General features: G+C 34.2%; 1 protein-coding gene and 1 long non-coding RNA gene across 2 annotated transcripts; one reads left to right on the top strand and one right to left on the bottom strand.

The window, feature by feature from the left end:
• Window positions 1-2,141: 2,141 nt before the first annotated feature.
• Window positions 2,142-51,471, bottom strand: LOC308653014. The gene is made up of 3 exons (XR_014022967.1): window positions 51,347-51,471; window positions 3,117-3,190; window positions 2,142-2,385 (listed from the first exon to the last, which is right to left on the bottom strand). It is a non-coding gene; the product is annotated as an uncharacterized lncRNA (long non-coding RNA).
• Window positions 51,472-51,544: 73 nt separating this feature from the next.
• On the top strand, window positions 51,545-60,364 carry HSPA13 (heat shock protein family A (Hsp70) member 13). Its single transcript, XM_081301296.1, has 5 exons — window positions 51,545-51,696; window positions 53,237-53,577; window positions 56,535-56,748; window positions 58,553-58,720; window positions 59,495-60,364. Exons 1-5 carry the CDS (start codon window positions 51,672-51,674, stop codon window positions 60,157-60,159), a joined length of 1,413 nt encoding a protein of 470 aa, XP_081157422.1. The 5' UTR covers window positions 51,545-51,671; the 3' UTR covers window positions 60,160-60,364.
• The last annotated feature ends 421 nt before the right edge of the window (window positions 60,365-60,785 follow it).

Raw genomic sequence — 60,785 nt, 5'->3', positions numbered from 1 at the left:
TCTTTTCCTTATAAAGTACTTAGTCTTAGATATATAGATGTGTGTGTATGTATAAAATATATATATATATATATATGTATATATAATACGATATATGTATATTATATATATATATATATATATATATATATATATATAAACAGCAACACAAAACAAAGCAAGATAGTAAATATCTATATACTGGCTTGGAATTAAAGAAATTGAGGAGTATAATTGGCTAAATTTGAACCCTCAAAAATATTCCCTTAGATGTATACATGTCTTTGAAGATATTCTGACTTCTCATTTACTTGGAATGACTGTCTCATAACAATATCACATCAACCTCAAAGTGGATGTGAAATGCTCAGAGTTCTTGAGATCCAAAGAAATAATAGTAAACAGGGATGAAAACTTTCATTAAAGACTCACGTTCATTAAACTAATTCAAAGCATCCAGGAAGTGGATGCATTCCTTAGAGTTCAAACAAATTAACTCCATTGAAGAATTTTAGTAATCAAACTCCTTGCTTTAAAACATTATGTAAATCTGAGAAAAGAATTGTAGTTTTTTGGATAACAAATACATGACCTTTTGTTCAGATGTCATTCTCACAATATGACTACAGGAATAACAGGAGAGGTAGAAAGTAAGAGAAACCAATGAGCTCTATTTCATCTTGAAGAAAGGAAAAGGCAAATTGCAAGAGTGCTATGCAGGAGACAGAAATTCAGATCTCTCCTGGACATTCATCCAAATCTTCACCTTATCACCAGCAACTTCTGACTGTTTCCTCAAGCAAAATACACATTGAAGGATAATTTTTTCCCCCTTAGGTTTCTGGAAGAGTCTTTCATCTCATGCCAGCCTTATTGTTTTTAAGGTTTTGGTCACTAGCCAAGAAGGAAGTGCCAGTACTTCAGATGAATCCAGACTCAAGCCACAGTAATAAGACAGAATTTCTCAAAGGTGGTGGCAGGTAGGTCTACAAATAACACTATTAGCCCTAAGTACAGAAGACTTGTAGAATTTTCTAAAACATAAACTCACTGCATTACCCCACCTGTGTGCCTGATTTTCATTTATTCATTTTAATTATGCAACAAATAATTGGTTATTGTTTATAATATCCTTCTGGGGTGTATCAATGCTATTTTCCCTAGTGTAATTCAATATCATGAAATTATCTCAATAACTTTTCTCTCTACTTACTTTGGTTCCTAGTTTTCAAGGATGTCTTACTGTATGACAGCTATTAATGCATAATTGCTATTAATATTTTTTAAAAGAAGAAAAGTCTGGATTCTAGTGAGTTTTTCCGCTTACTAGTAAAATGGGCCCCTAACAATCCATAGCATAAGAAGCCTTAAACTCCTTTACTGCCATTGGTTATCAGCCATTCTGAGGATGCAAGAATGCTAGACAGTCTATACTAGCCACATATTGTCCTAGTGCTCCCTAGGAAGGTGTGCAGGGGATACATAAGCTCTTCTGACACCTTCTAAAGTAGAAAAGCGAATAAAGATCCAATGGGGGATGGATGGTCTTCCCTTGGGATGATAATGGCCTTCCCAGGAAGGATGCTTATTTGTAAATACAATTGAATGTCCCTCTGTCACAATACACCGTGGGCACCTCCCATCTCTGAAGCAAACCCCTATTTATTTCTACATACTTTGTGCCTGTCCCAGAGAATGCTCTCAAAAACACAGTTTAGATTAAACTGAATCAGTTTGAAAGGGGAATACTATGCACATTTGACTTTCTATTTTCCCCCAGTTTGATAAATTGGCAGCTCATGTGCTGGTTATTTTTAGGTGTTCTCAGCTTAGAGTGGCAAAAGGAATGTATTTGATAGGGTACTTCTGTTTCCAGATTGTTGGATCTTGGTTACAGGAGAGACTGGCAACGAGCAAAAACAGTAGTAAGGATGGTATGGGGAAGAGGAATCCCTGCTTTACAGTAATGAGTCCCTGAATTATAATTTACTTAAAACTAGAAATGATAGAAATGAAGTCATGGAGTAGAAACATGTATTCACAATCCTGTAATATTCTGAGAGAATCATCATAGGTTCAGAAATCAAGCAACTCAAGTTTCTGTTATTGCATTTTAAAACTTTCTTGCATGAAATCTCTGCATTTTACTTTCTTGATTCAGACGTATATACACGTTTAAAATGAAGAATTGTATTTAATATGAGTCAGGACTTTTGATCCCAAGTCTGTAATTCTTGGATTGACAAAAGTAAATTCAAAGCTGGCAGTGGAAATGGCCTACCATAGTAAAAGCCACAGGGCAAGAACCCACTTGCAGAAGAACAGCATGAATGACAGTCTTAGGGCTGGAAGGAGCTGGTGACAGGAAAGTGGCAGCAGGGTAGATATGTGAGAGGCCATGTGCTTCTTCCTGAAAAAAGAATTGTTGTGGGTTTTGAGATCCAGGGCTTACAGTGAATGCTTTGTTGTTGCAATGGTTAATTTTGTCATTAACATGAATACAAATCACATTCCCAAACTAAGAATATTGGTTATACAAGTAACAGAGGCCTTCCTATAGAACCCCACTGATGTCTTTTGCATGATAAATATTAAACAGCTCAAATAGATTTAAACTATTAAATTTGGATTAGTGACTTCTGACAACAGTAACATCAATGTCCACTAGTAATTTGGATGACATTCTGTCTCACCATCTCCTCCCCTGACTTAATTTCTTTATCCCTTCCTTCTTTATTTATTAATCTTGTATTCTGTCTACTCTGAGTATTTCCATCAATACACTGTACCATAATCAAAGCCCAATGTTGAACAGCAAAGGAAGAGTTGTCAAAGGACCTATGTACTAGGCCCAAGTTCTGCCATTGGGTACTGATATGGTTAGCTATATTTGTTAGTCCTTAAACAACTTCTGAAGTCATTTGAGCCTCCACTTTTCATCTGTGAAATGGAGGTAAGAAATTATTTTCTGCCCACAGCATAAGACTATAGGATCAAATGAAATATGTATATGAAATTGTTTTATAAACTGTAAAGTGCTATAAAATATTCTTGATTTTATACTTGTGGTCAAGAAGTATGGATTTTTATCTAGAATAAATATGGGGGCTGGGGATGTGGCCCAAGCGGTAGCGCACTCGCCTGGCATGTGTGCGGCCCGGGTTCGATCCTCAGCACCACGTACAAACAAAGATGTTATGTCCGCCGAAAACTAAAAAATAAATATTAAAAATTCTCTCTCTCTCTCTATCTCTCTCTCTTTAAAAAAAATAGAATAAATATGGAATGAAAATATGAAGTGATTAGTTTGAAGTATAAAGATAAAAGCTAAAAAATTGTGGGAACTAAATCAAAATTATGATAACATCAGCAATGTTTAATGTGATCCTATTTACGCTACTGCTGAAGTATAGAGATAGGATGGAATTTGAATTTTGAATAATTGTAAATATATTGTTGATTTAATACCCAAAGTTTGTTTGCCTAACAAATACCACAGATGCTAAGCTAATTTTGAGAAACTATAATACCACCTTCCTGTGACCCCCAATCTCTTCCCCCATGCTTTAGATTTAATTTTCTATTCATTATGCATTGCTTTCAAGGTTATAAGGAAAGGAATAGAAAATATGAGTCAATAATGAATGTTCTTGCTAGAAAAATAAACACTGAATTGAATGATTTTGAATAAGAGCATCACATGTTAAATCAAGTGTGGTAATATTTTTTTGCCCTACATGGCATTTTAAAAGCCCTCAGCATTCAGGTTGGACTTTTCTTACAGTATGCTAAGGAGCTAGAAGACATCAAAGAACAGCAACCAAGTTGAAAAGTTAATAAAGTTGTACAAATGGGGCAATTTCAGTTATGAGAAAAACAAAACAACTAGTAAGATAAAAGGTCAAGGGAAGATGGATAGAAAATTTAAATTTAGAATCATTGTACATAGCAAGCAGAGGATAAAATTTCAAGCATTAACGATCTTATTAGTAGGACCTATTGTTACAAAGGTAGATATGCAGAGATGTGTCAATTATCCAGTTTCATCTGAGCGTAAAAAGGCCCCACTTTTTAAGAACTAACTTGAGGATCATAACTGTAATCATCTACAATGCCAACTTTCTTGATATTCCCATGTTACCTCCATTCTTTCTTTTTAAAACAAGAATGGCAGAAATAAAGATGCAAATATCCTGAATGCCATCCCTCAACACTCATGAAATACTGAGGTATAAATAGTGTAAAATAAAGTTAGCCATTACAGAATAAACAATTTTTATTTTATTGTTAGATTATTCTAAATCTCATAGAAATGTAACCCCTATGGTATTGTAAACAGTAACGCCCCAAATTATGACTGCTGGGAGATTACTTAATGATGTTTCATCTGGAATATCATGACTTCCATGTTTCTACACAGTGGGGAATTTATTTTCACGTTGGACTCCACGCAGGAAGTGTTTATTCCTTCCAAAGAAGATGTAAAGTTCTCCCTCCCTACCCAATGCTGCTGAGGTTGCTGCTACCACAGAGAACAGTTGCCAAATAGAACATAGATCCAGATGGAAGACTGGCACAGGAGAGAAGTGTCACAGCATCACATGGCCACAGAAAGCATTTGGTGAGGTTCTGAACAAAATCAAGTGTTCCAAAGAAAATCAGATGAGGAAAATTCAGTACTTTATGCACTCAGGTTAAAGATATAAACATAAAATAAAAGGTAATGATTAAAAAAAGTAGGTAACAGGAATTTTATGAAGACCACTTGGGATAAGAGAAATACAGGGCACACATTAAAAAGAATCTAGTGCAGACCAAATGTATTTTCTCAGCTGACATAAAATTATTGCTAATTCCTCAGAAATAAAAAATTTGGAAGTATGTGATAGATAATTTTAAATGCCTCTAATTTAGGAATAGAAAAATATAATTTTATAAACATCATATGTATGTATTTAGTTATCAGAAATAGGAAATATTAAAAGGTAACATACTAAAAGAATCCTCAGTAAAGCTGGGAACAAGACAGGTATGACAGACACCAATAGTTTGGAAAGTTTAACATGCAATAATTTTGGAAGAGTTCACTAAATGATTAAATTTTAGAAGAGACAAAACTATTATCATGGTTTAATTTAACATAGTATAGTTTTGTGACTGTAATCAAAATAAAACTATAGTAAATTTTGAACTGTTAAGTAAGTTCTATAAAGTGACTCTGCATAAGCAAATGTACAGAAGTCAATGTTTTATTTATGAATCAAAAAAATGTAAGATGAAAAACAAAATGGAAAAAAATCCAATTTACTAGCATAAAAATTTGGTAATACCTATGTATGCTTTTAACAGGAAAACAATAAGAACTATATGAAGAAATCTAAATGCTTTGCAAAAGGACATTTAGGGAAAAGCGAAACATTTCCCAAGATGGGAACTTCATTTTGATATAAATTCTTTCCCAATTATTAGATAAACTAAATGGTATCTCAAACAATAGCTTGACATGTTTTTTTCTTTTTGAAATCTGACAAGTATACACAAAAACTAAGAAATTTTTGAAAAAGAATAATGAGAAGCTATGTGGCCTGCCAAATATTTAAATGTATTTCCTTGTTATTGTGAATAGAAATACATAAATAGACAAATAGGTCAGTGGACTAGAATAGAGTTCAGAAAATAAAGCAAGTAAATATTGGAATATATAAATGATAAGTATGACAATTCATATCCATGGGGAAAGGATGTTTTATTCAGTAAGTAGTATTAAGACAATTAATTGTCATATGAAAAAGAATAGTTGGATCCTTGTATCACACTTATACCACAATAAATGACAGAACACTTAAATGTAAATGTGAAAACGACAAAATTATAATCACACTAGAAAGAAATATTAGAGAAAAACTTTATAATGAAATCAATAGAAGCAGAAATAACAATAAATAGCACTCTTCATATATCAGATTGGTAAATTAAAATATTCTCTTAAATTTTTGATGGGAGTACAAATTGTCAAAATATGTGCACACTTTAAAACCAGTAATTCTAAGAATCAATGTTAGAAATATTTAGTCAAAATTTTGGAAACAAGAATCTACCAAAGAGTAATTAAGCAAAATATAATATAGTTATAGAATGAAATATAGTGCAGTGATTATAAAGAATGAGGTAAATAATCTGACCGTATGTCCTGGGTATACTGTAAATGACAAAAGCACTCTCTACTATTCTGTACACTGGTTCTATTAACAGGATTTGTGGGTCACTACAAGGAGAGCATCCAGATTGACTGACTCTGTGACCTTTAACCCCAAAGTATCATGTACCTAGCGTTTTAGTAAGGTTTGTCCCCTGGAATGAATCATGTTTGGGACAAAGAGGAACAGGCAAAGTACTTAAGATGCATGATGATCTAGATGCACGGCTGGAATACCAGTTGATGAGACAATCCTTCTATCCCTTCACCCTAACTGAAAGCAATGTTAAGTGTAAGTCCTTGACAAATGATTCCACCTTTCCGCTGAAGCAGGCTACTGACAGTTTAGCAAGACTCCCTCAATTTCATAGACAAGTTTTGATGAAAGCCAACATCATGAGAATGAAAACACAAAAGGAACTGATTCTAGAGTAAAAGTAACTACATAAGCAATTAGAAAAGATATTTAAAATAAAATGCAATTATCCCCAAGGTGATGCAGGTAGGTATTTCATCTAAGAAAAATGGATAGAAGATTGTGAAACATAGTAACGTCTATTTGTTAAAATTAAACAAAACAGAAATAAACCTTAATATATGGCCTGAATAGTCATGGCTGAAGAGAAAAACAATTAGAAGAAGATGATAGAAAAATTGTCCCAGAACTGATCACAAATTGATAAAATTTAAAAATAGAAAAAGAATCAGAGAGAGGGGAAAATAATGTTGAGAGGACAACATCATCCTAATATGATTTCCAGAAGAAAACACTGCAAGGAATAAGAAGGAAGCCACTGAATTAAAAAAAAAAAATCTCAAAGGTATAATCACAAAATAATTGAGAGTGATTACAATGAAGTGGAGTTGAAAGGGGATGGGAGGAGGGAAAGAGTATTTTTTAGTAATTAAATATGCTGAGATTTTAAGTGTTTAAAATGTTTTATGTAACAAAAACTCTCTCTATAGATAGATATAATCAAATAATCATTCCTGTAAATATATGTGTGTGTATGTATACACACACACACACACACACACACACACACACGAAGATACAAGAGTTATTCACAGAAAAAAATGTATTTATTAGCTTGTAAAATCTTTAAAAATCCCTACAATTATCTTTTAAATTATATCCAGATCTGGGAGACCTGGATGTCTATCAGAATCACTAGTCTATCGGACAAAGGAAACAAAACAAGTAATGAGAACCCCTTAGAAAATCCTATCTTAATGACATTACTCTATCCTGTATTATCAATTAAATAAACACATCACCATAATTCTTTCTCTGTCTCTCTGGATTTTCAGCAAAACAGGTGACTTTAACACAAAGAATTTGCTTCAACCAGCTTTAGGCCTTTTGTTTAGTTTAGTGATGGTCTCAAAAATAGATGTGATATGAAGGCCCAAGTCATCATATCAAGAAGTTGAACCATGAAGAGATTATCTGGATGACTCATAGAGAACTTGTGCTTATCATCTGGACATTGAGTTCAAAAGATTAATTTGTAAATATACCACAACCATTTCCTGGTTCTTTTTAAAAGTTAGAGCTGTAGTATTATCTTAAATGAAGGATGAGAATCTCATCTTCTTTTCAGTTAGCCACAAGTCCCCTTCAGACAAAGATTAGTAGGGAGGGCTTGCCCTTTGCTCTGAAGAATAAGACTTGCATGGTACATTGTTGAAGGGGAATCTGGGAGGGTCCATGTAATTTCACCTGTCACTTTCACCACTTTCAATCTGATTTGGAATTGTATTTTGGGGTTCACAAATTAGATATAAGCATTCTTAACTCATGTGAAAATATAGGAATACCACCGTTTCCCATATCTATTTTCTGAGAGACAGAGAAAAACCAAACAAGTTGCTTGAAAATATCACCTATGAAGGATATGGTGCCATGATGCAGGGGACAGAGTAGACTGAAGCAGCAGAATTAACACAAGCAGTGCTGACAAGTGAGGCAGATGAGCACTGAGGACAGACAACATCCTCTTAAATTTTGCATAGAATGGGGAAGTTTGACTTTTCAATAGTAAATAGAAAAAAGCTTAAACAGGAAAAAATAAAAATCCAGAAGCTTAAGTGTGTTATAACATGTGCAATTTTTAAAATTATTTCATGAAATAATACACACACAAACAATTGGAGCCAATAATCACAAAAAGTCTGCAGACAGAAGAATCCCAGGTAAGAATGAATTATTTCCCAAGTTATTTCAAAAACAGTTTCTTAGCACTGGCAATTCCTTGATCTCACAGCTTGTTGAAAGAAATGTCCGAATTAATGCATGCATGAGCAGCAAATCTCCCTGATTTTCCACAGAGTTGCCTCACATCTCTGATTTTCTTCTGTTATAAAGATATTATAAAGAAGTGATATTCACTCTACCAACATCGCCAAAATGAAATAAAAACAAACAAAAGCAAATAATAGCAATCTTGAAGTGATGCCAACTCTGAAAGTGTTTTGTTTCCTCTATTTCCCTTAAAGAGCTCCAAAGCCACAGTTCTGCTATTGTTAGGTTTTAGGGGTGAGGTATTAGAGGATTGGCCCTTTCAGAGGGAAAACCAATGGTCTATGCTGCTGATCCTCTGCAGGCAATGGAGCACTGTGAAGCTCTACTCTCTAGAAAGCACTTCTTTGGTAATTTTCAAGACCTCATTTCTTGATCTGGCCATGGAGTTAAGCAAATGTGTGCGTTCTTCAGAGTTAGAATTACTATCCACAGGGAATCTGGCTCTCCCTGCTCCTTTCAAGTCTTATATTTTTTGAGGTAGAACATTTGGGATATTTCCCATATAAAATTTTATGTATCTCAGAAAGATCTCTAACTTATTTAAAGGCAGCTGTGACAAGAAAAAAGAAGGAGGAGGAGGAAGAGGAAGAGGAGGAGGAGGAGGAAGAAAAAGAAGAAACAGTCTTAGTCTCCTTTGTGATATTTGTAATATTTGCCCATCTGAATGTTGGGTATTGTACCCTATCACTCATCAGGAATTCAGCAGTTTTTCCCTCATTTTGTCATCATTTCAAAGACTGATTTTATATTTATCATTAACACTTAAGTATAAATTACTGAATCATTGTAACTGTTTCTGAAGAATTTTCATTTGAGCATTGCTTCTAATTGGGTAAAAAAATACTTTGTCCTTCATAAATTAATTTCAAGCTTCATATAAAACATGGAGATGATTATGAATTCTCATTATATTTCATGATTTTTCTCTTGCCTGAAAGGGAAAACAAATCAAGCCTAATTTGCCTATGGCAGTAACCAAGAGAGTTTGGAATTGATTGAGAGCAAAATATTGTGGATCTAGGAACTGTGCATCCTTCTAGAGATTTAGCACCCTGAATCCACCAGTTCAAGTTCCATTCTTCCTGCTCATTGCTTCTTTTCCCCTATTCTCAGCCATTTGTTTTATTGATTCTTATCATTCTCTTTTTTAAGAATTTAATGTCTCAAAAATCACAACTTGTTTATCCTGTCTGTGATTTCTTCCGTTCTCAGTTTACCTACCTCCCCTAGAGAAAATACCATATTTTCATGACCTAGAAGTTGTTTTCTGAAACCTATCAATGTACAAACATCTGTACTGAAACCTGAGTATATAAAATGTTCAGGAAGATTTGAGAATGAAAACTGTCACAGGAAGATGAGAACACTAATGGTCTCAAACCTGAAAAGTAAAATATTCAAAAATATTTCTCCTCCCTTTCTTACATCCCAGTACACTGAAGAGCTACGGGATAATCTAGTACAGAGGGAGCAACTTTCAGAGCAGGGAACAAGAGGCTAGAACTGAGAGAAATTATTTAGCTAAGTAGATGCATCCATACTAAAACTCTGATTGAATCTATTGCTAAAATGAGACTGTTTTGAGTATGAAAGTGATTGGAGTTCTATTTTAATCAAGAAAGAATAGGAAGTTCTAAATTCAAGATGTCATATATCATAAAAAATAGAATCAGTGGGAGAAAAGATATCCATGGTATATTCAGCAAGCATGTTATGAACATCAGCACACCACAGTCTGGAATAAGTTGTATTTAGTTTTTTATTGTTGTTGTTGTTGTTTAAGTGAAACAATATTAGAAGTAGAATTGTGCATATTAAGTAAGATAGAAATGGCACTGATATTTCTGTCCTTCAGTTTGTTATTGGTTTGGGACAATGTAAATGAAATCCTGAGACTAATGCATTAGTATGGTGAATGATAAGTCAAAAAATCCTCAGTACAAAAATTAGTGAAATACTAATTTAAATTAAAGCTCTATGAAAGAGAAAAATACAAAACCAATGTCAGCCCCCTTTACTGACTAATGTCCAGTCCAGGGTGGAGCTAGCATTGTGCCAAAGGGGGAAAGTCCCTACAGAGCTGCTCTAGACTTAGATGAGGACAGGGAAAGTTTTCAGGCATCAGAGAATGACCATCACTCATTTTTAATGAATCACAGAACAGCATTAATAAAAAGCCTGGGTGCTGTTTGATTTCTTTCTCTAAAACCAGTGGATTCTTAGGTAATGACTTTTACCTCATAAAATAAAATTACCAGAGTTCACACTTGGTTTTTGATGATTTTAAAACATGTCAGCAAGTTCTTTAATGTTATTTCCATTAAAAGGTAGAGTGTTAACTCTCCCCACATCTTGTGTTTGTACTAACCTCAGTGACTTTTAAATAACAGAATCAAAAATAACTTCATGAATTTTAAGGCTAGGTGAGAAAAAGATAAAAGCAACTCATAATTGGCTTTTTCTGTCATGGAACATATATGCTGTGGAGACATATATGCTGTCTGAGCCACCATGTAAGAATTCCAGTGACCCTAAAGCCACTGTGCTGGAGGAAAACAGATCTCAAGGTGACAGAGAGGAGGCTGAAAAGTCCCTCAGATCTTCTGTTGTTTGAATTTCCCCATCCCAGGAGCAATAGGTAAGTGAGTAAGACATCAGATGATTCTGGACCTGCTCACCATCTGACTGCAACCACCTGAGGGCCTCAAGCGACAACCCAGGCAACCATAGATCCACGAGAGATAACAATAATGATTCTAATAATAATAGTAATAATAATACATGTGTTCTTTTTAAAGTCAAAACATGTTTTATTGAGATGGTTTTTTACATATGAATAAATAATTGGACATTGCTATTTAGCAGTGGTTTACAAAGAGCTATAAAAATAATCATCTGGTATATAGAAAAAAAACACATAGAAATGCATTATATTTGTTACTGAATCATCTTAATACTTACTGCAAAGTATGCTCCATAAACTACCCCAAATTAATTTAGAAATGAAAAACTATAATTTGTAAATATACAAATAAACATGTAGTGAGGGTGCTTCTCACAATATATTACCAATCATTATATACAATAAAAATATTTGGACACCACTGGTGTGATTGAAACAAACTTCAACCTGGAGTCTTAATTTAAGACTATTCAAATCTTGATCCTGTCCTACTGGCTTTCTGATATTGAGCACATTTTTGTAATTATTAGTTTTCCCATCTATAAAGTGAGAATTAATAGTCATCACCTTTATAATGGCAGACTTCTAAGTAGAAAAGTAAAATAAATAAAATACCCTACCAAATTACATTTTCCTAAAACTTACCATTTTTGGAAAAAGCTTTGTGATATATTGGGAAACAGGGAAGGCTGCATTATAGCTTTTTAATTTTTTAAAGCCAAAATTCAAATTAATTTTATTTTGAAAAGCTAAGTAGTATTCATTACTATAATGAATATTATACTAATGAATATTATATTATCCCTAACTACATCTTAGATACACTTTAACCCTTGTCTCATATTACTATTAGTAGTCAGCTCAAGATGTTGTCATAGTCCTTCTGTTTTAAGTTTGATTTCATATTTTTAAAAATACACTTAAAAAATAAGCTTAATATTTACAGAAAAGCTGAGAAGATAATACATAGAGTTTCTATGTACCTCATGCCCAGTTTCTCCTGTTTTTAACATGGTTCATGTTATAATTAATGAACTAATACGGACATGTTTATAACTAAAGTCCATAATTTGCCCAGATTTCCTTGATTTGAACTTCCTCCTTTTTCTGATATAGTGTCTCATCCAGGGTTATTAGTTGCTATGTCTGTCACCTTTGTTTCCTATGTCCTATGACAGTTTCTTAGATCTCGTTTTACTTGATGACCTTGATAGCTTTGAGGAGTGCTGGTCAGGTATTTTATAGCTTGCACCTCGAATAACAGTTGGTATATATCTTTTTCATGATCATAATGGGGTTATTGGACTTAGGGGTTTGGAATATTACAGAAGTACCACTTTATCACAGCAATATCAGGGATACATACAATCAACATGGTTGATGACTGTTATTGTTGACCTTGATAACCATGCTGAGTTAACTTTCATGAGGATTCTTCACTTTGAAGTTACTCCTTTTTTCCCCTTTCCATATTGCACTTTTTAAAAGGAAGTCACTATGTTCTGCCCATACCTAAGTGAGTATTTATGCTTCACTCCTCAAGAGGAGAACAACTACATAAACTATTTGGAATTTCTATATATGGAACATTTGTCCCATCTCCCCCAATTTTTACTTTTTAATAGTTTATTATATTGACATGGTTTCATGGATATTTATTTCCTACTCTGGGTTACTATATAGGACAATTTTATTTTCTTGATCAGAATACTCTAGCTTTGACTATTACAAGCTTTTTTTTAGTTTGCTTTTGTATCTCCTTTTACACTCTCATCAATATGGATTTTATTTGTGAGCTTTTCCTTAATTTCTGGCACTACAAGATAGTCCAGGCTCATCCTATTTCCTGCTCAGTTCTAGAATTAATCATTTCTCTAAGGAACCATGATTGTAATAAGTTTTTGATGCCTTTGTGAAAATATGCATGTATAGCTAACCTACAATAAAACAAACACATTGAGTTTTTTATAATTTATCATCATTACATGAAGATGGTTAAATGGTTAGGATCTCATGGGACATGTACTTAGAAACATAATGAGATCAATATTTGGAAACTAAATGGTGATATTTGAAGAGATTAATTGTAAAGACTATCAATACCAGTAATAATCAGAGAAAAGGAAAAGGTCAGAAAAATCTATACTTTAATCCTTAAGCAATGGTTCTGCAGTAAAACACCAAATATATTAACAAAGAAGTCTACACAAAAGCTGAGTGAGAAAAGTTTTGTAATGCATAGTTCCAGGATCCTGTACTGTCATCTGGTGGGATTCCAACAATTTGTAGGAAATATCTAAAAGCAGATAAATATAAATAAATAGGACATAAAATGTTCCTTCAGACCACTCCAGAATTCTCAGCATTATCTGCATCTACTTTTGACTCTAGAAAGAGGAAAGTCATATTTAAAAACCAACAGAATTTACAGATTCAAAAGGACATTAGCAGTGATCTAGCATATATTAGCTTTCTAGGACTTCTACAATGTTACAGATTGTGTGGTTTAAAAGTATATATTTATTTTCTCACAGTATTGGGGGATAAATATCCAAGATTTAGTTTTAGCAAATTTGGTTTCTTCTAAGGCTTCTCTTTGTGGCTTGAGGCAGCCACCTTCTCAGGGTCTTCACATGGTCTTTCTTCTATATGTGTATCTCCCTGGTGGTGGTCTATGTACAAATTTTCTCTTATTATCTTGACATCAATCAGATTGATCACAACTGATTGGAACACACTGAGCAGCCTCATTTTGAACTTAACTGCCTTTTTAAATGCCCTATCACTAAATATAGTCAGATTTTGAAGGACTGAAGACTAGAGATTCAACATACTGATTTAGGGGGAACACAATTTATCATGTAGTCCCACTCTTCATTTTAAGGAGAGAGAACCAAAACTCAGTGAAGTAAACTTATTCATCTATCATTAGATACATTTGAGATTGAAAGTTTCCCAGGATAAGTTTTCTCTTCATTGCATTTTATCAAGAAGAAATTATTCTAGCATTAAAAGATCCCCAAACAAATTATAGCTCAAGACGTGAAAAATTCCTTGCAGTAATTTGTGCTAGAAAATATGATCAGATCCAAGAAAAGTTAATTTACAGAAAATTCAAGGAATAGTCTATTCTCATAATATCTTTTTGCTTATTTAAAGATATTCAGTATGAAAAAACTCCAGAATATGGAAACATTCAGAAAATAATATATACCATTCATGCAATTATAATAGATTAGGATATATTATATAATTACTTCATTTTAAATAAAAATTTGTATATACTCAAAATACCAATGCCTATAACTTATGATTTACTATTCTGAGCTTAGTGTATATTATTCTTATGAATATTTTTAAATTGTACTACATATGTATATGTTCATTAACAATATATGATATTATAGTGTTTTAAATTTTACATAAGTAGTATCATACTATATCTTACATTTTATTCAATAGTATATTTATGATATATGTATATGCTAACATAGGTTGACATATTCATTTATTTTATTTAAGGAATTGTATTATGTTGTATAAAAAGAACACAAAGTTTATATCCTTATTTGGTAACAAGTTTTTCTATATTTTCTCTATTGTAAAAAGTCTATATTTGAACATGTTTTGTTCAAAATATTTAGGAAAATGTTTTATGAAGATAGCAGAAGATTATTGGTTGAAGGATATGTATATCTTCAATTTTGCTTGAAATGAATATTACTCACCCAAGTATACCAGCATATACACCTAAAAGCAATATTTCAGAATTCCTAGCAAATGTTATCTTTTCAAGACTTTTATTACCTATTTTTTACCCATCTGATGTGTGTGAAATGATATTGCATTTTTGCTTAATTTGTATTTCCCTAATTAGTAGTCAGCTTTCTAAATAACTATTGGGCATTGAGATTTCCTTGCCTAAAAAGCTCCCATTTATGCAGTTTACCCATTTTGCCCATTTTTTTTTTAGAATAGTTTGAAGGTATTTGTCTTTGACTTTTAATCCAATGTATAGTCTGGATTTAGATTCTTTGTCAGTAAAATGGGTCTCACATATAATCACCCCTTTGCTACTTTCCTCTTCACTTTTTAAATTTTTTTATTGTATACATGTGTATATAAATATGTAATTAATCATGGTGTACAATATGTTTTTCTGGTTTCTTTACACATAGTTAAATGGTTATTATAATCAAGCAAATTGTCACATTCATCATCTCACAGATGTAATTTTTTTCATTGATTAATGACCTAAAATTTACTCTCGGTAAATTTCCAGTTTACAATAGAATATTATTAACTAAATTATCATTTGCACAATAGATCTCAGACTTATTCACTGTACAAACTTACTAGTTGAACATAAGTACAATATCATACCCTCTTACCTTCATTTTCCTGTTTCTTTTTCCTCTCTACTGGCCCATGGTAACTACTACACTTCTAAATTTTTATGTCTTTTGAATATTTCAGATTTCCCCATGTAAGTGAGATCATGCAGTATCATCTTTTCCAGGTTTGGCTTAGTCACTATGCATAATGTTCAACAACCTCATCCTTGTTGTTACAGAAGGCAGAATGTCCTTCCTTTTTATGAATGAACTATATCTCTATACATATAGATAGATATCTATATACATAGATACATCTATATATACGATATCATAATATATATCATATATATCTCTTTATTCATTCATCTGTTGATAGACACTTAGGTTGTTTCAAAAACTTGACTATTATGAATAATATTGTAATGAACATGGGAGTGCAAATATCTCTATAAATGGATGATGTCATTCCTTTGGGTATAAATCCAGAAAATGGATGGAATATCATAACATAGTTCTATTTTTAATTTTTGTATTGATTTTATTATTTTTTAAAAAAACACAACAACAGTGGAATGCATTACAATTCTTATTACACATATAGAACACAATTTTTCTTATCTCTGTATATAAAGTATGTTCACACCAATTTATGCCATTTTACATGTACTTTTTTTGCATTACAATTCTTAATACACATATATACCACAATTTTTCATATCTCTGTTTGTATATAAGGTATGTTGACACCCAATTCAAGTACTTCATACGTGTACATTGTATAATGATGACCATCACATTCCACCATGCTTGCTAATCCCCATCCCTCTCCCTTTCCCTCCCACCCCTCTTCCCTATCTAGAATTAATCTAAGCCTCCCATGCTCTCCCTCCCTACCACTGAGTCACATTGTTTTCCATAATGTACTATACCAACAAGGCATAAGATCTCCCTTTTTTTACGCCCTCAACACTTGATATTTCTTTCCTTTGGGGCAATTATAAGAGGTATGAGGTGATAACTCATAATCATTTTGATCTAAATATCCCTGAAAATTAGTGAAAAACACCTTTTCATGTACTTCATGTCAATTTTTATGTTCTCTTAGGAGAAATGTCTCTTCAGTTCCTTTGTTGATTTTTAATCAGGTTATTTGCATTTGTTATTGAGTTGTGTGAGTTCCTTATATAGGTTGAATATTAACCCCTTATCAGATGATTTGCCAATATTTTCAATATTGGCTATCATTTCAGCCATACCTGCCAGAGACTGTCTTTATTCTTTTTTTTCCCCATTATTTTTCTCTTTTCTCCTCTGACTGGATAATTTCAATTGGCTTGCCTTCATGCTCACAGGTTCTTTCTTTTGCTTGATCAAGTCTGCTGTTTGCACTGTTTTACATTTTTTCATTTCATTCATTATATTCTTCAGCTCTAGAAATTATTTAAATGATTTCTTTTTCTTCATTGAATATTTTGTTCATATTGATTTCCTGATTTCATTGGTGTATATATCTATATTCTCTTGTTTTTCATTCAGCTTTCTTAAAAAACAACTTTTTATTTCTTTTCAGGCAATTTGTATAAATTGACCCTCAAGAAATTGTGCACCATTGAACAAGCCAATGTATCTATTATGGGAGCATTAGAAGGACAAGAGAGAGAAAGGCAATGTCATAGTCCATTTCCTTTTGCTATTATTAAAGACCAGACTGAAAAATTTGTAGAGTAGAGAAATATTTAGCTCATGATTCTGGAGGCTAGCAAATTCTAGCTTGAGAAGACAAATCTAGGAAAGTCCTCCTGCTTGCCTTTTCCCTACTTTGGGGAATCCCTCCTGGCTCCAAACTGATTCTGAATGGGGAAGAAAGTGGCATGAGCAAAGTATTTCCTACTCTTTCCCAAGCTGTTATCCTTGATTCATGTGCCCCATATGTTTCTGTTAATCCTTTGCTCTACAGCTATCTTTCAGCTATTTATTTTTCAGAATATAGTTGTTTATTCACCGTTTTTGTTTTTTCTGAGACCTAAAAGTATAGGGACTTCCTAGTCCACCATTGTGCTGATGTCATCTTTGTCTTTTCACTTTTTAAATTAACCTAAATTGAGTTTTTAATTAACTTCTTCTTGACATCAATTACATATGATAGATAAAAGTTAGTAATTGGTAAGTGTATAGCTCAATTAATTTTTACATACTTATATACCTGTGTAGATAAGATACCACACTGATCAATATTTTGTCAAAGCAAAAGTTACTTGTAAGATTAGCTAGTATTTTTACTCTAGCATAATAGATTATTTTTTCCTGCATTTTGGTCCAGTTTGTGCCCTTATAACAGAATATCAGAAAATGGATAATATATAAAGCAAAGAAATTTACTATTCCCTGGTCAGGAGGCTGGAAAATCCAAGATGGAAGTACCTAGATTCCTGTGAGAGATGTTTACAATATGGCAATTTGATTGCTGTTCTACAGAAGGGAGGAACACAGTGTCCTTCCCCTGGCAGAAGACAGAAGGCCAAAGGGGACAAACTTCCTGTCAAATGCTTTAACAATTTAAACACCTTTGAAAAGGTCCCAATCCCAATACTGTTGCCTTGGTTATTGAGTTTTTAACACATGCATTTTGCCAGGGGACCATAGCAGTTTTGTAAAGATTTCTGTAAATTTCATATGCATAGAAAAAATACAATATTCACCAATGTGTTTGGCTTCTATTGCTCAGCATTTTGTAAGATTCATCCATGTTGTGAGGATAGGTGGTTCAATCTTTACCACCTTTATTTTCATGTTGGTGAACAACAGTTTGTTTCAAATCATTAGAATTTATAAAATAAAGGTGCTAAAGATATTATTGAATGTGTGGATTTGGTTGGTCATAGGATAGAAATTTATTTAGAATTAGTAGATACTATCTATGTCAATCCTTTCAATTTTAGTCACCATATTAGGAAAATACTGGTATCTCATGGGTTTTAAAGATTTGCATTTTCTCAATAATGTTGAGCACTTTTGCAAGTACTTACTTGTGACTCTTGATGTTTTGGTGCTTATCTGGTTTATAAATTTATTTCTTGTTCCAATAAAATAAATATAGTTTTTTCTAAAATGTTTCCCTTTTTTGCATTTAGTATATTAACTACATAAAAATATGGTTAAGATTTAAGCATCTGGGCTGGGGCTGGGGCTCAGCAGTAGAGCGCCTGCCTCACGTGTGTGAGGCACTGGGTTCGATCCTCAGCACCACATGAAAATAAATAAATAAACAAATAAAGGTATATATATAAAAAAAGAGTTAAGTGTCTGGTTTAATATATTTCCATAGGTATAAGTTTTTATCACTTTTACCAAATAGTCTTGTTTTACTGATTTAGCAATGTATTCTTTTGATTATATAACTTTTATAGTAATGTCTTATAATTAAAACAAAGTTCAAGGAAGGAAAGAAAACAATAATTTCAGGAAACATTAGAGCAAAAAGAAGCAAACCTACATGTATTTGGGAAATTGGCATATGAATTTTGATGATTGATGATTCTCCTTATTATTCATATTTTTCTATTTTATTTCATTTTCTAAACTTTATTATATCTTTCTGTTTGCCTTATATTTGTATTGTTTTTTCTCTAACTTGTTTAGTTGAATGCTTCAATCATTATTTTACACTCTAAATTCTTTTCAACAAATTTAAGGTCACAGATTTCCTTTAAGTAGTATTAGCATGTGGCTGTTTTGCTATATAACATGTCCATTGTTATCTAGTACTAAATAACTTAAAATTTACATTTTGATTTCTGTTTGGGCCTTTCAGAAGTATTTTTTTTTTAGTTGTAATGGACACCCTACTTTTTATTTTTAATGTGATGCTGAATTGAACCCAGTGCCGCACACATGTGAGGCAAGCGCTTTTCCACTGAACTACAGCCCCAGCCCTAGAAATATATTTTTAACTTCCTATTAAGTAAGGCATTTGATTATATTTTTGTATTATAGATATTTAATTTTATTTCATCCGTGATTGATACAGAGCATTATCTGTATAACATTGATCATCTGTAGTTTTGAGGTTTTCTTCAGGTGAAAGCAATTTTAATGTATTGTGTGTGTGTGTTTGAAAAAACTGTATTTCAAATATTGGATAAAGGGTTCTACCAAGGTCCACCTTATTAAGAGGTTTAATTACAATGTCCCAATTTTCCACAGGTTTTTTTTTTTTTGGCTTAATATACATTAACTGAAGGAATTTTAAATTCTTAAGCACAGGGCTGGGAATGTGGCTCAAGTAGAACAATTGCCTACGACGTGTAAGGCACTGGGTTCAATCCTCAGCATCACATAAAAAAAGATGTGTTTGATTCCTAGCACCACAAGGAAGGGAAAAAATATATATGTATATATACTTATATACATATATATATTTAAAACAAAAATGGTCATAATTACAGGTATTTTTGAGGCTATACTATTATATCCTTTTTGTGAATTCCTTTTATATTATTTGTTCTTACAAAAAAATGAAGCATTTTTTTTCCTATAAATTCCATTGATTATTTAAGAAATTGTCGTCCCTTCTTATTCCTCTTTCAGATCTTAAAAAGATATGTATATCTTCTTTTATATTTTCTGTAGTCTAATTGTTGAGTGGTTTTGTAAAGATTTCTGCTAGAGATTCAAGGCTTTTCCCAGCCTGTGACTAATTTTTATATTAATTCTACTTTGGGGTTTCAGGGTCAGTAATAAAGTATAATTGTGGCTCCTTAACGTTTAAGATGTAGAGTTAGGGATTTAGATTTTGTAGGAAAGACTATTATTGTTATGTTTCACTGTTATTTTCACTCAGGTCCCTGGTAGAAAAGCTCCCTTGTTGGTCCTTACTTGCAGATTTTTTTTTTCGTTTTTTATGTAATTTCTCTCAATAGCTTAGCACTTCAAGGATTTTGTCTTGTGTATTAACTTTGCTCCAAAGACTTGTTATATCCCACGCTTTCTATCCAACTCCTAAATGAGTCTTAATTGCAACTCCTTAATTACAATACTGAAATTCTTATAAAATTTTGCATGGTAAGTTGATGCACTTTGCACTCTGGGAATCAGTTCCTTCATTTTCAGCATTTCAGCAGATTCTTTTCTTCTTTTGAACTCGTGTGTGCATTTAAAAATTATCAAATTTATGTTTGCATCAAGAAGATAATCACATGTTCTTGTCTTCTTCTATAGGCATTCTGACAGAGACATCCCATTCAACTTAGCTATAGTATGTAGAAATTTAAGGGATAAATTCATTAATTTTAACTTTCCACATTGAAATACAGACTGTGATAACTTTGAGGATAGACTCCATATGGAGGAAAAGAATAAGAACTTGAAGAAATCATTTGCAAAATATTTTGCAAATTCCATAAAATCAAAAAGGGCTCAAAATGTATTTTTCCCAATTTGCCTTTGCATTTATCATGATACAAAAATTGGACTCAGTTTTCATGTATTTATATATATATTAACTTGTGCACATGATATAGAAATATAGTAAAACAATATAATTTCAGTGCCTTTCTCTGTTTAATGCTTTCATTGCATAATGTGATAAGTGTTCTGTGATTTCCTAGAACTTTTGTTTTTAATAATAGGAAATATGACATGCAAAAGGAGTAGAAATCAGCATGTTTTACATTCTTTTACTTTCAATATTTCAAAACATTCACATGATTTTATTCTGCAATGTATGGTTAGGGAGGGTGTGAAATCAGAATATTAAATAAAGAAAGCAATGATTGACAGAAATCAGAATTTTTAAATAAAGAAAACAATGATTGACTTTCTGTCTCACCTTTTAGTAGAAAAAGGATTACATGGCCCAAAAGAGATCTAAAATTTTTGACATGTAATAATTGTATATACTTATGGGGTAGAATTTCTCCTAGAATTTTCACTCTTTAAATATTAAATCTTTCCTAACATTGCTCTAAAACCTTCCTATATTGTTTAAGTGGTCTTGTCTTAGCCCATGTTATATTTTGCAAGAAAGGGAATATGTTTAAAAATTATATATATATATATATATATATATATATATATATATATATATATATATATATATATTATGGTTTGTATTATACATGTTAAATGGTTTGGATAAAGTATTCTCCAAAGACTCATGGGTTGAAGATTTTGTCCCCAATTCGCCAATGTTCATAGGTGGGAATTTGTGGAAGTAATTGGATCATGAGAGCTTGACCTCATAAATGGATTAATTCATTAAGGGATTCACATTTGGTCTCAATGTTGGGAGGTGGCTGAAAATGCAAGTGGTTGGGCCTAGGTGGAGGAAGTAGTCACTGGAAGTGCACTCTGTAAGTTGGATATACTCTGTAAGGGTACATCTTTTGTCCCTGGTGCTATCCCCTACCACCCCCAGCCCTCTTCTCTCCCTCTCCCTCCCTTCCTCCCTCCACCCTCTCTCCCCACTTCCTGGCTGCCATGAGGTGAGTAGGTTTACTCTACTATGCCTGTCTGCCATGATGTTCTGCCTCACCTAAGGTTCCAAGAAATGACACTAGCCAACCATGGACTGAAAACAGGAGCCAAAGTAATCTTCCCTTCTCTAAATTTTTTCCTCTGGCATTTTGTTCCAGCAATGAAAGGCTAACATATTTCATAAAAAAAGCTCTGGCCATCATATGAGAAAAATGAATCTTGATTCACTTTTCTATTATAGGTACAAGATTTCAGTGACCCATAGGCAAACTTTGACCCAATTCTCTTGCAGTGTTTGCCAGACAAATATTGAATGGAGTTAATTGTATGGAGCCTGTGTGGAGCTAGAAACACAAGAAAGCTAACTCGCCTATAAAGCCCATCTCCCTGACCTCATTAACATTGCACTCAAGCTCAAAATATGCTCAGCTGTGACTTCCTGTACAACTTACTGTGCAATAAGGAAGTCTGTGTGAATTAGATCATTGTCAGCAGACCAAGAGCAGGAAGGCTCAAAATTACATTGACTCTCAACAAATATTTCTTTGCACTAATAAGACACCTATACAACTACAAGTCACATGTCAGCACAGGTAGAGGTGATATTAACATGAAGAGGGATTGCTATGGTCAGTAATTTGTACTGCCTTATCAGCATGAGCCCATATGTATTGTCAGATGATTTAACTCTTCTGATGTGTTTTAAAAATCAGATGATAGTTCCAAAAGTTGGATATAAGTTAGATACAGGAAAATTAGAGATCTCTATAAATGGAAATTTATCATTGCTATCTAATGCTTTTATAATAACATTTGCCTAAGCAACACGTTCTAAAAATGTTTTTATTTATTTTCTCAGTGCTTCTATAAATTCAATGATCACTTAAATCCCAATAAGCATGGCCCCTCCCTCTTGTAGAAAGTAATTTAAATTCATGAAGCAAAAAGATTAGAATCATCCAAAGTTCCCAATAACTTCAGATATAATGATAATGATCTTATATAATAATTCTCAAATATTTTCATAGCACAATTCACATGACCTAAATCAGCTTCTACAAGCATGCATACAAATAGGCACATATACAAACACAATAAGTGAAAAAAGGGAAATGTTATAATTCCAGAAGATTCACCCCAAGAAACACACATAAATTACTCCTATCTTCCCCAAATAACTGGGATGATCATTGATGGGAAATCTAGTAAAAGAGTCATGAATAAGGAAAGAGAAAAACATTAAATAAAAGTGTGCTGCATTTCTAGGGCGTATTTGATTCTACTAAGAACTAGTGATTCCTAACTCCACAAAAGCGAATGTATACTTGCTACTGACTTTGCATATTTACAAGAAAGTAGTCATGGATCATATTTTGGATTTAATTTTAAAATTAACATTATATCATGATCATCTTTCAATGTCAAGAAACCTTCTGTAATTTCATTTTAGGTGCTTCTTGCATTCTATTATATTGATGTGCTATGAATTCAATTAATCCTCAAATGCTAAATACTCCAATTTTATAATGATCCAATGGTCATTTGTCCTTTTTGTGCTTTTTTTTTCCTGCCAAGCTTCATTCCCTCTCCTAATAACACTTTGATTTTTAATTAGAGAAGTAGCTCCTTTTCATTGTTTTTAATATTGAGGGAGAAAACTTCTAGGCAATTGCCTTATACCATAGAAGCCAAAGAAAAGAAATATTCTTTCCTGGTACCTGTACAGTCAGGTATTGGCAGGTGATCAAAAGTTGACCAGTGGAAGGTCCTCTTTGAGACTTAGAACCTTCATCTTTGAATCACGTGCAGGAGGCCAATGTTAATAGGTTGTTCATCTCAACAGGGGTAATACCTGTTAAAGCACAAGACAGTAACTGTGCCTCTTACATTTTCCTCCTTCGTAACTTAATTCCTATTGCATCACTGTCCCATTGTTCTGTAGATTTCCATAGAACCTTTTAACAAATTTTGGCAAAAGTTAGTCAATCTGCTTCTTTAGAATTAACCATGGTTTTGTATAGTGTAAACATTTTTTATCAAAACCCTGTAGATATATTTTGCATGTGTCCATTATTATTTCTTTAGAGATTTAGAAATGTCAAGTAAAGCTTATTCAAAATCTTAATTTGAAAGTATGTTGTCAAACTACTTCTTTAAATACAACATAGCAGTTAAGAAGGCTAGCTGATCTCTTATCACATTGCATTTTGCAACTGATCTCTCAGCCTCAGTTTACTCATTTTACTATGGGATTAATCAGAACATCAATTTGAGGGCTATTGTAAAGAAAAATGAGAGTGCATACAAAGTTCAGTATAAAATGAAATTAAGAATAAATGTTGATTTTATTTTTATAAGAAAAAAACGTAGAAAGTCTACTCCAAGTGGTGATGCCTAGATCTACACATTCACTCCTCTATTTTCCTTCAACTGTCTCTTGGCTTCCTTTGTCCACTCACATATCCTTGGTCTACGATTGAAACGTATTAGATATGCGAGGAAAACATTGCGGTCATTTTTTAAAATTTCTTTCATACATGACAATAGTGGAATGTATTACATTCATAATTATCCATTCACAGCACAGCTTTTCATAACTCTATATAAAATATGTTCTTGGCAAATTATGCCATTATACATGAGCTCTCTTATTGATTTTTTTTGCATTACAATTCTTAATACATCTTTTTAACTTTTAGTTAAATTTAAAAAAATACTTTGTCAAACTTCCTTAACATTTCTCTACACTGTATTATTGTTTGGATTTAATTACATATGAGAAGATGTGATGTCACAATCTTTTCAGTGTTTAGGACTTTTAAGTAAAGATTTTTATCTGGTCTTTATTCTAAAAGATGTTGCAAGATAAACAGAGAAAAAAGGTGAAAGTTAAATACTAAGAAATAATTTTGGATGTCAATGAAAAAGAAAAGCAGACCCACCATTAATGAGTTGAAAGAAGAATTTCTTCACATACAGTAGAATAATAAAGGAAATTTAAATGTAGAAAATGAAAAGTGAATTTAGTTACATATAAATAGGATCACTAATTAAAAAAAAAAAAAAGGCTCCAGAATCTAATCTACATTGCATAACAGAGACACCTGCTGGTCACTAAGTATTTCACTGATCTAACCCTCAAAATACATTTATTCATTCCTTTACTTTTTAAATTCTACTCCCACAGAAAGTCTGTAAGCTCTTGAACTTTCAAAGCACAAATACAATGAGAGGTTCACATCAAAATTATAATAATTAAATCATGGAGCATAGCTTTCACACTAAATCTGGGAGGGTGAGTTTTGCCAGCAAGACAACTTTGCTAATGCCATTTTAAACATTTGTTAAACTAAATCTGTTTTGTATAATATGCTATTAAATGATAGATAAAAGTATATCATACTACTATCTTTATCAACAAAAAAAATTAGGTTGCAATTTTTGAAAGTCCACAATACTATTATGGCCAATGAAAAATTATAAGACAAATATATCTAACATATTTGGTTAAGATTTTTATTAAAAACAAAATATAAAGTACAATTACATAAAAGTACTAATGATCCAGCTTATAATATTATACTCCAGTAAAATAAACTGGTTTGTTATTTCTCACTAATATAAAATAATAAAGACTGAAGGGATCTGTCTGTAGAAACTAGACCAAGACTTGGAAGGGGTCAGACACGAAAATTGACCATTTGATTATGGAGGGTAAATTGGGTTTCCTATCCCCAAGAGAACTTTGACTTAGTGGGAATATATCCTTCTTCCTTAAATAATTCATCAAATGAATTAAAATACTGCAGTCAGATACACTTTTGACACACAAAATGTAATGTGTATGTTCTTTAGCATCTTCAAATTTCATCTTTTGAAAAAAATGGATTTAAAAATATTTTAAAAATCAAGAATTACAATCATAATCTAAAATTGCATATACCATAAATTTACTTAGGACATTAAGTATTACACATGGCTAAATTCATAAGGTGAGAAATGTAAAAAGTGCTGATTTTAATCAATTTGCTAATTAACAAGTATATATTAAGACTCTTTAATACTGTGCTTATGATTACAACACATGCAAACTCTAAGACCTATTTTCAAGGAGTCCATTATTCTAATTGGTAGGTAACTTTATTTCATATAAATAAAAATCAATATTTAATTATGAACCAAAGTGATAATGACCTAAAGTCATGAAAAAGTTCTGACATGAGAGCTATGACAGTTAGGGACTGGTCAGGGAAATGTTCATGGTAGAAATGAACACTGAATAGGTATATGAATTCAGGGCAGGATTTGAGTAGGAGGAAGTTTCAGTAAAAATTATTTCAGGTAAAGGGAACATTAGGAGTAACGGGAAAGGAGTAAAGCCCAGAAATAATTTGTTTGCAGACAGGGTGCAGATCTCCCTATAGCAGAGTGGACAGAGGGTATCACAAGAAACATCTGGCTTGAAACAGAAGGGCCAGCATAAGGAAATTCTTGAAAGTCTGGCAGAAAAGTTTAGATTTAATGTATTAGGACATGAGAAAGATGAGTTTTGATAAATTCAATGAGAGTTACTTAATAAATTCCATATTTAAGATTAGTTTGGAAGCAACCTTCTCTATAAGTGGTCTGATATGGATTTGCTCCACTTGTGTTACTTTGCTAATAATATTCAAATTTTACCTACAAGGAAAGTGGTTTATATATAACTTCATACATTCTGTATTAAATTATTTACTTGGTACAGGCCAATAATAAATGAAGAAGAAAGCCAAGCAATAAATTTGATTCCTATCAATGATCAGCTTAATAAGAACCCCAAATCTACCTTTTTGTACCTTCTCACCTCCATTCCCTGATAAAAAGAAACAGAATTGGTTAAGAGAAAGGAATAATTGTCATTCTGCTTTTATTATCTAATCTTTTTTAGGAAAAAAATTACAGAGAATTTATCCTGAATTACATGAAACTTTAGTAAGCATACACTACTAATTATAGGAGAAGTAAAGTTTGCTACAATTAAAGATTGCCTATTTTTTAAAGCATAAATCTATTCATTTCACTAAATTGAGACAACACCTCCTCAAAGAAGGGACTGCATTTTTATATTTGCAGCTAAGTTGTCATCACAGGCTCACAGGATCTGGAAGAAGATCCCTCACATTATGTACTTGGATGTGAAGCCAGGTCTGTCTGATCCCAAAGCTTCAGCTCTCTGCATGATCTCAGCTAGACACTATGGTGAGGACACTATATGAAACACTGAAGCAATTTCTGCCCCTGCTTTACCTTCATAAGTTAAATGTCAAAGTTAAAGGCCACTTCAAACTACATTCAAATTATAGCATGCCAAAATGTTAGTGGACTACTACAGCAATGATCATGGAAAGCATGAGTATTGATAGCAAGGTCTGGCTGAGGATTGAAATGGCAGAGTTCCAAGGCATAATTTCAAAATTCACTCTAAGTATCCTAGAGTCATAATGGAGCCTGACATTGAATAATAGATAACATGCTAATCATCTACTAGTTTTTGTCTGTTTTGTTTCAGTTACTGCTTAATTTTGGTGATATAAGTCAGGCAACTCTCTATTCTGGCCTACTTTTAAAGTACTTGATGTAAATAATTGACATTGCAATTTTTTCTAGGCTACTTCTCATTTTGGCATGGTTTTCTACTATTATTGATTATATATCTCTATTAGGAGATAAAGTAATCTCTGATTCATAGCTTTTAAATAAGAGAGAAAATCAAGGGCTACTAGATTATATAGGTGCATAGTTTTCTCCAAATCCTGCAATAATATATAAAAACAAAAACAAAATAATATAAAAAGGGAGAAAGAGAAAAGAAATATGTCTGGGTCAAACAACTCTAACAGTAGAATCTAAGATCTTTGGTCGCTTTCACTGACCCTAACTCACCAGTTAAGAACTGTTATTTCAGAGGTTATCAATTAATTCAAATATGGCATTTTTTTTTTTTACTCAGAGTGTTAAAGTTGTAACATAAGACAACTTATGGAGAACTGAACATTTCTAGAAAAATTGTATATTAGATATAATGAAGAGTCTTCTTACTTGAGTTGGGGAAAGCAAAATAGCGTCCATAAAGAAAAAAAAAAGATTATTATTATTGGGAGCTAGGCTCCTGATAATTTGAGAATAACTTTTAAGGGACTAAAAAGTAAGTTGCTGAAATGTAAAGGGAAAGCCTAAAAGAGTCCTCAAGAGGCAGAGATACCCTGAGGGCAAATTCCAAAATCAACACCCAAATCCTGGGCCACTAGTAAGACAGGGAAGATCAAGTTGAGACTCAAGAATCTAGCAAGGGGGCTTTGGATGGGACTAACATGGCCCCAGGCAGGTTACTCTGATCTAGTTGGATCATCTTCTAAATTGTTTCTAATACTCACATAAAGAACAAAAGGAATAAAAAATATGCAACACATGCCTGAAAAAGATGTAGTAAGTTATTTGCCCTAATAAACAGCATAACCCACTAGAAAACTACAATAATTTTAAAGACTTAGATCAATTGACAAATAAAACAGAATAAAGAGCTAAGAAAGACTTGTATATATTGAAACTTGACTATATATGAGAAAAGATCACATAAAATATTATAGGAATTATGAAGTATTCAATAAATAGTACTGAGCTAAAAATTATACATATGGAAAAAATGGGATAGAATCCTTATTCTAGACCACACACACAAATCACATCCAGGTTGGTTAAAGACACAATCTGAAAGCTATAAGAAGATAACACAGAAGGATATATGAACGACCTAAGTATATTTTTAGGAGTTCTTAAAAAAGATTAAAAAGTACTAACTCTAAAACTGACCACATTATATAATTTAAAAAATTATGATAAATAATTAAAAGTTATGTTATCTTATTTAAAAAACATCATGAAATATCCTAAACATAAGCCACTGAGATATTTCTATATATTTATCCTGCAAAATAATAGTATTAAAAATATATAAAAACCAGCCACAGTGGTGCATACCTGTAATTGCACTAAGGAAGGGTGATCACAAGTTTGAGGTCAGCCTCAGCAACTTAGCAAGGCCTTAAGTAACCTAACAAGACCCTGTATCAAAATAAAAATAAAAAATAAAGTTAAAAAAAAAAGAACTCTTACAAAATAGATACAAAAAAATTATAAAAATGTGGAAAATGTATATGAACAGACATTTAGAAAAAAAGAGAAAGAGACTAAACATTAAAAATCCTTAATTTTATTAACAATCAGATAAACATGCAAGTATGTATCACAAAGATATATCTTTCTGCTTTCATCAGACTAGACAATATTGAGCAGTATGATAATGCTAAGTATTAATAAGCATGTAGTTCAATTAAAACTATAATACAGCATTGGTAGAAATATAAATTGGTAAATATTTCTGGAAGACAGGTTAGCATTATTTTATAAAATTAGGTGATAAGTCTCCCATTTATAAACCATGGAGAAATGGTTGTACAATTTACATTAGGAGAAATATATAAGAATATCCACAATAACATCCTTTATAAAAACAAAAACTGGAAACAACTGAGATACCCACATATAGTAGAACAGATAGAGATTTTCACATAGTGGACCACAATACAGCAATGAAAGGTAAGGCTATCTACCTATACAAAACAAGTTAGAAAGTTGTTTTTGAGTGAAAAAAAAGTCACAGAAATCAATAAAGAATTAATACCTTTCTACTGTGTCAATTTAACTAATTTGGAATTACATGTCACATTTTTTTCTGTGTGATTTTGAATTAAATATTCTGTAGAGAAATTTATCTAATATTTGTATGGGGAAATTTGGAACAATACAATCAACAAACATAGTCTATACCAGTGAGAAGGTACATTTATTTGTTTTTATGTAATTTTTAACTTTTCTTTTAAAATCCATAATTTTCTAAATATTTTCTAATTCCCATCAAGACTTTTTTTAAACAATAAGATATTAAAAGTTTGCAATTCAGTTTTCACATGTATTGCTCTTTTAGTTCCTTTTCTATTGTTGATTTCTACTTTCATTGCATTTTGAACACAGAAGATAACTGTTGAGATTCATGTGTAGTTTCAGATCACACATTTCCACTTATTTTGGCAAAACTTCTCCTTCAGCTTCTCTGATTTTGGCCAGATGTGGTTCAGCTTTCTGGTGAAGAGAATCACCTTGCCCTTCAGGTCACCTGCATCATCAGGACTGGAGACTAGCAAGACAGACTTGCTTCTGGTTTTGTCCTTGCTTTTTCCTACTTACTTCATTCATACCCACCTTTGCTTCCATGGCCAGGGCCTCTGGCTTCAAGCTCAGAGAAGCAAAAAAAGGACCTAAATAGTCAATCTAATTAGTTATTAATTCTAATTAATTTTTATTTTAAAGCATTTTGGATTTTGAGACTGGGGATACTCAAACACAAAAGTTTATGCAAGTCTTCCAAAATCTGAAAAACTCTGAATTCTGAAACATTCTGGTCCCAAGCATTTTAGAAAAGGGATACCCATAATAGACCCACAATAAAACCTGTGATAAAATGAACCATTATTTTACATCACTCACATGGGTTCTGCTTTCCTGAGCAAACCCTGATACAAATAACATAATATGATGTCACTGTGGGGCCTTTTAGGTAGCTTAACACTAAAACAAAATACTGTACTGCTTACATAAGTATCATAAATGATAAAACATTTTCACACTGCAAGTATTTATTTTTATTATTTTAATTGAACACTTTTATGATCCCATTGTGATAATTCAATACATGTATCCAGTGTGTAGTAATCAAATCAGGGATATTTAACATTTCCCTCACCTTATAATTACTTTGTTTTGGAGGCTTTGAGCTCCTCTTTTCTAAATGTTCACAAACTATAGAAATAAACTTTTTTTTTTCTTTTTTAAAGGACATGGCAAAACCAACATTCTTCTCTGGGAGGGAAGTAGGAATTAAAAATTAAAATAAGGAAAGATTGGTAGATTTGGAGATATTTGGATTGATGGTCTTAGGTTGATAGAAAGAGGGATTCACTCACTGGTGTTCATTTTATCACAGGTTTTATTGTAGGTCTATTATGGTTATCCCTTTCTAAAATGCTTAGGACCAGAAATGTTTCAGATTTGAGGTTTTTTTTCAGATTTTGGAAGATTTGCATAAACTTTCCTGTTTGAGTATCCCCAATTTGAAAATAAAAAATCTGAAATGCTTCAAATTAAAAATATTTTGATTGTCAGCATATGTCAGATTTCACATTTTTAGATTAAGGATGCTCAGCCTGTATTCTGTTTCTTAACGTAAATATATATATATGTGCATATGTATAAAATAATATATAAGAATTATAAAAACAAAGCCCTAAGATGGGCATGAAATAAGAGTGAAGTTAAGAAACTATGAATTCAACAGGAAAATATAGGCAGTGTCTAGAGCAAAAGGTACACTGATTTTCTGAACCAGCCCTAAAGAAAAACTGTCCTAAGAAAGAGCAAAAATTGGAAAGATGAGCAGGCTCAGAAGCAAGCCACAGAGTAATTACTATAATTTGGGAATGAAGAGTGCCCTTAAAGCACTTTGGTTTATAGCAGAACAGCTTGTCTGTCATATGTGCTAAGGCTGCAACTAGTTGAGGGCTCTATTTTGCATGAAGTTGCAATAGGTTCCTAACATAGTTCCTATAGCCAGAGAAGCAATGGAATACTATCCCATCACTCTGCTTCATTACTGTACATATGAAAATAAGAACACCTGTAAACATTCATAGTTATATTTCCTTCATTATCTTCTCATTTTAGAACAAAAGACATTATCTTTATTTGGAGATGACAATTACTGAGATCAATTAAACAGACTAAATGTATCAAAAATCAATACCCTAAATGGATAGAGCTGGAGAATATCATGCTAAGCAAAATAAGGCAAACCCAAAAAACCAAAGGCCTAGTTTTCTCTGATAAGCAGATGCTGATCCATAATATGGGGTGGGTATAGAGAAGAATGAAGGAACTTTAGATTGGGCAGAGGGGAGTGAGGGGAGGGGAGGGGTTGTTGGGGTGGGAGAGATGGTGGAATAACATGGACATTATTACCTTATATACATGTATGATTACACTACCAGTGCGACTCTGCCCATGTATAGCTGGAGGAAGGAGAAGTTATGCTATGTTTGTGTATAATGTGTCAAAATGCAAATGTCATGAATAATTAGAACAAATTAAATATTTTTTAATTTAAAAAAATCAATAACTTAAGAGTGTTTAATTGGTAATGTAATTCTAATAAACACTTTGTCACAATACCAAAAAGCTACAGAGTATCTTTAAATAAACTTAACCCAGAATATACAATATCTATATGAGAAGAGGGAGGACAGGGAAGATGGCGGTGAAGGGAGTGCATCACCCCCATGTGCCGCGTCACTGTGCAGGAGAATGACGAGTTAAAACAGCTGAAGGCTGTCTTGTTGGGAATTTCCAGCGAAATTGAGGTGCTCCAGAATCACGTGGAGGGATTTTCATCACATGAGGATCGGCGGCGGGGGCTCGGTCGCGGGTGATTTCTCTGCACGGAGGGTAGCACGGCTTGTTCAGCGGATTGCCCCGCGGCCGGAGTCTGCGGCGCGCGCTGGGAAGCGGAGAGGTGGTGGCGAGGAGGAGCAGCGCTGCGGATTCTGTGGGCTTCTGCCAGCGGTGGAATGGCTGCGCTCAGTGCTTAGTTCTGGGTTTGAGACAGAGGAGGGAAGCAGTCCAGTTCAGTTCTCCACACCGGTAAGTCCACGGAGGAGGCCAGCGGCCGCCATCTTGGACAGCTGACGTAATCATCCCTGTTTTCTACTGATCTCAGCTCATTCAGCTAAGGAACAGGTGATTTCAGGCTGTTATTTGCCTGCGTCTTGCAGACAGATAGCTCAGGCTCAGGGCTAAAGAACCCGCGGAGATGGCTTCTTGGAGCTCGCCCCTAGCAGAGCATGCTCCGAGCTCTGAGCAGCCGGGTTCTGGTTCCCGGAGCTGCTTTGGTCCAGGGCTGGGGAACCCACAGAGACTGCTTCTTCGACCTTCTCCTAGCGGACCGTGCACCGAGCTCTGAGCAGCCGGGTTCTGGCTCCAGGAACTGTTTTGGCCCAGGGCTGGGGGAACCCGCGGAGTCTGCTTCTTGGAGCCCGCTCCCAGCAGAGCGTGCACCGAGCTCGGGGCGACCGGGTTCTGGCTCCCAGAGCTTCTTTGGCCCTGGGCTGGGGATCCCGCGGAAACTGCTTCTCGGTCCGGGTCCTGCTGGGTGCTGTGGGGGCCAGAGGGGCAGAGTGGAACTGCCGCCTGCGCCCAGAACAGGCCAAGCGACCCGCCGGCGTGGTATCACGTCACCCCAACTGCAACTGGGGCCGAAGAGAGCAGCCGCCCACGCCTGGATCAGGTCTAGCAACCCGATGGCGTGGTAGTCAAGTCACCCCATTTGGAGTAGGGGCCAAGCAGAGCCGCCGCCCGAGCTGGAAAGGTAGGCAGACCTGCGACCCACCGGCGGAACAGGCCCAGTGGCCTGCCAGCGTGGTGGACACGTCGCACCGATTGGAGTGGGGGCTGAGCAGGGCCACTGCCTGTGCCCGGAAAAGGCCCAGTGACCCACCGGTGTGGCAGTCAAGTCACCCCATTTGGAGTGGGGACCGAGCAGAGCCGCCGCCCGAGCTCGCAAGGTAGGCAGACCCGCGGCCCACAGGCGGAACGGGCCCAGCGGCCGGCTGGCAAGACAGACACATCACACTGGTCGGAGTGGAGGCGGAGCAGAGCCGCCGCCCGTGTCCGGAAAAGGCCCAGCGACCCGCCAGAGTGGCAGTCAGGTAGCCCCATTTGGAGTGGGGGCTGAGCAGAGCTGCCGCCCGAGCCCGCAAGGTAGGCAGACCTGCGACCCACTGGCGGAACAGGCCCAGAGGCCTGCCAGCGTGGTAGACACGTCACACCAATTGGAGTAGGGGCCGAGCAGAGCCGCTGCCCGCATCCGGATCAGGCCCAACGACCCGTGGGCGTGGTAGTCACATCACCACAATTGGTGTGGGGCCAGAGCAGAGCCGCCACCCACGCCCGCAGGGTGGGCAGAACTGGGACCGACCAGCAGAGCAGGCCTAGCGGCCCGCCAGCGTAGTAGACAGATCACCCCAATTGGAGGAGGAGGACTGCCACTACCCGCTCTGCAAGGGAGATTTTTCAACTATACAAGACCAATATAAATAAATAGGGGGAAAATTTCAAAAACACAACAGTTTTACCAAGCAGAAAGAAACGCGAGAAGTATGAAAAGACAAGGGAAGAAAGGATCACAAGTAATGCAGGTCAACTCAACTTTAGAAAAGGTAATAGCTGCAACAGATGGAATATCAGATAAAGAATTCAGGATATACATGCTTCAGATGATCTGAAGTCTCAAGGAAGACATGAGATAGCAAAATTAGACAATGATAGATTACTTTGACAAGGAATTACATAAACAATTCCAAGAAGCAAAGGATCAATTATACAGGGAGATAGAGGTAATAAAAAACAAACAAATAGAAATCCTAGAAATGCAGGAAGCAATAAACCAACTTAAAAACTCAATTGAGAATACTACCAGCAGAGTAGAACACTTAGAAGATAGAACATCAGACAATGAAGACTGTCGCGTCTACCCACCAGCAGGAATGACGACAACAAAACAGGATTCTTCTTTAGCACGCTTTATTGGGAGCATCCATTATGTTTTGTTGGGAGAAAGGACCCCAAGCCCGAAAAGACCACCCCTAATATACTAGAGCCGCGGCCTAAGTCTCACGCGATTGGACAAAAGAGCATAGCAACACAGCAGCAGCCAATAAGGCAAGGAATTCAGCACTGGCGCCCAGAGCCAGGAAGTACAGGTCAACCGGTTCTTACCAGTTTCTACTGGTTCTTAGAACACTCAGTACATTATCATATCGGCTTGTTGCAGGAACTGGCCGACCACAAGGAACTGAGTTACTGTCCAAGAACTAAGCCAACACCCACACAAGGCAGCGCAGCAAAATGGCTCACCACAGGAGACAAAGTATTTCAACTTGAAAAGAACATAGACAGCTCAGCAAGACTGTTAAGAAACCATGAGCAGAACATCCAAGAGATATGGGATAACATAAAGAGACCAAACTTAAGAGTCACTGGGATACAGGAAGGCATAGAGGTCCATACCAAAGGAATAAACAATCTATTCAATGAAATAATACGAGAAAACTTCCCAGACTTGAAGAATGAGACAGAATCCCAAATCCTAGAAGCCTACAGGACGCCGAGTGTGCAAAATCATAAGAGATCCACACCTAGACACATTATAATGAAGATGCCCAACATACAGAATAAGGAGAGAATTTTAAAAGCTACAAGAGAAAGGAAGCAGATTACATTTAGGGGTAAACCAATCAGGATAACAGCTGATCTTTCAACACAGACTCTGAAAGCTAGAAGATCCTGGAATAACATATTTCAAACACTGAAAGAAAATGGGTTCCAGCCAAGAATCGTGTATCCGGCGATATTAAGCTTCAGGATAGAAGATGAAATTAAAACCTTCCACGATAAACAAAAGTTAAAAGAATTTGCAGCTAGAAAACCATCTCTTCAAAAAATCCTTGGCAAAACATTACAGGAAGAGGAAATGGAAAATAACAATGAAAACCAACAGTGGGAGGTAGAACAAAAAAGGGGGGAAAATAATCAAAGAAGAAAACAAATCATGTTTAGTAACATTAATAAACAAATATGGCTGGAAGAACAAACCATATTTCAATAATAGCCCTAAATGTTAATGGCTTAAACTCACCAATTAAGAGACACAGGCTAGTTGAATGGATCACAAAACTAGACCCAACAATATGCTGCCTACAGGAGACGCATTTGATAGAAAAAGATATACATAGACTGAAGGTGAAAGGCTGTGAAAAATCATTCCACTCATATGGACTGCGGAAACAAGCAGGAGTGTCCATACTCATATCAAATAAAATAGATTTCAAGCCAACGTTAATCAAAAGGGATAAAGAGGGACACTACATACTGCTCAAGGGAACCATAAACCAACAAGACATAACAATCATAAATATATATGCCCCAAACCATGGAGCAGCTATGTTCATCAAGCAAACTCTTCTCAAGTTCAAGAATCTAATAGACCACCATACAATAATCATGGGAGACTTCAACACACCTCTCTCACCACTGGACAGATCCTCCAAACAAAAGTTGAATAAGGAAACTATAGAACTCAATAACACAATTAACAACCTAGACTTAATTGACATATATAGAATATACCACCCAACATCAAGCAGTTACACTTTTTTCTCAGCAGCACATGGATCCTTCTCAAAAATAGATCATATATTATGTCACAGGGCAACTCTTAGACAATATAAAGGAGTAGAGATAATACCATGCATCTTATCTGATCATAATGGAATGAAACTGAAAATCAACGATAAAAGAAGGAAAAATCATGCATCACTTGGAGAATGAACAATAGGTTACTAAATGATCAATGGGTTTTAGAAGACATCAAGGAGGAAATTAAAAAATTCTTAGAGTTAAATGAAAACTCAGACACAACATATCGGAATCTATGGGACACATTGAAAGCAGTTCTAAGAGGAAAATTCATTGCTTGGAGTTCATTCCTTAAAAAAAGAAAAAACCAACAAATAAATGATCTCATACTTCATCTCAAAATCCTAGAAAAAGAAGAGCAAAACAACAGCAAAAGAAGTAGAAGGCAAGAAATAATTAAAATCAGAGCTGAAATTAATGAAATCAAAACAAAAGAAACAATTGAAAAAATTTACAAAACTAAAAGTTGGTTCTTTGAAAAAATAAATAAAATAGACAGACCCTTAGCCATGCCAACGAAGAGAAGAAGAGAGAGAACTCAAATTACTAGCATATGGGATGAAAAAGGCAATATCACAACAGACACTTCAGAAATACAGAAGATAATCAGAAATTATTTTGAATCCTTATACTCCAATAAAATAGAAGATAGTGAAGGCATCGATAAATTTCTTAAGTCATATGATCTGCCCAGATTGAGTCAGGAGGATATAGACAACCTAAACAGACCAATAACAATGGAAGAACTAGAAGAAACCATCAATAGACTACCAACTAAGAAAAGCCCAGGACCAGATGGGTATACAGCAGAGTTTTACAAAACCTTTAAAGAGGAACTAACACTAATACTTTTCAAGCTATTTCAGGAAATAGAAGAAGAGGGAGAACTTCCAAATTCATTCTATGAGGCCAACATCACTCTGATCCCTAAACCAGACAAAGACACTTCAAAGAAAGAAAACTACAGACCAATATCTCTAACGAACCTAGATGCAAAAATCCTCAATAAAATTCTGGCGAATCGGATTCAAAAACATATCAAAAAAATTGTACACCATGATCAAGTAGGATTCATCCCTGGGATGCAAGGCTGGTTCAATATACGGAAATCAATAAATGTTATTCACCACATCAATAGACTTAAAAATAAGAACCATATGATCATCTCAATAGATGCAGAAAAAGCATTCGACAAAGTACAGCATCCCTTTATGTTCAAAACTCTAGAAAAATTAGGGATAACAGGATCATACCTCAACATAGTAAAAGCAATCTATGCTAAGCCATAGGCTAGCATCATTCTGAATGGAGAAAAATTGAAGGCATTCCCTCTAAAATCTGGAACAAGACAGGGATGCCCTCTCTCACCACTTCTGTTCAACATAGTCCTCGAAACACTGGCCAGAGCAATTAGACAGACGAAAGAAATTAAAGGCATAAAAATAGGAAAAGAAGAACTTAAATTATCACTATTTGCAGATGACATGATTCTATACCTAATAGACCCAAAAGGGTCTACAAAGAAACTATTAGAGCTAATAAATGAATTCAGCAAAGTGGCAGGATATAAAATCAACACGCATAAGTTAAAGGCATTCCTGTATATCAGCGACAAATCCTCTGAAATGGAAATGAGGACAACTACTCCATTCACAATATCCTCAAAAAAAATAAAATACTTGGGAATCAACCTAACAAAAGAGGTGAAAGACTTATACAATGAAAACTACAGAACCCTAAAGAGAGAAATTGAAGAAGATGTTAGAAGATGGAAAAATATACCCTGTTCATGGATAGGCAGAACTAACATCATCAAAATGGCGATATTACCAAAAGTTCTCTATAAGTTCAATGCAAAGCCAATCAAAATCCCAACGCATTTCTTGTAGAAATAGATAAAGCAATCATGAAATTCATATGGAAAACTAAAAGACCCAGAATAGCAAAAACAATGCTAAGCAGAAAGTGTGAATCAGGCGGTATAGCGATACCAGACTTCAAACTATACTACAGAGCAATAGTAACAAAAACAGCATGGTACTGGTACCAAAACAGGCGGGTGGATCAATGGTATAGAATAGAGGACACAGAAACCAATCCACAAAACTACAACTATCTTATATTTGATAAAGGGGCTAAAAGCATGCAATGGAGGAAGGATAGCATCTTCAACAAATGGTGCTGGGAAAACTGGAAACCCATTTGCATCAAAATGAAACTGAATCCCTTTCTCTCGCCATGCACAAAAGTTAACTCAAAATGGATCAAGGAGCTTGATATCAAATCAGAGACACGGCGTCTGATAGAAGAAAAAGTAGGCTATGATCTACATACTGTGGGGTCGGGCTCCAAATTCCTCAATAGGACACCCATAGCGCAAGAGTTAATAACTAGAATCAACAAATGGGACTTACTCAAACTAAAATGTTTTTTCTCAGCAAAAGAAACAATAAGAGAGGTACATAGGGAGCCTACATCCTAGGAACAAATCTTTACTCCTCACACTTCAGATAGAGCCCTAATATCCAGAATATACAAAGAACTCAAAAAATTAGACAATAAGATAACAAATAACCCAATCAACAAATGGGCCAAGGACCTGAACAGACACTTCTCAGAGGAGGACATACAATCAATCAACAAGTACATGAAAAAATGCTCACCATCCCTAGCAGTTAGAGAAATGCAAATCAAAACCACCCTAAGATACCATCTCACTCCAGTAAGATTGGCAGCCATTACAAAGTCAAACAACAACAAGTGCTGGTGAGGATGTGGGGAAAAGGGTACACTTGTTCATTGTTGGTGGGACTGCAAATTGGTGCAGCCAATTTGGAAAGCAGTATGGAGATTTCTTGGAAAGCTGGGAATGGAACCACCATTTGACCCAGCTATTCCCCTTCTCGGTCTATTCCCTAAAGACCTAATAAGAGCATGCTACAGGGACACTGCTACATCGATGTTCATAGCAGCACAATTCACGATAGCAAGATTGTGGAACTAACCTAGATGCCCTTCAATAGACGAATGGATAAAAAAATGTGGCATTTATACACAATGGAGTATTACTCTGCATTAAAAAATGACAAAATCATAGAATTTGGAGGGAAATGGATGGCATTAGAGCAGATTATGCTAAATGAAGCTAGCCAATCTCTAAAAAACAAATGCCAAATGTCTGCTTTGATATAAGGGGAGTAACAAGGACAGAGTAGGGACGAAAAGCATTAGAAGAAGATTAACATTAAACAGGGTTGAGAGGTGGGAGGGAAAGGGAGAGAGAAGGGAAATTGTATGGAAATGGAAGGTGATCCTCAGGGTTATACAAGATTACATACAAGAGGAAGTGAGGGGTAAGGGAAGAATAATACAAGTGGAAGAAATGATTTACAGTAGAGTGGGTAGAGAGGGAAGGGGAGGGGAGGGGAGGGGGGATAGTAGAGGATAGGAAAGGCAGCAGAATACAACAGACACTAGAATGGCAATGTGTAGATCAATGGAAGTGTAAATGATGTGATTCAGCAATCTGTATACGGGGTAAAAATGGGAGTTCATAACCCACTTGAATCAAACTGTGAAATATGATATATCAAGAACTATGTAATGTTTTGAACAACCAACAAAAAAAATAATGATAAGTTATTGATTTAAGAGGATTAAAGTTACCTCTGTAATCCAGATTTTTCTTAATATAGATTGAATTCTAGCATTCTATCAAAAAAAAAAAAAAGGAAAAAGCAGCTTTATATGTATGAAGACATGAATTGGTGTGAGCATATTTTATATACAAACAGAGATATGAAAAATTGTGTTCTATATGTGTAATAAGAATTGTGATGCATTCTGCTGTCGTGTATTTAAAAAATAAAAGCAATTAAAAAAAAATATCTATATGAAGAAACCTATAAAACTGTATCACAGGATGTAGAAGTCCTCATTAAATATGGTAATGTATCTTGTTCTTGATGAAAATTTCATTGTTGTAAAGATGTACAATATCTTACATTCAATGCATAAAGTTTTATTACAAATCTAAATGAGTCTTTCGGAGGAAAAGAAACTAGGTTGAGTTGATTCTTAATTCCATGTAGAAAAATAAATCAATTGAAATAGAAGACAAGATGGTCAAAATGAAGTATAAGAATACATTTGTCCAGCTAGATATAATATTTATGATAAAGCTTAAGTGAATAAAATAGTATGTTACTAATCTTTATAATCGCTTTAATGAAACACAAGTCAGGCAAAAAGGTATATCTGCATATGGGAATTTAATATATGGCATATGTAGCATTTAAAACCAATGAAGAAAAAATAGTTTATTTAGTTAATTCTATTTTAACAATTTCTTATCTATTTAAGAAGAAAGTTGAAAATCAATCTCACAACATACATTAGAATGCACTTCTATTAAATTCATAATTTGAACATAAAAAACAACAAATATATAAGAGTTAAAAGCAGGAGTATAGTTGAAACTGAATTTGGGAAGTCATTTCGTTGAATGGCACCAACCTTAGACGCCCTAAAGACTTAATTATATAAAAATCTAAAACTTTGATATAATAACAGATGGCATACACAAAATAAAAAATGAATGATGTACTGGGAGAAACAACTACAATGTGTAATTGAGAGTATTTTAATGTGAATATTCATAACAAATATCTATAAAATACTAGGTAAAATGACTAAAAGATAAAAAATGGGGAACAAATAGCTCACTCAACTGTAGATGAATCATAAACATTTTTTTTTAATTTATTTTTTAGTTTTAAGTGGACACAATATCTTTATTTTATTTTTATGTGGTGCTGAGATCAAACCCAGTGCCTCATGCATGCTAGATGAGCAATTTACCACTGAGCCACAACCCCAGCCCTGAATTGTGAACATTTAACATCATGAATAAACAAATGCAAAAATACAGTAATTATATTCCCCCACCCTGATCAGATCAATATTGATCATAAGCAGCATTAGCAAGAAGGCAGAGGCTTGTACACTTTATATTGGACTATAAATTAGTACAGTTCTTTGAAGGGCAAATTGGCAGTATCTGTCAAAATTCTGAATTTACAAAGTGTTTTACTTCTAATAAGTGATAACAAATAACTATAAGGAAAAACAGACATTCAAGGATTTTACTGCATAAGTATATGGTTATAGTAAAAACACTAGAAATAAACCAAGTATCCAATAAGAGAGATTATTTCAGTAAATTATAAGATATTCATGTAGTAGAAAATTATGTGGCTATTAGACTGACACAAAATTATGTACATCAACATGGAAAGATATCACAATATATTGTTAAATGAGATAATAAAATTACAGAGCAATTTATATGATATAAACACATTTCTGTTGATAAAAATGTATAGCTATGTTTATGTATGTCTATGCAGAAAAAAAATCAAGAAAACACACCACACAGGGAACTTGGATTGTTTGAAAGGGAGCTTTCTTTTTAACTTATTCAACCATTGTGGTGTTGAAAGTTTTTACAATAGGCTATATGAAGAAAATATTTGCAGCTGGTCTAAAATATAAAGGAAAAAATTCACATTAGAAAAAGGATAAATCTAGGGACATCAGTATATATTTCATCTAGTCCTCTGAGCTCATCATCTTCATGAATAAAACAACTCATTGCTAACATATGAAATTCTTAAAGTAAATGGCACTGAAATAAGCTTAATCCATCCCCTAGGATAGTGAAAAACAGAAATTTTAGGAGAAAGACAACTAATTTTACTAAAAATATATTTGAAACATTAACATTAGCTGGAAGACTAAAATTTACTATTTATTGAAATCTTGGCACAATTAATTTTCTCTTTCATTACCAATTACATCTTTCATTGTAATTTTAAAAGACACAAACACATGCCTTTAATAAATGGAAGTAGATGTATGTAAGTTAAAACATGAAATAGTGTCCCCAAAGCCCCCTCCACCAATATAAACATTTCCTTGAAGTAGTTATGACTCCTCTTAAAATTTAATCACTATCTAAGCAACTAGTAATTAAATGTCCAAGCTCCTCCAACTAGGTTATGAACACCCTGAGCTCAGAAACCTTCCATCTTGATTACCTACTGTATTTGGAGAACGTAGGAAATGGTAAAGGTAAAGTAAATATTTGTGGAAGGAAAGAAGAAAGAAAGGGAAGGAGGCAATTAGGGACAGAAAAAGGGTGGGAAGGAATCACTTTTTAGAAGAACAAATGAATCTTCAAGGTCACCTATTTTCAACAGATATAATCAATGTCATATCATCAATGTTTACAATATAAGCATCATACAATCAATGTCACAGAATAGCTCTGGAAATCTCTTCTGATATGGGCCCATTATTCTTTCTGTTCTTATATGCAAAAGATTTTATTCTGCTCCCAATCAGTGAATTTCATTCTAATTTGAACCAACAGAGTATCTCCATGTACACTATATAGCAAACTTGATAAAAATTTAGTCAACTCTTCAACACTTCTGTTTTAGTCAGCTTTTCGTCTCTATAACCAAAAGACCTGACAAGAATAATTCAAAGGAAGAAAAGTATATTTGGCGCCCACAGTTTCAGAGGTCTAAGTCTATAGATGACCAACTCCAAGAAGGATGTAGCAGAAGAAAGCAGTTCAGGACATGGCAACAAAGAAGCAGGGAAAGAGTTCTATATACCAGGAACAAAATATATTCCCCAAAGGCACATCTCTATTAACCTACATTCTCCAACCACACCTTACTTGCCCACAGTTAGTCACCACCCAGTAAACCCAGTCAAGTGAACTAATGCACTGATTAGGTTAAGGCTTTCATAACCCAAACATTTCAGCCCTACACTCTCTTGCCCTGTCTCACACATGAGCTTCTGAAGACACTTTATATCTAAACGATAACAACTTCTAAGGTAGTTGTTAAAATATTTGAATCAGAACATTTGTTTAGGAACAATGGGCTGGTAACATTTTTGACCCCTTCCCTTCTCTCCTTTATCTGCAGCCTGCATATAGTAGAGATTAGAAAGCCCTTCTTTTATGTGCCTTTATTGAAGCTTTTATTGTGTGCCTTTGTGTCAATCAACAATCTAAAATCATAATGTTGTATTATTAAAAATTGAATAACTAAATACTTTAAATATACCACTGAAGATTTTTCTCTGTTGAAAAGAGAAAACTAACCTAAAAATTGATACATGCTGTCATACTGCATAATCCATAGTATATTCATTCTAGTCTAGCTTTGCAAAACAAGTTTTAACTATCAGTATAGTTTGATTCATGTACTCAAAAGCCATATTGTAAATCTAGTGATTTTGCTATGGCCAAATACTGTTTTGATGGGTTCAGGAACAATGAAGATGACAATAAGGATTAAACTATTGAAGTCTCATAAGGCATAATTAAGTCTAGGATATGAAAGCTAACTTGAGACATATAGCACTTATTTGAATTCTAAAGCTGCTAGGAAAAAAATTAAAGGGTACAATTTGCATTGGAAATAATGCATAACTTAGTCATACTTTGGAGACAAAAATTAGAAAATCATACAAGAACACAAATCTGTGTGATCATCAATTTGTTCTTTTTAGGGGGTGAAGTCACTAATTACTTCAACAAATATTATGTGCCAAAGAGTTATTCATGCAGTTATTAATTACAGTTCACAAAGTAAATCATGTATAAAACAAAAGTGAAAAATAACCCAAGGTATTAAATTATTTCATCTTTAACAATTATAACAATACTAAGTATAAAATAGTATTTTATATATGTATCCAAGAACTATTACAGACAGATTGTGCCCCTCCCAAATTTGTATGTTGAAGTCTTAACCTCCAATGTGAAATGTGACTATTTGGAGACACAGTTTTTTTTTGGGGGGGGGGGCAATTAAAGCTAATGAGGTCATAAAAATTGGATTCCAGTCTGACAGGGATGTGGCCTGGTAAGAAGCGGAAGATGCTTCTCTTTCTCCCCAGCTTTTTTTCAAACAACTGAAAGGCCAAGAAGAAAACTCCTAAAAGAAACCAAGTGGTCAGCACTTTTATCTTAGACTTCCCAATCATCAGAACTGTGAGAATAGAAATTTGCATTCTTTAAGCTACCAGTCTATGGTATTTTATTATGGAAGTCCAAGCTGACTAAAACAAGAACATACGTTTCATTAAATAAGAAGATGTACTCTTAAATTCTACCTTTAGTTTCCTGTTCGTAAAAAAGGTATTAATTCACCCCTAAAATCCATTTTTAGGGGAAAAAATTTATAATATATACAAATCAGCTGTTAAGAAATCAAACAAATGGTAACTTATTACTTTATTCTTTACTCATCATTTAGACTGGTTAGCAAATCACACACTTTCACAACTTAAGAGGAACTTAATACATATTTAAGTGCTAAGTCATTATTAATAACAGGCAGTCCAGAATGAAGTGATTTTTCTCTTATGAGTCCTTTCTCTTAATTTTTAACGTCACAGTAATGTGACTTTTAATGACTAGCTGCATGACACAAAACACAAATGACCATTAAAAAAGATAAAGGATTATACAATTATTTCACAAAGTTTATGTAGTATTTGATGAGATTTTTAAAATACATGATTTAATTGTTTGTAAAAATTTACATAATAAAGTAAAAATTAACCTTAGAATGATATTTGACACCATAAAGTCAAAGACTATATAATGGATAGATAAGTCCAATTACCTTAAAAAAAATGGAAATATTTATGATGATCTGCCCAAAACACATTCATTAAATCACTATTCAAAAACAACTGATCTCCATGTATGGAATGCTGTGAAAATGCTAAAATAAGTCTTAATTTTATTCTTTAAGCAGTTGGCTCCTCAAGACTTAATGAAAAGTCCCAAATATGTTTTATTTTCATATATGCTTTGTATTTACTCTATTTTATTTTTATTGACTATATTTAAGCATCCATAATATATTTACCAATGTACTAGGATGTGAACATGCAGCAGAGACCAAGACAATAACTGGTATTGTTATTGTGTGTTTACATCTTTATATTCCTTATGACTTGGGCACACTCACTAGTGAAACTTTCGGCACACTGTAATAAATAAGGTATTTAGACATAAGAATAGCATATGTGCCACACTCCAATCTAATCCCATGGCAGACATTGCTAATTAATTATGGCTGTCATTCTTAAAGAGTCTGAATATGATGTGAAAATTCTTTTCATTACAGTATTCACATCAGCCATTATCAATCAATTACAGTTTAGCAAATATGTTAAAATATCTATTTCAACCTGAGTAGAATGCAAAATGGAGGGGACAACATACTATTACTTCTACTTTAACAAATAGAGGCAAAATGCACACATCCAAAAGTCAAGTTTGTAAAGACATCAACAGTCAGGAAGCAAGTTGGACTACATGAACTATTTCCAGAGATGAAATATGCCTTCTTAGGAAAGATGAAACTAATAGTTTTATTTATTGGGAACACAGGAAAATCTGTGCACATACTAAAAATCAAGCTGACTTAAGCAAAAGTTCACAATGAGAAAGAAAAATCAGCACAGCTTTTGGTGGTCACTGAAACTAGAATCTCAAGGAGCCCAAATATGAATGCTGGTTTGGTACAAAGGAAAACAGAAACTCCTGCTTTCTTGTAATGCTTAGGTGACAAAGCTCTTAAAAAGAGATGGATCTGCAATAAATACAGGATATGTCTCTACTGGTCTCTACTTTAGAGAAAGACTAAATTTAATGAGACAGACTACAATAGTACTAATTTTTAGATATTTTATGTACAAAAGACCCCAATACTTCAATGACAGCAGTGCTAAATGGAGCAAAAAGTGCTATAAGATTCTTGTATTCTTCAAAACATGATAAAAAGACCATTTGTGATAACGCAAAGGTATGTGCTAAAATCACTGATAGCCACTAAAGAATAAAAGAGAAAATAAAATTTAAAAAAAATTTAAATGATCTTAAGAAAAGTACAAAAGAAGTAAAAGAAAAAATGAATTAGGAGATTTTGTTGTTAAAAGCAACCTTGGTAGACTAAATCTATTTATTAAGCAATACCCGTAGCTATATTTAAAGTAAATAAACTAAAGATTTCAAGTAAAAGTCTAATTGTCCCAACTTGCATTGAAACTAAAGCCTAACTGTATACTATTTACGTGAGAACCTTTAAAGACATAATTGGATAAAGAGATACAGGATTGGAAAAAATGTACTAAGCACAGACTAGCAAAAGAAAGCTACAGTTACTATACTAATATGATAAGGCAGGGCAGGCAAGAGGGTACAGCAAGCAAGTGCAAGTGCTTAACGCACTGACATTAGAAAGTGAGTAGCTCCTAAAGAGTGAGGCATCTATCACACAATTTAAGGAGATTCTTCTCATTATAATTTGGATCTGGAATGCCCGCCCCACCAAAAAGCTCAGGTGTTAAAAGCATAGTCTCCATTGCAGCAAGGTTCAGAGATGGCACAGATTCCCTGAGCTCTGATATCACTTCTCAACTCAACAAGGACATTGTGCTCTACATGGGATTTCCTTCTCTATACTGTGGCCTTGGCAGTTCTATCATCAGTTTCTAAATAAATATTGTCAAAAATAGGGCAGGCCATCTCATTGGTTAGTTCTGTGAGAGTGTTCCTGAAGCAGGTGTCCATGACGTGAGTGTTTTCCCCTTTTCCCTTGATGACAGTCTCTAGTTTCATGGGGTGTGACAGCAAAGACTCCATTCTTTAGAATAAATTTTCAAGTTATACAATGAATCAGCAAATCTAGACTGTGAAAAACTTTGTAGGTCAAATTTCTTCAAAACTACAAATTGAAGAATTTATTTGGATTGGAATTCAAAGAGTCACCTGGAAGGCAATGATATATTTATGAAGCATTTGGAAACTAGAGCACTGACAATTACTAATAACAAAATATAACTATGGATATTTAGGATTAATAATATTATTGTGTGTGTTTTTGAAAACACTGTTAGATAAATCTATTAAAATATTTAAGGCTAAAATAATATATCTCACCTTTGATTTAATGCAATATAAAATGAGAACTGGGTAGAGATAGACATAAAATTGAATCTAGATGAGGTACATAAAAATGAGTTCCCTCTACTCTAATATATATTTAAAATTTTATATAATAAATTTATTGGTTTTTGACCCAAAAATGTGTTCTATTTTCATTTACTAAAAGGTATTGTTTCAGTATTAGGATAGTTTAACAGCTTTTTTCTTTTATTCTTAAATTTACTTCTGTGGATTTTATCTTCTTGTTTGTTACACAAATGTGATATTTCCTGCCATATTGTTTTATAACTGGTTCTTATTTGCAACAGGAAAGTTATCTTTGAATAATATTATTGAACAAGTTCCCACTTAATTCTTATTGCTTCTCAAATATTTTTAGCTTATTTTCTTTGTAAATAATCATATGTTTATAAAATGAAAAATCTGCCCCTTTATTCTTTTCCCAAATTTGTAACTTCCATTTTATTTCTTTGCACTAGATATTCCAGAGAAATATTATATAATAGTTGTAAATAGGCATTATTATCTCATTTCCAATTTTATTAGTTGTAATTTGAAGTTTGATGATGGTTTATTGTTTGAGGGTTTTTTTTACATGTAAGGAAATATCCTTTTAATTTTTGTGTTTTGTTGTTTTCAGACATGGATTTTAAAGGTAGTTTTTGGTCTACCCCATTTGTATTTGTTAGTATTGATCCTAAATCTGTCATCTATTTTTTGTTTCTACTGCTTTATTGATATGCTCGCCCTATGAATTTTTACAGTTAAATTGACTCTCTTCTATAGAAAACACAATTTACATATTTTTATTTTGTTCCACTTATTTTTCTTTATAACCTATTCTTTTTTCTACGTTTCCCTTTTTTAGTCCTTCTAATAGTTGCATTTTGTACTTTGAATTATATCTTAATGTCTCCATTCTACATAACACCTATTAGCTCCTTGCCATGAAAACAGGAATAAATAAGTACATCTACTTTTATTTTTCTGTTCCTGCTCTTCTCATTTCCCAACACCACTGTCGAGTTCTTGGTCCTCGGGGATATAATATTAAAAAGAACAGATTTGGGCTTTTGAGCTGATGAAGTTTGGAAAAGCTCTTCAGACTTTAAGTTAATGTTGTTAACAGGATGAGATTTGGAATGGATGCTGCGTTTTGTATATGTACAGTTATGAATCTTTGAGAACTAGAGGGCAAATCATGATATAGGAAGAATAACTGCCTCCCAAAGAAGTTCACACTCTTATTCATGGAACTTATGACTATGTTTCCTTACATGCCAAAAAGGATCTCTGAAGATATGATAAGGTAAAGAGCTTGAGATGGAAATTATCCTAGGTTTTCTGAATGGATCCAACTTAATCACATGACCTTTTTTTAAAATATATTTTTTATAATTTTATTTTATTTATTTATTTTTTATGTGGTGCTTAGGATTGAACCCAGTGCCTCACCAGGGCTAAGCAAACAGCTCTACCACTAAGCTACAGCACCAACCCCAATCACATGACCTTTAAAGGATATAAAACAATGTCCTCTAAGAGGCACCTGACCCACTGTTATTGGCTTTAAAGATGCAGTAAGAAATTTCTGAGCTAAGGAATGTGGGTGGCCTCTACAAATTGGGAACAGCCTTTAGTTTACAGACAGAAAGAAAATGGGACCTTGATCCTATAATCACAAGGAAATAAATTCTGCCAATTTGAATATACAGGAAATAGATTCAAACCTAGAATCTCCAGAAAGGAACACACCCTGATGACTACTTGATTTTTACTTGTTTTTTTTAGTTGCACAGGGCAGTAGAATATATTTTGATATATTTATACAAGCCTGGAATATATCTTTAGGATCCCAGGTTTTTGGATGTACACAATGTTTAAATTCATTGAAGTGTATTCACATATGTGCATAGTAAAAGTATGTCTGATTCAGTCCACTGTCGTTCCTAATCTAGCCCCCCTCTTTCCCTTCATTTTCCTTTGTCTAATCACTGAAGTTCTATTCTCCACTCCCCTTGTTGTGGTTAGCATTCACATATAAGAGTGGACATTCAACCTCTGGTTTTTTGAGATTGGCTTATTTCATTCAGCATGACAGTATCCAGATTTTAATCCTATGAATTCCAAATCAAATTTCTGACCTACTGAATTGTAAAATAATAAAATCTGTATTAGTTCAAGACATCAAATTTGTGGTAAATTTAAGACAGCATAGAAAATTAATGTTCAATTTAAATTCCTCCCCTTAGATAAAGGCCTGCCACTCTAAAAGCATATAAACTCTAGCTACTCCTTGAACAAGTGAGAATACTTTTACCAAGAAGAAAGGAATGGGTGGCAGGAAGCATGACAATGAGCAGTGACTGACACAATCTTCCTGATCTGCTTTGACTTCTCTAGTCCTATATCTCATACTTCCACCCATACTTCATGTCCCTAGAGTTTCTAACCTAGGGGATGGTTTTCTGCTCCTATGCTCTTAGTAATACAGTTCCTTCTACCTAGAAATCCCCAGCCTACTATTTATACTACTCCTCCATTAATCTATGTTTTGGTTCCCTTTACCCTCCAAAATACTGCTCATATTCTCTTCCACAAACCACTTCAAGTTAAGAGTATAGTATTTCTTCAATTCTGTTTCTGCTAGCTGTCCAGGCTGGTATTATAGTATATGCCATATACTACAGTATATAGCAACTCCCCAGCAATATTTGTTAGTATCATTATTTCCCATAACAGTATTCAAAAATTGAATATAAATTCACAAAAATTTTACTGAATAGTACTTGTTATAGACATGTATACATAAGTTTCACATTTCACATACTTAAAAAACACAAATAGCATATTAGAATGAATCCTCAATAGTCTTAATTCAGATTCAATAACCATTTATATAAACAATTGAATCAGCTAGAAAGCTAATAGAAGTTTATTCCCATAAAAAACAGATTCAAGTCTCCAGGATATTCAGTCTCAAGAACTTTAGCAGTTAAAATGTTAGGGAATACACATATACGAATGGTGGGAACATGAAGTTAAGAGAATAATTCTATAAAATTGGCACCTTGGTTGCTGACCCCCATATGCTTTCTTTTCCAAGAAGCAATTTACCTGCGGGCCTGTCTGACCAAAGTGAACAATATATGTCACATTCCTGAGCAGACTACCCGTTAACTGCAAGAGAAATGCAGGCCCAAGATAATGTCAAGGGAGAAATCCAGGAGACTTTTGCGACCAGATCCTAAAACTCTGGGAGATAAGAAGAGTTCATCCCAACTCTTTCTCACAGGCCCCAGCTCCGTCACAAAAACAACAAAAGTAGTGTCAAAAGGAGCCCACGACTAAGAAATGAGAATCAAAAATTATCAACTAAAAACTTAAAAAACATTTCATAAGTATTCTAACTAGCCAATATATGGTATAGGACCTGTCCATAAAGGACATTCTGGCCACTTATGATTTAAGATAAAGCTAGGTTTATTGTTTTGTCAAGGGCCCACTTTGGTGCTTAGCAATAGAAAAATGAGCTCTTATATAAATCGCATTCACTGAAGATTACTTGAATTCGTTTGTCCCAAACCAAAAGCAGAAGCCTGAAGAGCCTACTAGAGTTCCAGGTCTGTGTCCAGGGTAATGAGTAGGGACATTAGGCCTCCTCTGGGCTTACACTGAGGCAAGGGGAAGCTGGAGGGGCCTGCGGGTTTAGAAGAACTCCATCTAAAATCTAGATCACAGGCAAAGAAACACGCTTTACACGGAAGCCGAAGGAAAAAACAAAGGCCAACCCCTAGTCCAGAGACCAAAGAAAACATCACCCTAATGGTTTCCACCCTCCGTCTCACGCTTTCCGCCAGATACGGCACAGGACTACACTTCCCAGAATGCAAAGCGGAAAGGCGGAGCTAAAGAGACTGTTCACCTCAAGTTGGCCCCAGGCGTTGGAGGTTTGATAATAAACTCTAGTCCGTCCCCGTGCCAGCCCTCCATCTCAGCCTCACTGGTTCCGCAATCCGCACGTGGGGTGGGAGGCCGTCTGGGTCGTCACTGGCAGCGGTTGAATGGAGGCTCTCCGCCCCGCGGCCTTCAGGTACTTGATGTCCTCGCTGTGGAAGGAGCAATAGCTTCTTCCACTGCGTCAGAACAGAACGACTACATTTCCCAGGGGTCGGCGGGCTGGCGGGGCGGCGTGGGGGCGGTGCCTCACGTCTGGTACAGTCATCCCAAGCTTCTTCGGCGGGACTGTAATGGCCGGAGAGATGACGATCTTAGGTCAGTGTCTAAGGGGTCTCTTTTGCCTGGTCAAGGCGGTCCGCGGAGGCCCGGGTGGGCGGAATGATTGTCTCAGCTCTTGGTTCCAGCTGGCATAGAAGGAGAATTAGAAAAGCTGACTTGGAGGCTATTTGGGGCTTTTCGGACCTGGTGGGGGTGGAGGCGGCTCCAAGAGAAGTCTGGCCCTGGCAAGCTACGTACAAATCGTACCTCTCAGGGATTTGCGGCTTGGCGATGGGTTTCTTACAACAGAACCTCGGTTTTGAATTGCTGGCCGAAATGGGGCCTTTGAGAGGCCGCAGGAACCTACACCTCCGGGACCCTTTGTGGAGGAAGGGGGAGGAGCCGCAGCAGGAGCATCCTGAGTTGTAGATGCCTGGGATGCTGAGCTTGAAGGGATGTAGGGCCTTTTGATGCTCTTTCCACCATATCGGATGGGATTTACCTTCCCCTGCTTGGAAGGTGATAAACTCTTTATGCAATTTGCCTGTAGGTGGAAGGAAATTGACACTTGATTTCATTTCTTTGAGTTAGTGTTGAAGAGGATGAGCTAACAATTAGTAACACAGGCCTACTAACTGACGTTTTTTGGTTGTAATGTAACATAAGTGTACACAGGTATTTAACACAGCCTCCTGAAATCAAGTAAGAGCATAATTCCAAATTTAGAGTCGTTTTTTTTTTTTTTTTTGCTTGTGTTTACAATTATTTATGGCATTTGTTCAGATCTGTTTTTTCATGAATTTGTATTTGCTGAGCGTATGTTATTCCTTGGCATGAGAGCTACAACAGTGAACAAAACTTGCCTTCAAGGAGCTTGCATGTATGTTGCCATCAGTGTTACTCACTTTTATACTTCTCCCCTCAATATTATCGATACAAGATCTGTCTTTAATTCATATATATATATATATATATATATATATATATAAACTATGTTCTGTTATGAAGTGATGGTTTAATACCTGAGCCACTTTCAAAGTCATTGTATCTGATGTATCCATTTTATCCTTTTGAAAAGGAAAAGGAGATACAAAAGTAAAGAGTTTTAACTTTACATTATTAGTAAAGGTTTTGGTGTGAGAATTTCAATAATGGAGCTTCTTTTCAAAAATAACATAAGCTTTATAAAATTTAAATAGCAATTGTTCAAGAAAATTGGATAAAATTTAACTTTTATTTCAGATGAAGGGTGTTTCCTGACATCATGAGCAGAATTATTCTACAAATATTATTAAATATTTTTACATTTTATTCCTGTGTTCTACTAGTGAACTACAGATACAATTACAGGATTTTTTTGTTTTTGTTTTGTCATTACTTTATTTTTAATTATAACTAATTTACATTATAAAAAACTAGATGTCTTAGAGAAGTATTAACAGTTCTATAAAATTAAATGAGATATATTTTTAGTCTTGTTTCAAAGATTAGTATTAAAGGGACTGCTTTAGTAATTGAGCATATTAGACTTTGCTATAGTAATTTAGTATATTATCATAATCTGATAAGATGTATCTTTTAATTTGCCTGTTTTCAGGATCAGCTGTTTTGACTCTCCTATTGGCTGGCTATTTGGCACAACAGTATTTACCATTGCCTACTCCAAAAGTGATTGGCATTGACCTGGGCACCACCTATTGTTCTGTTGGGGTGTTTTTTCCTGGCACAGGAAAAGTAAAGGTGATTCCAGATGAAAATGGGCATATCAGCATACCTAGCATGGTGTCTTTTACTGACAGTGATGTATATGTGGGATATGAAAGCTTAGAGTTGGCAGATTCAAATCCTCAAAACACAATCTATGATGCCAAAAGATTCATAGGCAAGATTTTCACTCCAGAAGAGCTTGAAGCTGAAATTGGCAGATACCCATTTAAGGTAAGGATTAATCCAAAATATGTTTTGTTTATTTTACTGTTAAATAACTTATTTATTGTATTGTTTCAATTAATACTTTACTTTCACATTATAAAACATTCTGTTTTAATTTACTTAATCTACATGGATGTTATGCTATCTCATTTAACAGGAAATTCCACAGCAGCTCTAGGGTGAGTTATTACTAAGACTCTCCAATGTTATCAAGAACTTAGGACCTTACTATATACTTGCTCTGCCATTTTGAGAATGTGTCCTTACCTTATTCAAGGTAGCAGGAAGGTTGATGAAGCCCCATATACTGTAGATAGATATTATCTATGTAGGTACATATTTGTTTATGTCTGAATAGATCATACAAGGCATGGTGTTTTCTGACTTACTTGAAACTCAGCAATATGTCATAGATGTTATCTTAATGGTTGTGTAAAATGACTAAATTGATCAGTCTCTTTTCACTGTATATTTTCTTATTTTTTCTGGTATTCCACTAATGGTGGAGGTTCAGTGAATGTTCTTGTATATACATCTGTTTTTACTTATCTGAAAATTTTCTGACTTGAATTCTAGAAGTGGAATTGATAGGTCAAAGGTACACATGTTTTTTTTTTTTTTTTCTTAAAGAGAGAGTGAGAGAGGAGAGAGGAGAGAGAGAGAGAGAATTTTTAATATTTATTTTTTAGTTCTCGGTGGACACAACATCTTTGTTGGTATGTGATGCTGAGGATCGAACCCAGGCCGCACGCATGCCAGGCGAGCGCGCTACCGCTTGAGCCACATCCCCAGCCCGGTATACATGTTTTTAAGGCTTTGATTTTTATTAACAGATTGTGCACCAGAAAGGTTATATGCTCTTTACTGTTATTTTTTAGAGCACCTCTATCTTCCCTGGTTATTATTGTTTTACAATATTTGCCAATCAGATGAAAGAAAAATGAAATCTTCTGTTAAATTTCATTTCTTTGCTTTCTAGTGAGATTTTTGTAGAAATTTTTTTATTCATATTTTTATTTTCCTTGGTGAACTATTTTTTGTTGTTGTTCTGTTTCTTTGACATGATATTTTTTTCCTAAATGAAAATCAAATACTTTTGGTTTTGTTATTTTTTTTAATTGTTTTTATTTTTAACTGATGATTTGTTTTTGAGTTGTCAGAATTTTAAGTTTGTATGCAGCAAAATTCCCTCTTAATTTTATAAAAGTGGCATTGACTCTTACTGTGCTTAATATGGTTTTCTTATCCACTTGTTTTGGTGTTTTTGTTTTGTTTTGTTTCATTTTTCATCCTGATGCTTTTATATAGGTGTTCGTTTGTGTTTTGTTGCTGAGTGTTTTTTTTGTTTTTGTTTTTGTTTTAAACATTTAAATCTTTTTTTTTTTTTTAATGTACAGTTTTTCTTCTACGTTATGAACTAGGATTCTAAATTAGTTTTAAAATCATTAGGTAGTTCAGTCATTGCTGCTTGTTGAATAACCCTATCCATAAAAATTTTTAAACTTTTAATCTATTTTCAGAGAGAAAAAAAAATTGTTGTACTTCTAACTTTATTACTTTGTTTTTAGTTTCTTTCTTTGGGATTCTTTTATTAATTTATAATCTTTAGTGATAAAATACTAAAGCTATACATTTTCTCTAAGTTACAGCTTTGGGTGCATTACTTACTGGTTGAAGAGTTATTTTAAGTTACTAAATTTCAAATGATTCTAAACAATTTGTTTTGGTTTGGGGTGGGCCTTATGGTACTGGTATCTTTGTATCTTATATTCAGAGTAGATCTATAGCTTGCTTTTATTTACAACGTCAGATTTTTTTGATTGTAACTTTATTATGAGGTCTAGAATGGCTGGGGAAAGAGTCTTATAATTTCTGGATGAGATTAATTTTCTTTGCTATTGCTGTTAAAACCTAGTTTATACTAGGGTGTGTACAAGTGTACTAGGTAAAATGTACTAATGTAGTACATTTTAGAGATAATCTATTTTTTTAAATGTATGCCCACATTAGAGAAAATGAGCTGATAAATAGTAAATATTTTCATGGAAATAAGAATGTAAATGATGTTTGATTCTTGGATAAGGACATAATAAAGTACTAAAATTATTATAATTAATATGTATTAGAAATTTCTTTAATTTTATTTTTTACTCTAGAAAACAAGCTAACTTGGAACAAAAGAGAAAGGGAAGATCCTGAGTTATATACATGATTGAGCAAGTGTTATTCCTTATATATTAGTCCCCCCTTTATTTGTGATTTTGCATTCTGTGGTTATTTTCCATGGTTTTAGTTACCTGTGATCAACCACTATCTGAAAATATTAAAGGAAAAATTTTAGAAATAATTCACAGATTTTAAATTATATAACATTCTGAGTAGCAAAACAAAGTCTTCAGAACTGTTCAATCCCACCCAGAACTGGTATTACCCCGTATCTATTTTGTATGCTACCAAGTCCCTTGGTACTTATACTGATTATCAACTTGACTCTTGAAGTATAGTGCTTGTGTTCAAGTAACTTTATTTTACTGATTAGTGGACCCAAGATGCAGGAGTAGTGATGCAGACAATTTGAATATGCCAAAGAGAAGCCAAAGCAAATGCTTTTCTTTTAAGCTGAAGGATCATCCACTGGGGAACTTGGAACACATCCCTGTGTGGATAAAGGGAAATTCCTGTCTTTCATCAGGAATTCATTGAACAAATAAATATGCTTGGTTATGAATTTTATTCTGCTCTTATTAAAAACTGTAGCATATATTTTATTTACTTTATACTTCTTAAAGTATAACATTTATTAAGCTCTAATCTTGGCAGATGGATACAAATATGGAATTTATCACTTTGTAAAGGTAAATTTTTATTGAAAAAATCTAGTATGTATGTGTGTAAGTACATACATATGTTTATATTTAACAGACTTTTATTCATATTCCTTTTTTTTTTAATCCTATTTATAGGTTTTAAACAAAAATGGATTGGTTGAGTTTTCTGTGACAAGTAATGAGACCATCACCGTTTCCCCAGAATATGTTGGCTCTCGACTATTGTTAAAATTAAAAGAAATGGCAGAAGAATATCTTGGAATGCCAGTTGCTAATGCTGTCATTTCTGTACCAGCAGAATTTGACCTAAAACAAAGAAATTCAACAATTGAAGCAGCCAACCTTGCAGGTAATAGCACTCTTGCCTGTGTTGGATTTTTCTCAAGATTTTGTTTGGTATTTGTCACTTTGTAAATCACTTAACTATAGGCACAAAAACAACCTATATGGTGGGTAAATTAGTGGATTTTTATATAGGTTGATAAGTGATAATTACAAGAGCTCTGTAGCATGATGTAGAATGTGTATATTAAAATAAGAACCAGTCATAGGCACATGACAAAGGTAGAAAACATGGACACATTAGCAGGGAGGGATTTTTTTTTCCCTAAAATTTCTTTAATCAAAGTTAAAGTAAACATAATGTTGTCAAAAAATCTGACGTGAAAATATTTTAAAACTTTTCAAAAAATATTGGGGCTGCGGCAGGGGCTCAGTGGTAGAGTGTGGCATGTGTGAAGCACTGGGTTCAATCCTCAGGACCACATCAAAACAAAAATAAAAGCAGATGGAATTTAAAAAAATAAAACAAATATTGAGTGTCTCACAAAATAAACAGGTACATCCTTGTTTTTGTGCAGCTTGTGTTTGACAGAAAGGAACACAGAATAAACATCTCTAAGTTTAACATATGCATTATTGACATTTTGGGCTCAATAATTCTTGGGTGTGGTGATGGCAGTCCTGTGCATTTAAGAATATTTTGCAGCATGTTATGACAATCATGCTTTCATTCATTTCCATAGATCTCTTGGAGATAAAATCACCTTTGATCGAAAATCATTGATACAGTGTGTATCAGAAAGTAACATGCTATGAAAAATAAAAGCAGGATAAAGGGACAGAATTGTTTGTGGTGGTCAAATGATTAGAGGCAGCATGTTAGCTTTGAGTCAGGGTGATCAAAGTACCTGATGAGAACAACTTAAGAAGAAGAAAGATTTATTTTGGCTTATGTTTTCAGGGCAATCAGTTTATGGTCAGCTGGCTTCTAGGCAGAAACCTCTTGGCAGAAGGGTATGCAGAGGAAAGCTTTCAGATCATGGTAGCCAGGGAGGAGAGAAAGATAAGCCAGAGAAGAAAAACTTCTAGGGCGTGCTTCCAGTGACCTACTTCCTCCAACTAGGTCCCACCTTCCAGTAGTCCCTCCAAGCCATCAGTGGATTAATGTACTGATGAGGTGAGAGCCCTCATTATCTAATTAATTCCCAAAATCTTTACCTTTGAGCACATGAGACTTGGGGAGACATTTCAGACCCAAACCATAAATAACAGGGGACTTACACATTTAAGTAGGATGATGAGTTGGCCTCATGGAGATATTTAAGCAGATTTGAAGGAAGTGAGGTAGTTAGCTATGCAGACACATGCAGGAAGTTCATAATAGGGGGAGGAAACAGTACAATCATAAAATAGGATTTTGGTGATATATAAGGATAGGAAGACAAGAGTGGTGGCACTCGCCTGTAATCCCAGTGGCTCGGGAGGCTGACACAGGAGGATTGCAAGTTCAAAGCCAGCAAAATCGAGGTGCTAAAGCCACTCAGTGAGACCCTGTCTCTAATTAAAATGCAAAATAGGGTTGGGGGTGTGGCTCAGTGATTGAGTGTCCCTGAATTCTAACTTGGGTACCCCCCCCACCATAAAAAAAGGAATAGGAAGTTGTGTAGTGTGACCAGAGCAGAGTGATAGAGAACCAAAGGAATAAAGGAATAGGTATTAGGATATTTAAAAGAATTCTTCAGTTTGAATGTTGTTATAGCTCCTGAAACATACATTAGTTTTCAGTCTAGAAAGTTAGTTTGCTGAGTGACAAGAAATTTCTTAATAACTTCGTCTTATCGGTTGTCCTTTTCTCCAATCAATCTTTACAGGACTGAAGATCCTGCGAGTAATAAATGAACCTACAGCAGCAGCAATGGCCTATGGTCTCCACAAGGCTGATGTCTTCCATGTCTTGGTTATCGACTTGGGCGGAGGAACTCTAGATGTGTCATTACTGAATAAACAAGGAGGGATGTTTCTAACCCGAGCAATGTCTGGTGAGAAAAAATAGAAAATTGAAGAGATTCAAGCAACACTTAACTTACCTAATATGTAGTTTGTGGGGTTTTTTTTTTTTTTTTGATTTGTTTGTTTTGTTGTTGTTGTTGTTGTTTTGTACTGGGGATTGAACCAAAGAGCATTCTCCCTCTGAACTACATCCGCAACCTGTTTTTAAATTTTTATTTTCAGACAGGCTCTGGCTAAGATGTTTACACAGCCTTGAACTTGTGATCCTCTTCTTTTAGCCTGCTGAGTAGTTAGGATTATAGACGATGTACCACCCCAGCTTATAATTTTCTGTGTTATTTATGCCACTATTTGCATATTAAAAAAAAGTTATGTTTAAGTGATTGGAAACCCTATAAATCAAATTAACTTCCAATTTTTTCACATTGCGATAATAAGGCATTCATGGTGATGGTGAAGGAAACAGTGGGAAGAAAAAATTCCTGAAAAATAAAAAGGGATAATTTCATTATATTTGTTAATATACGTTATTATAGCAAGCCAATCTGTTTTTTCATCTCTAGTTTTGAAAAATTATCTGATTATTAAGATACTTCTTTCATATCATTTAGATATTTTAACTTTAATGTGCACAGTTTTTTAATAGTATGGGTCAGGGTTCAAATCATTTTAACACAGTATTTAATAATGATCTTTGAATAAAATTTTAATGCATTTTAAAAGAAATTTATTATATTTGAATATAATTTTATACACATACATATATATGAATATAATACAAACTTTTTTGATTTTTTACTTAGGAAACAATAAACTTGGAGGACAGGACTTCAATCAGCGGTTGCTTCAGTACTTGTATAAACTAGTGTACCAAACATATGGCTTCCTCCCATCTAGGAAAGAGGAAATCCACAGATTAAGGCAAGCTGTGGAAATGGTCAAATTAAATCTGACTCTGCATCAGTCTGCCCAGATATCTGTATTGCTAACAGTGGAGGAAAAGGATGGAAAGGAAGCTCAGAGTAATGACACTGAACTGCCAAAGGACAAACTTAACCCAGTAGATGGTCATGCAAACAGAGAGTTTGGACCCGGCCTTTTGGAAAAGAAAAGTGGGAAAAGTCAGGTTTTATTTGAAACAGAAATATCTCGGAAGCTCTTTGATAGCCTTAATGAAGATCTCTTCCAGAAAATACTTGTGCCCATTCAGCAAGTATTAAAAGAAGGCCACCTGGACAAGACTGAGATTGATGAGGTCGTTTTAGTTGGGGGCTCTACTCGTATTCCTCGAATCCGCCAAGTCATTCAAGAGTTCTTTGGAAAGGATCCCAACACATCTGTAGACCCTGACCTGGCAGTGGTGACAGGCGTGGCCATCCAAGCAGGAATTGATGGAGGCTCATGGCCTCTCCAAGTCAGTGCTTTAGAAATTCCCAATAAGCATTTACAAAAAACCAACTTCAATTGAATTCTGGAGTAATGATGTGTGATCAAATACAAATACATGATCTTATCTGGTGAGCTCTTCCCCTTTATCAGAGCACCTCCTCCAAAAAAGAGAATTACTATCTAAAATATGTCACAGATTTACCTAGAAGGCAATATTTAGATAAAATAAAATTTTACATAGCATATATATATATATATATATATATATATATATATATATATATGTGTGTGTGTGTGTATATATATATATATATATTTTTTTTTTTTTTTTGAGAGGTCTCATTCCAGTACATACTCTTATTAGAGGAGCATAGGTGGCTATATTTTCTGAATTCTGGAAATAGATAACCATATGCACTCAACATTGTATTCTGTAAACATTAAATAAATAGTGCCAATTATAAGATTTCCCAGTTCTTACTAAATTGTGTTAATAGGAGCTGGTAATTTCTTTACTTGGTCATCACATCTAACTGTAAATTTGAACTATACTTGAATGACAGTGTTGATGTCAGGTATTTTCATTGGAAGGTACCAGTATTATTGAGCTGCATATATATTCAATAACGGCCATATACAAATTTACTTTTACAAATTCAATGTCCAGTTGTGTGTCATATGCACATATTCTGCATTTTCCAGATT

This window comes from Spermophilus citellus (genome assembly GCF_964194105.1).
Source record: "Spermophilus citellus genome assembly, chromosome: 7".
In the NCBI taxonomy this organism is placed as follows: Eukaryota; Metazoa; Chordata; class Mammalia; order Rodentia; family Sciuridae; genus Spermophilus; species Spermophilus citellus.
The sequence above is the reverse complement of the archived record's forward strand: the minus strand, read 5'-3'. Positions and strand labels throughout refer to the sequence as shown.

Excerpts from the sequence above, each read along its gene's own strand:
- HSPA13 (XM_081301296.1), top strand. The coding sequence starts at position 51,672 with ATGGCCGGAGAGATGACGATCTTAG. Across the intron at positions 53,578-56,534 it reads TTGGCAGATACCCATTTAAG|GTTTTAAACAAAAATGGATT; the intron begins GTAAGGATTAAT and ends TCCTATTTATAG. Across the intron at positions 56,749-58,552 it reads TGAAGCAGCCAACCTTGCAG|GACTGAAGATCCTGCGAGTA; the intron begins GTAATAGCACTC and ends CAATCTTTACAG.